The sequence below is a fragment of the Podarcis raffonei genome, chromosome 10 (genome assembly GCF_027172205.1).
Source record: "Podarcis raffonei isolate rPodRaf1 chromosome 10, rPodRaf1.pri, whole genome shotgun sequence".
In the NCBI taxonomy this organism is placed as follows: Eukaryota; Metazoa; Chordata; class Lepidosauria; order Squamata; family Lacertidae; genus Podarcis; species Podarcis raffonei.
In genome coordinates this window covers 28,652,658-28,724,746 of record NC_070611.1, presented here as the reverse complement: position 1 = coordinate 28,724,746, position 72,089 = coordinate 28,652,658, and the positions used below count along the sequence as shown (strand labels likewise).

Genomic DNA, 72,089 nt, shown 5'->3' with positions numbered 1-72,089 from the left:
TGGAGCAGGCTATAGTGCCAGACAGATCTCCTCAAGCAAGTACTTCTGTCATTCTAGAGTAATGACAGGTAATATGTTCTGCTTTGGTACTACTATTCTCATACAGAAATTCAGACACATAGCACTGCCCTATGTAATTTCAAATACATCAGTGAAACTCTCCCTCACCCCTTCCTTCTTTCCTTCCTTCCTTTCTTTCCTATCCTATCTCTTTCACGTTTTGTTTTTTTTAATAAAGTACTTGAACATGGTGCATTTAGTCAATAGACAAGTAAATTGCAACATTAGAAGCTGGCAACATTCCTCAAGGTCTCACTCCTTGTGCCAAGGAATGACTTTTCATTTGTTAACTGTCCTGAAATCACCTTTAAATGAAGTGAAAACTTCATTTTAAAAAAATATTTCTCATAGTAAACCGTTGTAGGAATATGACACAACATTTTGGCAAAAGGTTTTGATTTTAATGTGCTCTGCAATTAGGACTTCCAAGCAACTTCCCACACTGATCCTGGTCTGACTGCACTGGCTACCAATTAGTTTCCAGGCCCAATTCAAAGTGCTGGTTTTGACCCATAAAGCCTTAAACAGCTCAGGACCACAATACCTCAAGAACAGCCTCTTTCCATATGAACCTACCTGCACCCTGAGATCATCTTCTGAGGCCCTTCTTCGTGTCCCTCCTCCTCAAGAGGTCCGAAAGGTGCCAACACAAAAACAGGCCTTCTCTGCAGTGGCTTCCCCATCTATGAAATGCTCTCCCCAGGGAAGTTTGTCTGGCGCCTTCATCATTATACAACTTTAGGTGCCAGGCAAATACGTTCCTTTTTAACCAATCCTTTGGTTGATTTGATTGACATCCTATGCCTTTTTTAAATGTGGGGTTTTTTGGAGGGGCGGTTATTGGGTTGTTGTTTTTATTTTGATTATATTTTGTGGTTTTATATTTTGATTCTATTCTGTGAACTGCCCTGAGACCTCTGGGTATAGGGTGGCATATAAATTCAATAAACAGCAGCAGCTGCTTTTCTTAGTTAAACTACATAAGGCTGTTATGTTATAAACTGTTGTTTATGGCGAACACTTTTCTATTTTCTAAATTTCTATTTTAAAACTTTCTTTCTTCTTTCTTCTTTTACTCCTTTTTTCTTTATTCATTTATTCTTTTTTCCCTCCCCCTCTTTCTTTCTAAATATTGCTTTATAGATGTATAAATAATTATGTTTATGTGTATATGTATGAAATTTGTTCTGTATTTCTTTTCTTATTTGATATTCTTTTTTTGTATTCAATAAAATTTAAATTAAAAAACCTACATAAGGCTTAGAGACCATTAATCTAGCTTTGGAGATCCCTTCATCTGAAGAAGCTTCAACGCCTTTGCATTTTCTGGACATAATTCAACCGTTTTTATTCAAGAACCATTTGATGGTTCTTTTTTAACAATGGAATGGGGGGGCATGGCAGCTTGTGTCTGTGAAAGAGAGGGCGGGTCCAGCCCTATCATTAGGCAAAGTGAGGCATCCACCTCAGGCAGGAGATGCTTGAAGGCAGTGATGGCAACACCCAGCTCATTCCTTCTGTTCACCTCTATTTGAGAGCAAAACTGCCTGTGTCATGCAGTTGTCCTCCATTCCCTTAAGCTAGCTTGGTGTCATTAGGTATGGCAGTGGAAGCTGTCCCATCAGCAGTGTTGAACTAAGGTTGAGCTAGTTGCCAGTCCATTTTTGGTCCCAGTTCAAGGTGCTCATGCTAGTTGTTTAAAGCTCTAAATGACTTAGGCTTCAAATATCTGAGAGACCACCTCCTTTCCTACAGACCATATTGGGTGTTAAGATCAGAAGTTCAGGCTCTCTTGGTAGTTCAACTGTCCTCAGAGGTCCAGGGCCATGGTGGCCCAGGAATGGGTGTTCTCTGTGGAATTGCCACCGCACAGAGATGCATCTGGAACCTTCCTTGTATAATTTTCATCATATACTAAAGATGCACCTTTTTACCCTGGCCTTTGGCACTTGAGATATATCTTTTTCAGACCTACCCTAGTTGTAATTTTTGTTTGTTCTCACCTGTTTTAATGCTATATTTTATATTGTCGTAACACTCTTGGGCACCTTCTGAGGAAAGGTGGATAATAGGAACAATAACAACACAACTACTAGTAATAGTCTGGATGGCTTAAGTCTTCTTCTTATCTCTTATTTGGCAATCAATCGTAGCCAAGTTAGATTGTCTTCCATAAACACATTTTTAACAATGAGTCCGTAAGTGACTGTGGAGGCCAGTTTTGGATCCACACGTCCTTCCACAGTGGGGACATTGATTTCTGGGTGGGAGTTGATCACAGTGTGGATTTGCCAAGCGTGCCTTCCTCTTAGCACGTTTCTCCTTTGCGTCCTGAGTTTGAGTGTCTTCAAAGCCCATGACACCTTTGGTAAACGCTGTTCTCCAATTGGAGCACTCGCAGGCAAGAGTTTCCCAACTGTTGGTATTTATACTACAGGGTTTTTTTAATTTTCCTTGAGGCAGTCTTTAAACCTCTTTTGTTGACCACCAGCATTATGCTTTCCATTTTTAAGTTCGGAATAGAGTAGTTGCTTTGAAAGACAATCATCAGGCATCTGCACAACATGAACAGTCCAACGAAGTTGATGTTGAAGAATCATTGCTTCAACACTGGTGATCTTTGCTTCTTCCAGTACACTGGTATTAGTCCACCTGTATTCCCAAGTGATGTGTAAAAAATTTTAAGGACACTGAAAAATACATGGAAGTACATGGAAGAAAGAGGACACCATCTTATTCTTTGCCTTGTACAACAAAATGTATTGGACTGTTCCTATGTGTATGCCTGTAGGGCAAAGGCAAAGGCAAAGAGAGAAACAGTATACCCACACTGATGTAGGTGGTTGTTTATATAGTTGATGTTTAATATGGTAAACCACCAAAGCACCAGAGAGTTCCATGAGATTATTATTAATAATATAATGTACTGTTCCATGATGCGCTTAATGGAGCACCTCTCCCCATAATCAGCTGAGCAGGAGGCCCACCAGCAGTTACAACTTGTTGTTCAGTAACCCCAGTTAGGACCGTCTCCATAGTCGTGCCCCAAAGAATAATCTCCATTGCCCTGGAAGCAAGGATTGTCTCTACGTTATTGGGCTTCTTGTGGCAAAATAAAAATGTGCTTCTTCGTCTTGTTGTTTTTTGGGGTTTTTTTGAGAAATATGATTGGATTGTTCAAGGTCTTGGTGTCATTATAAAGTGCTGTTGCATTTATAGTGTGTAAGGTTTTTGTTTTTTTTAATAATTTTTTATTAAGATTTTACAAAACAAAAAATTCATCATTTCAAAATGTATCCTTTCCATACATAAAGTTCACATGAAAAACAAATACAACAGAAAAACAAAAATATATAGCAAAAAAAAGAAGAAAAAAGAAAAATAGAGAAAAAACCCTTTTTCTTAAATTTATAAAGTTCCATACCCCTCTGTCTTGACCTCCTCGCATCCCCCTTTTTTGTGTTCCTCTTTATTCTAATCCAATTCAGCAAATTCAAAACCTTATTAAACCATACTTAATTTTACAGTCTTCTAATTATTATGTCCCGATTTTCCATTTATTTTAATCCATATCTCATCTTATATACTATGACATAATAATGTTCTGTTCATAACCCCTTATCCTTTTTAACATTCTTCTTTTAATTTACCTTTAACCAAATCACACAAACCCTGTCACCTTCACTTCCCACAACATATTAACACTCCGAGATTTTACAATATTTCTGTAAATAGTCCTTAAACTTTTTCCAGTCCTGTTCAATCAAATCTTCTCCCTGATCACGAATTCTGCCAGTCATTTCAGCCATCTCCATGTAGTCGATCACTTGCGTCTGCCATTCCTCCACGGTGGGTAAATCTTGTGTCTTCCAGTACTTGGCTAGAAGTATTCTTGCTGCTATTGTTGCATACATAAAAAATGTTCTCTCTTTCTTTGGCACCCATTGGCCAACTATGCCCAAAAGAAAGGCCTCTGGTTTCTTAGGAAAGGTACTTTTAAATACCTTCTTGAGTTCATTATATATCATTTCCCAGTAAGCCTTAACCCTTGGGCATGTCCACCAAAGGTGAAAGAATGTTCCCTCAGCTTCTTTACATTTCCAGCACTTGTTGTCAGGCAGGTGATAAATTTTTGCAAGCTTGACTGGGGTCATGTACCACCTGTAAATCATTTTCATAATATTCTCCTTTAAGGCAATACATGCCGTAAACTTCATACCGGTGGTCCACAACTGCTCCCAGTCAGCAAACATAATGTTATGACCTAAATCCTGCGCCCATTTAATCATTGCTGATTTAACCGTTTCATCCTGCGTGTTCCATTTCAACAGCAAGTTATACATCTTTGACAGAATCTTAGTTTTTGGTTCTAACAGTTCTGTTTCCAATTTTGATTTCTCCACCTGTAAGCCAATTTTTCTGTCCAAATTATAGGCCTCTCTTATTTGATAATAATGAAGCCAATCTCGCACTTTGTCTTTTAATTTTTCAAAACTCTGCAGTTTCAATCTGTCACCTTCTTGTTCCAAAATTTCCCAATATTTTGGCCATTTGGCCTCCATATTGAGCTTTTTCTGAGCCTTAGCTTCCATAGGTGACAACCACCTTGGGGTTTTGCTTTCCAGCAAATCTTTATATCTTATCCAGACATTAAACAGAGATTTCCTGACAATATGGTTTTTAAATGCCTTATGAGCTTTAACCTTGTCGTACCACAGATATGCATGCCACCCAAAAACATTGTTGAAACCTTCTAAATCCAAAATGTCCGTGTTCTCAAGAAGCAGCCAGTCTTTCAACCAGCAGAATGCTGCTGATTCATAATACAATTTAAGGTCTGGCAGGGCAAATCCACCTCTTTCTTTTGCATCAGTTAAAATTTTAAACTTTATTCTAGGTTTCTTGCCCTGCCAGACAAATCTAGAGATGTCTCTCTGCCACTTCTTGAAACAGTCCATCTTGTCCAGAATTTGCAAGGATTGAAACAAAAATAACATTTTTGGCAATACATTCATTTTTATAGCTGCAATTCGACCCAACAAGGAAAGCTTCAAATTAGACCAAATTTCTAAGTCTTTTTTAACTTCTGACCAACATTTCTCATAGTTCTCTTTGAATAAGTTCAAATTTTTCGCAGTCATATTTATCCCTAGGTATTTCACTTTCTTAACCACCATTAAACCTGTTTCATTCTGAAACCTATCCTTTTCCATTGGAGTTAAATTCTTCTCTAATACTTTAGTTTTTACCCTGTTTAATCTAAATCCCGCCACATGACCAAATTCTTTAATCAATTCCAAAGCTCTTTTCATACTAGATTCCGGCTCCTGTAGAGTTAGGACCAAATCATCTGCAAAAGCTTTCAATTTATATTGTTTGGCTCCGACCTGAATTCCTTTAACAAACCGGTCCCCTCTGATCATATTTAGCAGCACCTCCAGGACCGAGATAAATAATAATGGAGAGATAGGGCAGCCCTGACGTGTTCCTTTTTCTATCATAAAATCTTCAGTCACCACATTGTTTACAATCAATTTTGCTTTTTGTTCTGAATATATTGCTCCTATACCATTTTCGAACCCCTGTCCCACTCCCATCCCTTTCAAATTTTTCTTCATAAAACTCCAAGAAATGTTATCAAAGGCTTTCTCCGCATCAATAAAAACTAAAACAGCTTTCGTATTAATATTCCTTTGCAACAACTCCAAAATGTCAATTATGTTCCTTGTATTATCAGATAAATGTCTGCCTGGGAGAAAGCCTGCCTGGTCCTTATGTATTACTTCCACTAATACTTTTTTAAGTCTGCTAGCTAAAATGTCTGCGAAGATTTTATAATCCACATTCAAAAGGGAGATGGGACGGTAGTTCTTTAGTTGTGTCTTTTCAGCTTCTGTCTTAGGTATCAATGTGATATATGCTTCTTTCCACGATTCAGGCGCCCTTTTCCCTTCCAAAATCTCATTGCACACCTCCTTTAATGGTTGAATTAAAAAGTCTTTCAAAGTTCTATAATATTTGGAGGTTAGTCCATCCGGTCCTGGAGATTTGCCCAATTGCATATTCTGAATGGCACCTTCAATTTCTTGTTCTGTAATTTGCTGATTCAATACTAATTTATTTTCTGGAGATATTTTTTGTAATCCATTGGTTCTTAAAAATTGGTCTATCTCAGTTTCTTTCTGTGGCCCTTGCATATAGAGTTGTTTGAAGTATCTCTGAAAGCACCTTCTAATCTCCTCCGGGTTCTGTATATTTTTTCCATCGATCTCAAGGTTTGTAATCGTATTTAACTTCTGTCTTTTTTTCAATTGCCACGCCAATAATTTCCCACATTTATTGGCTGACTCAAAAGTCTTTTGTCTCATTTTGTTTAATTTTCCATTCTACTTCCTCATTGATCAATTTCATATATTGCAGCTGATATAACTTAATCTCTCTTAAGATCTCTTTTGAGTTTGGTTTAGCTCTTAACTTCTTCTCCCCTTGTTTTATTTTCTCCAAAATTTTCCCTTTTTTCTCATTTTGAGATCTCTTTTTTATTGCATTCTGTTGAATCAGGAACCCTCTCATGACCGCTTTGCTTGCGTCCCAAATTGTTCTTTTTTCAACCGTAGTTCTCATATTTATTTCAAAATAGTCTTTCAGAGTCTTTTGGGCCTTCCTTACAATATCTTGGTTTCTTAGTAAGGTGTCATTCATCCTCCATCTGAAGGAACCGATGGGTGTTAGTTTCATTTCCATCTTTACCGCATTATGGTCGGAGCAGGTTTTTGGGCAGATTTCCACCTTTTTTATCTTAGGTGCCAGGATATAGTGTGTAAGGTTTTTTTAAAAAAAAAAAAGTCCAGTTGTTCCTTTTTTGGTTTCATGGTTTTGTAACTCTGCTTTAGTGTTCTGTTTTATGCAGTGCATTGTAAACAGCACCAGGATCTCCATTTGATGAAAGGTGGTTTAAAAGTTTGTCAGAAAAATTAGCAAATATTAGAACATAAATATTTCTGCAAATGACAACTTGAAGATGCAGTCATAAAACCGTCATCCCATACTGACATGTCATTATTTCAGATCATTCAGTAATCATTAACTGTTCCTTCTGATATTTATCTGTGTATTTATGTAGAAGACTGTCCCTGAATCTAAAAGAGGGTAACTGAGATCAAACCATTTGGCAAGGGTTGCAAAGATACTGTTATATAACTGCATAGCTCAATTAGGGGTGGGGTGGACTCTCCTGTGCTGTGCTTTATGATCTCATTATTGCTTTAAAAAGCATCACCTAGTAACAGGTACACTTTTTCATTTCATTTTTCTTTGCTCTGGAGAGAGGCTAAATCTGATAATTTCAATGGAGATTGGTTTACCTTCTTTGAATATAGCAACAGGGAGGGAATCTTCCCATATCCCTCCAGCGTCTCAGTCATTGTTACAGCAGGGCTGTTTCAATACCATCTGATGTTCAGTGAAGCAAGAATGCAATTTGGCACACTGGTTAGCTGTTATTATTTTATTCCACAACTCTGTATTACTTTTTCTCTGCTACACACCTGTTTTTTCAGTGTCTATATGTTCTTGTATGTTGTAAAAAGAATTTTTTTTTCAATTAAAAAGCATGTTATACATGTTTTAAATAATTGTATAACAGATGGAACAATGGTCTGATGGGACATAACTCAGCTTTATGTGTTTCTTTGCAGTGCCCTTTCGAAAACCTTAGGTGTCACTATCTTCCCTGCTCTGCATTTGGGCATGTTTAGCATGAGCTGTTTGGGCTAACCAGCACCAAAACATGTGGTTGCAATGGCCATCTTGGTGCTAAATGAACCATCTCTTGAGGAAGATATCAGGATTATCTAATCAATTGCATGAAACTCAAACATTGTGGCCACACTTTCGGTGACTGACTAGAGAGAACTAGAACCACTCCCAAAAGTGTCCTATTTATCAATTCATTCAGCTCAGCTCAGGTGGCTCAATGGGTCAGTGTGTATGACTCTTAATCAAAAGGTTGGTGGTTCAAGCCCACCCAAGGATGGATGTAGGCAGGATTCTTGCATTGAAGGGGAGTTGGATGAGATGATCCTTGTGGTCCCTTCCAGCTCTACAGATCCTGTGATCCTGTTTCTCTAATATTTCTATGACATACATTGTTCCAAAGGTAGCTTCTGCACATTAGTACATGGGGTGGGAAACATCTTGTCCTCTGCATATATCTGGACTCCAACTTGCATCATCTTCAGCCAGAATGGTCAATGGTCAGGGATGATGGCAACGGTAGTGCAACAATATCTGAAGGGCCACAGGTTCCCCACTTGTAGATTGGAAAGTCTTCTTTCTTTCTTTCTTTCTTTCTTTCTTTCTTTCTTTCTTTCTTTCTTTCTGGTTTTCCTAAAACACCAGTGTGAATTATTTCCTAATGCAAAATATTAGCATCCTCGGGCAGTTCTAGCCAACCTTTTAGAATCTAAATGCAATAGCTATATGCAAGGTCCCTTGGTTCCATTTGTTTTCTCCATCTGTACATAAGAGCCTTGAGAAGGCCTTGCAGAAAAGAAATATTCCCTAATAATTCTGCTAGGCCAAACGAAGTAGAAGTTGAAAAGAGAAGCAATATTTTCTGGAGGAGCTTTGTAATAAGGAATCTGTGTACACGCCCCCACCCGGCATATGAAGCATTATTTCTTCATCACATCCTTTTCTAAATGAAATCAAATCAGTTAAATATGTAGACAGAAGGGAGGAAATCCGTGTATAAATATCAGCTTTGACACCTAATTTGTTGCATCAGTCATTCTGACTCACTAGAAATGTCTGAGACAAATTCAAAGGCCTGTTTTTCAAATCTGATGGTTTTCCTTTGGTTTATTAGAGCATTCTGCTACCACCATCTAGAGCCCATCTAGATCATTCACACAGATGCCTTGTTGTTGCTCAACATGTTCCAGTATACAGTGCTGCTACCAGAGAAAACTTACCAAGCGAACCCTTACATAGGAAGTTCCATTGAACATATATGTAAATATGGAATTGCTTTTAAATGTTGTCACTTTTATATGTGGGGTTATTTTAAATTTTTTATATGTAAAACTCTTTTTCATTGTTTTTTATACTTCCTTTATTTTATGACTGTAACTGTTTTATAATTGTATATTTTATTGTTGCAGCCTGCCCTTGCACCTTTTGCGAAAGGGTGGGTAAAAAAAAAAGCTCCCCCCAAAAAAGTGAAACTTACACTGCAGTCCTAACCATGTCTACCCAGTAGTAAGTCCTACTGAATTCAATGAGGATTACGTGTATTGCGGTGATCAAATGCACAAACCAACATAATTACTCCATATCAGAAATGTGAGGGCATATCTTTAATTAGTGAAAGTGACTCACTGAACTCAACACAATAGACAGCTGTGCGTGGCTTCATTAGTTAGTTAGTTAGTTAGTTAGTCAGTCAGTCAGTCCATCAGGGTTAGGATCAGACTGAAGTTTCAGGACCTAGGATAACTCTAGTGCGGGACCTTGGACAGCTCCAATGAAGCTACTCCAATGAACTCTGATTTTCAATTAAGGCTTTTTATCCTCTTGGGCCAGACTACTACCCCCAAGTTCAGCCCCAATAGAGTAATAAGCAGTTCTCTGACCTGGAGCCCAGCTCTTTGTCATCTCTCAGTCAGTTCCCACATGGTGTGTTATCTCTTCCTGCCAAAAGGCACTTGGGAGCATGAAGATCCCAGTGTAAAGGGGGGCTGTGTATCAAAATATTCTGGCTCATGGGGTGTTGTCTCCAGTGAAAGGGCAGCTGAAAGCTCTCCATTGCAAAATGCTCCTTGCTGGTAGGTTCCAGCTTTGGCATGGTGTGGAGGCTGAGTCTGGGTTCAGCACCTTTGACCTCCTGATTCAGCTTGTTCCTCCTCATCTTCCATACTCAAGTTGGCAGACAGGTGAAAACGACAAACTACAATCTAAGACTGTTCTGATTATCCCACTTAACAGTTTCCAATATGTATTTTTCTTCGCATGTAGCCATTTCCTGAAAGCTGATTTCTTTCCTGGGAAACTCAACCATAACCTTCATGTTGAAGTTTTTGTAAAGAATCTGAAAGGTTTAAAATGGCTTCTAAAATATCCTTGTGACATTCTTAGTTTCTTGGATAATTGTTTCCTGGAGATGAAATGGTTATTTATACTGAATAATTTATCTACCACAAAAGCTGGTAGATTTCCCCTGAAACTATTTTGTGAGAATGCTTATCAATATGTCATCCACATATCTAACTCCAGTGGTGTGTGCTTACTTTACCTTACTATATGCAGGGCTTTTTTCCAGCTGGAACCCACACTGGAAATCAGTTCCAGCACCTCTTAGGTGGGCACCATTGCCATTATGAGAGAACGAGGAAGGTGTCCATGGTGAGTTTCGGCACCTCTTTTTCTAGAAAAATAGTACTGACTATATCTATTTTTGTATGCACTGCTTGGCTGGAGAACTGACTGCAAAATTCTGAGAAGTGCAAATTATGAAAGATGGCTGCATGTCTGTTTGCATATTTTTTCAGAAAGTGAAAATTATGGACGTTTGCCAATCAGTGCCAACTGAATCAAATTTCTCCCTGCACCCCTACTCCCAACTTCCTGAAGGTTTGTGCCTGTTTACAGTGCACTAAAAGCCAACCATTGTTCTATAGAAATTCCATTCAGTTCAGATGTTCTTGTGTAGAAGCGGAGCTCCATTTATTGCACCTTCTGATATTTATGGCCAAAGCACCAACCAAATGAAGAAGTCTTTGGACTGAAGCCCACTGCAGGACCTTCTATACTGAATTTATGTACAAGCTGGGGCACATCCATGCTTCACTCCAATCAGTGGTAGTGGTGCTGAACTAGGAAGTGTCACATAAGTTTCTCCAAAACAATATCCTTCTTTCTGCAAGAGTGTAGGTTGTTTTGGAATTATTGTGCTTCTGCTGTCTACTCATGTGGGCCAGCATTAATCAGCACAAGGATCAAAACTCCCAACATACAGCTCCAGATGGATGACTTGAGTAATCTCCCTTACAATTAAAAGAAACAATTTTATTTCCTGTATATTCATTTTCCTGGGAGCTAATAGTTTGAATTGCTTTCATGAAAAACTCAGTTATGTCCTTCCTTTTTAAAAAGGCAATGTTAAAGAATGTGAAATGGTACTTCTAGAATGTTATCGCTGCATAATGACCTTAGAAATTACTTTAAAAACACCCTTAGGTTATTTTCAGTTCCTAAACTTTCCTGTATATATGTTCTTTCTACTGAAGATGTTATCTATGGCTGTGGTCAGGTTCTTACAGTACAAATACCTTGGATGTTTGTTCAACTATTTTGTTAGTATGCTTATCTACATACAATCCACATATGTGGTTCTACCAGCACCTATCTACCTGGATTAGCAGCAATCACCTGAGAATCAGCATCCTGAAAATGTAGACTATGGATTAACTGATCCTCTGATTCACAGTGTTGGTCATGTAAAAAAATGCTGTGACAGAAAGCACCCAAAGACAAAGGTTCTCCAAGTCATTCCCAAAAGGCATTCCTCAGATTGAAATGTGCATCCTTGTAAAATGTGAGTCTTTCTGGACATTCTGTTTCAGAATAATCTAAAATCATTATCCCAGTCTAGAGACCCCATGCATGCTGCACATCTCCAGTCCTTAGGCCATCAAGCATTCTTGTTGATTTCAACAAAAGGGATGGCTTCTTGGAGAATTATTTTGTGTGTGCACATCAGAAATTTCATATTGACAGCAGATCACTAGATCAGAGCATCAGGTACTAATTTCGCTTAAACACAAATATATCATTTCGTGTGGTTTGAGTAATGTGGTTTGAAGTCAATGGACACTTTCATCCCAAATATTCACAACAGTATATCAGCCTGTAATTCAGTGTGATATCCATCCCGGGCACTTATGTGGAAGCCAGAATCAGACTTAGAAATGGATAACTAAATGGTTTCATGAGAATCTGAGACATAATTGGCTTATGGATGGCATCATTAGCGTGCCGACTCCTTCTAAAACGATTATGTTTTAAGATGCAGCACACTGTGTTTTATCAATTGGGGGTAATGAATTAGAATTCGTAAGCAATGTAGCTAATATGAGTGCTCTGCAAAAAGCCATCTATCTTTAAAAGAAAAGTTCTCTGCAATTGATACAGGGTTGCTATGCTTTTATCTATACTGCCACAGCTGGAAATCTCTCTGTGTGTGATCTGAATATTTAGAGCTTGGTGGAAAATTCCCTAAATGTTGAATATCTTGAATATGTTCAATAGCTACCATGAAGATCAGACCAAAACAACTGTCTGTTAAGTAATTACCATCAAACTGCTGCTTCACCTTTAATGTGTTCTGTCCCCTTTTCATTTTGATGTTTTGTAAAATGATAGGTGCACCTGTAAGTTCTATAAACTCTCAATCTTGATATGTTCCCACAATGGCTGTGTACACTGTTTCAGGTTCTTCCCCCTACCCAATGCATGATGAACTGTAAAGTTTACTGGTTGAAGAAGAGAAGCATGTAAGATTGGCTCAGTGTCTTCATGTGTTATTTTAACTTCTGAGCCAGTATACCAGTACAATATAGGAAGACACATTGCGGAAGGACACTTCCATTGGCTTCATCCCCAAAAACGCACTCCTCCCATTTCCCAGGACAGATGGATACCAACCAACAACCAGGGCTTGCTGGCATCTTCCTGTTCTGTGCATGCTCAGGAGTGTCTTTTGCATCCAGGATATGTGGAAATTGTAGCACCCCATGTTTCCTGACCCAAGTCATTGCATCAGAAGGCATTGGACAGAATGATTTGCATGCCTCCAGTAGCAAAGAAGATTACTGACCATCCTTAGTAGCATGTAAGCCTTTAGGATGAAACCTACAATGTCTTTCTTGTCTCCATCAAGCCTTCCTACAGAAGTCCCCTTTTCTTTAATTTCCTTCCCCTCTTTTTGGAATAGATTTTCTTAAAGTTTGAAAAAGAATGCAAAGATTAATATAGAAGCCCCCTTTTCCATGGATTCATTTGGAGGGGAAAGGCAGGGACTGTCAAGGGAGAGCTGGGACAAGTCTTGGTATTAAGCTATTGCAAAAAATAATAATAATAATCTTAGAAAGTCTTGGGGCTTTTCAAAGAGTTCTTTGAGAAAACTGGCAAATACCAAGTTTATTATGCTGGGGTGGGCAGAGACCACCCATTACTGGTTTTAAGGCACATTCAAACTCATCAGCAATTACAGTACTTACTTTACTGACCCCTATCTTCTGCATATTTTTGTAATTCTGCAAACTGCATCATCTCTGATTTCCTGAGACTGGGGGTTCAGCCAACTTTCTCAGTCAGGCACTGAGAAAGCAAATACACTCTTTCATCGGCCATCTGCGATTTTTATGAAAATGAAACAGAATCAAGTGTCATCTGTGCACTGTATAGCATTGTAAGGCAAATCATCCCATCTCCCCTAGTGACCTTAGTTCCGTGCTGTGCAGGAATGGTGACAGGCTAGAACCCTGCTGAATTGTAGATAAAGAATGTGTTTGCTTGAACTGAGTCTTGCCCCTGGGATCTTTTCCTATGAAGAAGGCACAAAACCTCATGAAAGCAACCCTGCTTCCCCGAGAAAGTGTCCACTGGTGTGTTAACAAACAACTGATGATCAAAGGCTATCTTGATGTTGCTGATGGAACTAACAGAATCAGTTTAAATACTTAACCTCTGCCTGCCTAGGAAACAAGATCATCCAACAAGAATTAGTTTCAGCTCTGTGTTATCCCTAAGATCAAAGTCAGGGTGATAAAAGAAGAAAGAAATGTGAAAATTGCAAGTTATGTCCAACTATTTTTTTGGTGTTTTTTTTCAGCAATGCAATTTAGCAAGTAAATGTTTGAGATGGTGGTGTACAGTAACAAGATGATCTGGAATTCGAGAAAGACATTGAAATTTCTGCAGGACTTGGGCAAAATGTGTTACTTCCTGCTACATTATGTACATATGCATATACTGGAGCCCTGATGCCTGTTTGTTGTTATTATTTTATTTGGAAGTGGATAACTGAGAGCAGGGGACACAGGTGGCACTGTGGTCTAAACCACAGAGCCTAGGGCTTGCTGATCAGAAGGTCGGTGGTTCAAATCCCCGCGAAGGGGTGAGCTCCTGTCGTTTGGTCCCAGCTCCTGCCCACCTAACAGTTCGAAAGCACGTCAAGTGCAAGTAGATAAATAGGTCCCACTCTGGCAGGAAGGTAAACAGTGTTTTCATGTGCTGCTCTGGTTCGCCAGAAGTGGCTTAGTCATGCTGGCCAGATAACCTGGAAGCTGTCTGCGGACAAACGCTGGCTCCCTCGGCCTATAGAGCGAGATGAGCACCGCAACCCCAGAGTTGTCCACGACTGGACCTAATGGTCATGGGTACCTTTACCTTTACCTTTAACTGAGAGCAGAGAAGTAGACATACAAGGTAAGGTAAAAGGTAAAGGACCCCTGGATGATTAAGTCCAGTCAAAGACGACTCTGGGGTTGCGGCGCTCATCTCACTTTCAGGCCGAGGGAGCCAGCGTTTGTCCACAGACAGCATTCCAGGCCATGTAGCCAGCATGACTAAACCACTTCTGGTGCAACAAAACACCATGATGGAAACCAGAGCGCATGGAAACACCGTTTACCTTCCCACTGTAAAAAGTAAAGGTAAAGGTACCCCTGCCCGTACGGGCCATTCTTGACAGACTCTAGGGTTGTGCACTCATCTCACTCTAGAGGCCGGGAGCCAGCGCTGTCCGCAGACACTTCTGGGTCACGTACCCAGCGTGACGAAGCTGCTCTGGCGAACCGGTACCAGAGCAGCACACGGAAATGCCGTTTACCTTCCCACTATAAAGCGGTACCTATTTATCTACTTGCACTTAAGGGTGCTTTCGAACTGCTAGGTGGGCAGGAGCTGGGACCGAACGACGGGAGCTCACCCCGCCGCAGGGATTCGAACCACTGACCATGCAATCGGCAAGTCCTAGGTGCTAAGGTTTTACCCACAGCGCCACCCGCATCCCCCTTCCCACTGTAGCAGTGCCTATTTATCTACTTGCACTGGCGTGCTTTCAAACTGCTAGGTTGGCAGGAGCTGGGACACAGCAATGGGAGCTCACCCCGTCACGGGGATTCGAACCACCAACCTTCCAATGAGCAAGCCCAAGAGGCTCAGTGGTTTAGACCACAGTGCCACATCTACTTAACACCCCAAGGATGGAAAGCTGCTGAATAGGACAGCAGTTCTGAGTGAGGAAAGTATCTCCTCTAGGTTCTCTGCCTTCAGCTACTCCCAAAGTTGGTTTCCTTTTGTTTGTTTGTTTGTTTGTTTGTTTTAAAAGATAAAGTTAGCGTGCTAATATGTGCATTTGCACAAAACAAGTTGCTAGCACCTCAAAAGCTGCTTGGAATTCCTTGGGGCCAGAGGAACGTTAGGATGCAATAAGTTTAAACAGTTAGCACTACCTATTTGAACCCCGCAATATAGGAATATGCAGCTGCCCCATACAGGGATTGAACCTGCAACCTTGGTGTCACCAGCACCATGTTCTAACCAACTGAGCTATCCTGGCTGCACTATATATATTTCCATTCAGCTTGTTCAATTGACACAGTCATATCTTACAGTCAACACTTTCACACATATATATATATTCACTGCCAGTTCTCTTGTGTAAGTGATAGCCTCTATTTTGAATATCGTTCATTAATACTCATATCCAGATCTTTCATTTGTTGTTTGGATGTAGCAGCGAGATCATACAGATGCATAAGAAATTTACAGCCCGCAACGAAACTGCAAAGTTGTTGACATGTCACATACTGGGGCTTAGACATCCTCACACTTGTCCATTGAAACTGAGCAATTCCTGACTTGCACTGGGCAGGGCCTGTAAGATCAGTTTCAGAGCCACCCATCTATAAATAAATGGCCTTGCTGGTTTACTTTCAGAACCAGTCATCCCAAAGACAACACAGAACAGATGTGAATGCAAAACTCAGGTGTGTGTGTGTGTGTGTGTGTGTGTGTGTGTGAGAGAGAGAGAGAGAGAGAGAGAGAGAGAGAGAGAGAGAGAGAGAGAGAGAGAACCAATGATACAAAATGTATTGGCCATTCAGGATGTGGTGGAATTGCTGTTTTTTTTTAACGTGACCCCAAACTCCCCAAAATTCATTGGATCCTGATCAGTTGCTACTTCACATGTCTGATAACTTTCACACACAGCAATGCATCTGGTTTGACATGGCATAGGTGGTATTGCTTAGAAACTTGATGTTAGTCATGCCTTGTAGAAAGGACCAGATTTGATGACCCTTATTCACTAACCACTTTGCATCGATTTAAAAGATGCCCCCTTCCACTTTTTAAAGCAATTTCAACCTAGTTTTCCATATCTCTCCTTCAGAACAAGCAAAACTGGTGATACAAGGTGGCCCTCTTTACAGCATTTCTGGAATGGGGAAGAGGGGGTGACTACTCAGTATTTCATTACCAGCACATCCTCAAGTATTCATAATGGAGTTTCATATCAGCTTTGAAATAAAGAGCATAGCCTAAATATCAGTAACCATCTTTCAAGAAGCTGACCAAACAATGTATGCAGGATAGGTACAAGATTGGCAGTTCTAGTTTATCCAGATTTCTTGATGAAGTGCATGGCCCATGATCAGACTAACCCTTTGGCTGTAGCCTTGTGTGTTATATCAGCTGTAAGAAAGTACTGAGGAGCATTTGTTTCCAAGTAAGCATACATAAAAGTAGTCTGTGCATTCCTAAGAACTATGTCCTCAGCCCAGTCTCCGCACCAGTTTTAGGAAACTGTTTATGTTCTGGACTTTTTAATTGTCACATGTTCTTTGGCAAAAGGAATGCAGCATTCACTCATTGATTTATTCATTTGCATCCTGCTCATCCTCCGAGGAGTTTCTGGTGGCTTGAATGAAGTCCTGTTATTTTACCTCTACAGTCCAGGACATGCCCATGGTCACCAAATGAGATTCCTGTTGTTTAGGTCCCAGGTCTCAGCCCAGCTCTCTGCCTACCGCATTATCATTTGGATGATAATATTGCTGGCTGCCACATAAATGTCAGATAACTCTTGATCGTTGCTGCATTGGGTGGTGAAGTGCATGTGTGAATGAGTCCTCGCAGTTTGAGCTTTCATGCCGTCTTAAGCACAATCCATCAAGTATTGAAAAATCAAGTGATAAATTTGCTTATAAGATCCAGGCAACAGAATTCTATAAATTACATATTATGAACAAGTCTACCGGCATATAAGGGATGCGGGTGGCACTGTGGGTTAAACCATAGACCCTAGAGCTTGCCGATCAGAAGGTCACCGGTTCGAATCCCCGTGACGGGGTGAGCTCCCATTCCTTGGTCCCTGCTCCTGCCAACCTAGCAGTTCGAAAGCACATCAAGGTGCAAGTAGATAAATAGGTACCACTCTGGCGGGAAGGTAAACGTGTTTCCATGCGCTGCTCTGGTTCGCCAGAAGAGGCTTAGTCATGCTGGCCACATGACCTGGAAGCTGTACGCTCGCTCCCTTGGCCAATAAAGCGAGATGAGCGCCACAACCCCAGAGTCGGCCACGACTGGACCTAATGGTCAGGGGTCCCTTTACCTTTACTTTACCTGCATTATAATTGCCTTTGTAGAATCTAAACACAACATATTTTTTAGGACTCTGGTCTTACCTCTCAATGCTTTTCCTACAATGCACAATCGACCTCATGATTGTGTGATTATCCCTTCCATCATCATCATCATTATTATTATTATTATTATTATTATTATTATTATTATTATTACAGCATAAACACATAGAAGATGAATCTGTTAGTCATCATGAGCCATGATAGCTAGGAGCATAACATTAGCATTGAGATACATAACCATACTATCAGATCCTGAGAGCCCTGCCAATTATTTCTATTTTCTGACACTAGTGGAGCAGAAGGGACGCGGGTGGCGCTGTGAGTAAAACGTGGGTGGTGCTGTGGGTAAAACCTCAGCGCCTAGGGCTTGCCGATCGCATGGTTGGCGGTTCGAATCCCCGCGGCGGGGTGCACTCCCGTCGTTCGGTCCCAGCGCCTGCCAACCTAGCAGTTCGAAAGCACCCCCGGGTGCAAGTAGATAAATAGGGACCTCTTACCAGCGGGAAGGTAAACGGCGTTTCCATGTGCTGCACTGGCTCGCCAGATGCAGCTTGTCACGCTGGCCACGTGACCCGGAAGTGTCTGCGGACAGCGCTGGCCCCCGGCCTCTTAAGTGAGATGGGCGCACAACCCTAGAGTCTGTCAAGAATGGCCCGTATGGGCAGGGGTACCTTTACCTTTAGTGGAGCAGAAAGGCAAATTAAAACTGCAATGTTTCGATTGAAATCAGCTGGAAAACAACAAGTCCAACCCCAAAGCACTATCCATCCCACTGCCAAGGTATAAATGGTTGCTTCAGGTTTGGGGAATCAATTGAGGATGCCAGATGTCAGACTGTAGTTTTAAAGGCACTATTTCATCTAATGCTGACTTTGTATTTGGATATTTTAAGTGTTTCAAGTGTTTTCTTGTTCTGTGTTTATTCGATTGTAAACCCACTTTGAAAGGCAATCTTGCTTGAAGGAGTTGTGTATAAGCCCTTTAAATAAGCCGTTCAATGAAGTATGCCCCAAATTCAGAATATTTCCTTCTGCTCTTCCATTTCAACATTGGAAGTAGTTATCCAGCGAGCCGCAACCTTTCAAATCGTCACCCATCACATTAATGCTTCAACACTGAGAAGTGACAGCTTGCAGGTCATCGCCTCCTGATTGTCCAAACACAAGGTCAGTATTTCAGATTATATAAACAGGCATGTCTGTTGTTTTCAAGAAGTCCCTCATTAAAAATAAATACTTTGCAACCCTGCTGGCTGTGCGCTGTGCATTAAATACAAGTTGAAGTTATGACAGCTGTTCCTCTCAACGAGTGCACGTTCCCTCCTTGTGAAAGCTGGGTTACTTTCTGTTCTTTAAAAGCTGGAACCAACTAGCTATGAGAATGGCTGGTAGGGTTTCATCAAATCTACCTGTTTAGAGGTCATGATTTTTGCTGACCAAATTCCTGCTGGGTATGGTCCATTTTTCAGAATAACTATCCAATCCCCACCGAAACCTCTCTCAGAAATCCCAGTACCTTTGACTACTCACAGATCAATAGTTTCACACATCATAAGCTGCAATGATCCAAGGAATAAGGTGAAATTTGGAGGTGGGCTACCTAGGCTCAGATTTTTACTTAGCGATGAGCTCAATGGAACCCAATAAAATTAGAAGCAGCCTTAAACCCCATCAGATAATTGGTCTTAGCAATGGCTTAGCAATGTCTAAACTAGGGGCAGCCAACATGGTGCCCTACAGATGCTGTTGAAATACACCTGCCATCTAACCTGACCGTTGGCCATGCCAGCTGGGGCTGATCAGAGTTGTAGCCCAACACCACCACATTGGTTACCTCTGGTCTACAATGACTATCCATGGCTCTCCAGGGTTCCATGTTAGGCTGCTCCTTTGCAGAATATGGGAAAGTGGAGACAATGGAAGAGGATTTGGCTTTCCTTCTGCTTTCAGAGACTCTTCGTGCATATGATATGTGAAGGCATTGGCAGACTGCCTGGTGGTGGTGCTCCCCTGGCCTCCCACAGCTGAGTCACTACGGCTTATTGGGAAGGAGAGAAGAGAGGCAGCAGAGGCATCAGAGAGGCGGGCATGGAGCAAACACACAAGCAGAGCCAATCTGGTGCCCCTGTCACTGCATTTGCTGACCTTCTCATCATCTCTCCTTCCAAGGAAGCACTCAGGAGGTCAGGTGGGCACTGCCACCCCACTCCACCATCTGCTACTGCGTAAAGGAGAGTAACCCGATGTGTAATTGAAGATTTTTTTACAAAAAGAATGTCAACTAAAAACTGTTTTGTTCTCCCAGGCTTTTAGATGAGATATTATTTTGTCAGTGATACCTGCTGTTGTAATGTTGTTGGTTTGGGTATTTTGATGGCATAAGCTTTGATTGTTCCCTATTGGCTGCTGATTTATATTGTGCTTATTGTTACCTTCAGCTTCAAAATATATTTATTCCGCAATGACTTCCTGCTGATTCCAGTTTAATTCCCAGTACGGTTACAATCCAATATTCACTTACATGGGAGTGAGCCCCACTGGGATATACTTCCAACTTTAAGGAGACGTGAGTAGGATTGCACAGTTATCAAAAGGGGAGGAACAGGAACCCATTGTCCTCTAGATGTTTTGGGACTACAACTCCCATCATCCCTGATCATTGGCCTTGCTGACTGGGGCTGTTGGGTTTTGTAATCCAACAACATCATGAAATCATCCATGGACTGAAGCACAGCAATCATGTAACTACTTCACAACTCTCACCATTGTGTTAGATGAGCTGTATCAAATACATGGAAATAATATACCCAAGATGTCTCTTTTTAAGATTTTGTTGATGTTTCAGATCAAGAACAGGAAAAGACAGGAAACAAAAATGTCCCTTCTCACTCGCATACTCTAGTGACCTTTGCGAATGTTGTGAAACTTTTCCAGCAGCCCTGAAAAGGCTTCCTAGTAAATATCACGCCAGCCATCAACCGTGTAGCTGATGGACTACAATTTCCATCAGCCCCAGGCAGCATGGCCAATGGACAAGAATGAAGGGAGTTGTAGTCCAACAACATCTGGATGGCCCCCAGGTTCTCCACCCCTACTAGACAACACCTGTAAATGTGTCACTGCGGTTCTTTTCAGGAGACATTCTTACAAAGTATTAGTAAACAAACACCTCTGTGCTCAGCTTGAAGTTGTGTTTCTTCTTTGTTTATTTTCAGTGCATGTCATGGTTCCATTCTTCAGTCTATGGACCTGTAAGAATCAAACGTAGAGGTCAGATAAATAGGGAAGACCAAACTCCCTGGCACAATGGAGGAACAGAGGATCAAAAGGTCCACTGTGCACAGCATTAGACCATTTCCTGATGTTAAGCTTCCTTGATGGGATGTTCTCTGCAGAAACACAGGACACTGTTATTTTGCTGCTTTGTTCCACAGAGCCATGTGGGAACAGAAAATTATTTTTAAAGCTCAAGCATAGATGCAAATTCTACAATATGCCCTCGATTGTTGTTCTTCTCTGATTGCACAAGACAAGAGCTTCTTTTTCCTTCCAAATATGAAAGCTGGTTTTTTTCCTGCTTATTTCCTATTTCAGTGGAAACATTGTTTCCCATTATTTCTACTAACTGTCAACTGCTGGCTTCAAGCACCTCACATTACAGATGACATCACAATTTGTAAAGTAGGCGTAATTCCAGCTGACATGGCCACTGGCTCTTGGGATGCATATAATGTAATTTTTGTAATGATACCAGGATGGAGGGTGCGGGGGGAGAGACTGCAACCAGGCCATATGTTGCTCAGTCTTATGGCAGTACTCCAGTACACTGTGGCGAACTAGTCTGGATCCTGGATAGTATGGTGTGCCCTATATATGCAGCAAGCCTCCAAGCACCTGCCTCAGAAGGAATGCTTCATGTGAAATGTGAGAAACATTGCTGTCTATAGCACTGATCCTAATAGCTTCTGTTCTCAGTTTCCAGTAAGTCTAGCCCTGTGGTATGCTCAAGCAACCATTATTCTTAATTGGCAGTTAAGGATGTGAGACAACTAGAAATGGTAACTACACATATTCTTTGCTCTGGTAGATTGCAAAGCTTTCGAACTCCTATACTGCAGTGCAATCGTATTCGTGTTTGCTCAGAAGTAGGTCCCACTGAGTTCAAAGTACAGTGGTACCTCAGAAGTCGAATGGAATTCATTCCAGAAGTCTGTTTGGCTTCCAAAACATTCAGAAACCAAGACACAACTTCTGATTGGCTTCAGGAAGCTTCTGCAGCCAAGCAGAAGTTGCGGAAGTCGCATTGGACGTTTGGGTTCCAAAGAACGTTCACGAAACAGAACACTCACTTCCAGGTTTGCAAAAAAAAAAAATTCCTTCCAGTAGCACCTTAAAGACCAACTAAGTTAGTTCTTGGTATGAGCTTTCGTGTGCATGCACACTTCTTCAGATACACTGAAACAGAAGTTGCCAGATCCCTCTATATAGTGAGAAGGTGGGGAGGGGTATTACTCAGAAGGGTGGTGGGAATGGGTGATTGGCAGATAGCTGTGATGAGCCTGTTGACGACTCTTAACGACTGCACGTCTGGTACACGGACACTGGCACCAGAGCCTGCAATAAACCCAGATGCCAACTTTGCTGCCACATACACCCGGACAACACCATTAACTGACCCCAACAACATCACACATACCATCTCGGGACTATTTAATTGCTCATCGTCTAACATTGTATATGCCATCAAATGCCAACAGTGTCCTTCAGCTCTCTATATTGGACAAACAGGCCAAACCTTACGCCAAAGAATAAATGGACATAAATCGGACATCAAGAATCACAAGACAGAGAAACCAGTAGGAGAACACTTCAATCTCCCAGGACATTCTATACAAGATCTCAAAGTAGCTGTTTTACTACAAAGGAATTTCAGAAATAGACTGGAAAGAGAAGCTGCTGAATTGCAACTCATTACCAAACTTAAAACCATGGAGAGACCTGGTCTGAACAAAGACATTGGATTCTTATCTCATTATACATGACAAAGCCATTTTTCACCTTCTCACCCCTTGCTTTTTCCTGTAAGACCTATTGCAGTCGTTAAGAGTCGTCAACAGGCTCATCACAGCTATCTGCCAATCACCCATTCCCACCACCCTTCTGAGTAATACCCCTCCCCACCTTCTCACTATATAGAGGGATCTGGCAACTTCTGTTTCAGTGTATCTGAAGAAGTGTGCATGCACACGAAAGCTCATACCAAGAACTAACTTAGTTGGTCTTTAAGGTGCTACTGGAAGGAAAAAAAATTTTTGTTTTGAAAAAAAATAAAATTGTTTTGACTATGGCAGACCAACACGGCTACCTTTCTGTTCCAGGTTTGCGGCATTCAGGAGCCAAAACATTCAATTCTCAAGGCATTTGGGATCCAAGGTACGACTGTACAGTATAAGATTCCAGGCTGGGGGAGAAATTCATTTCTTTCATTCAGATTGACTTAATTCCTACTTAACGGCACACAAACCCAAACACACCTGAAATTTATGCTTTCTCTGAATTTTCTCTGAATTTTGCAATGCAGTTCTCTAGCCAACAGAAGCACATAAAAAAAGTTAAATGGAGGGGAAGTGTTCTCAAAAGTACTTATATTGGTGAGGAAAATAAACAAAGATACATAGTAATAGAGAAAAATGCTTGCAAAAATTGTATCCCCAAGTGCATTAGGTGAATGCTCACAAAGATGCATACAAATTTTCATGCAGACATTTTCAAAAATGCAAATTGACATGGACATGAGAATGGAATTTAGGATTGCAAATATTGGAGACTGAGAGAAACCAAAATTGATAGATTTGTCCAGTCCTGCATTAACTGTGGCCTTTTCTTGACCTGAATAAACTTTCCCAGATTTCTGTGGGAAACTCCCATCCCTTTCAAAAGTATCACAAGCTGCCTAGAACATGAACTCTTGGTAGTTCTGCAACTAGGTCCACTGTGCTAAGCTTTTTCTGTATTGAGATATCAATACAGTGCCTCTACAGGATTGTTATAGAAAATTAGTTTTGAAAGTTGCATGTTGTATATCTGTAATTTTGGAGACATTGAAGATTAACCTCAATGTCTATTATGCTGCTCTCTTTAATCAGTCAATAAAATGAGATCGCTACCCATTATCCTTTAAAAAGGGAATAGGGGAGGTAGCTCAGACACCCAGTGCATACAGAAGAAAGGCAACATGCCAAAGACAAAATTGTACAAATATATTCAGTGACAGACAATGGCTGCAACTGTATACATGCTTCCTATTGAATTCAGTGAGGTTTACTTCTAAGTAAGCATGTATAGGATTGCATTATATATATTCAATTTTTATTAGATCTTGACTTCTGAGCATTTACTGTATTGTCTTTTAATATATGTACTAGGGTATGCACTGGTCACAGGATTCTGATTGAACCCTGATTCAGTGCTTTGGAAAACAGTTCTGTCATGGTCCAAAGTGCTTCATAGGCTGCATAATCTGACATGCTGTCCATCCAATTCCCACCCACTCCTGTCCAATCAGCTATAGGAAATTTTAAAATGGCTTTTAGTTTGTTTTCATTTTGACAGAAGTGAATGGAATTTGCAGGCATGGCATAGAATGGATAAAGCCTGCCAAACGTCAGGCAAATAGACTGAGGGGCTTTTGTGCTGAACAACTGTTAATGACTTACTTTTTTAAAAAAGGAAATGTCTATAAACTTTAAATTTGGGGGCAGGCAATATTGCCCCTTCTAATGGAATGAATCCTGCTAAATTTCAGAAAAAACACTGCAATGCTTTTGGACCAATATAGCCACTATACAGTTCTTCCCATTCACTAATGGGAAATAATAATAAAAATGACTACAACTTTTTGTTTTGTTTTGACAGGTGTGGATGAAGCTTGCAGGTATACTAGCCCTTCTGCCAAATTACACACAAATGGGCCTGGGCACCTTCAAAGTGTGTGCGTATGTGGAACCTCTATACTTTTTAAAACAATTTTGTGTGGAAAAGCAGGGAAGGCTCCTCCAGGATTGCAAATGCAGTGGTTTTCCTGCAAAGGCTGCCATTATAGTTTTAGGGCTGGTAAAAAAAGGGGGGTGAGGGATTCCTTAATCTCTTCCCGTGTTTTAACAGGAATTGGTTTGAAAATTACAGAGGTGCCCCTGGGAAAGAAACCTGCCAAACTGCAGACAAACAAATCCAGGAGCTTCTGTGCTATTCACCTTTAAAGTTGGTTTTGAGGTGAGAAGAACTGAAGAGGAATCACTTCTGGGGTAAAATCATTCTCCCTTGACATGTCAATCACTAAAGAGCTATGCCTTCTCCTTCTCCATACGCTGGTGTTTGTTCTCCCATCATCTCATCCTGGCATTCTGTTAAGCTGTCACTTTTGCTTTCAGCAGACACTTGTCTGCAATACTTTGTGATGTCTGAATCATCGTGGTACAACAAAGTGCTTCCAGGGTTCCTGCTTCGACCCATTCTGCCTTGTCCAGATTCTCCTTCTGAAAAGCCAAAACTCCCTTCAGGTAATTTTTGCCTCAGGACTTGCCCAGCTAACTGACACAGCACAATCAAGGGGATCCTTACTGAATGTAGTGTTTGTTCAGAACTATGCTTGCATGTTGTGCTTGCAAATAAATAAAAGATGCTAAATCCTGAAGGAACAACACAAATCTCTATCTTTGTGAGACTGCTATGGGGAAAGGGGAATGGTTCTCCGTGAAATATTTTTTCTGGCACGAGTTAAAAACACACACATGCACACAATACAGCCGACTTTCAGAATGCAGGGCGTATTTATAAGGCTCACAGTCATGCTAAACAGCAGAAGGTTGGAATAGAAACCTTTGAAAGAAAATAAATACGGATTCCTACCAGGCTGGTTTTTAAAGCACTTCACAAAGAAGCAACAATCTTCAAGAAATTTATTTTGAGATGCTGTTATTAGACCTTCACCTTAGAAAACTATTGCATTTGAGTGTAGGTCAGAGATATAAGTAACTTGCACGTGCTGTTTATTATTATACTTGGGATGACACGGTATTGTTCAAAATCATACTGGCTTATAATATCAAACAGCCATTGGAAATAATTTTTTAAAAAATATTCTAAGTGAAGTAAGCATCTAAGAGTCGTATCTAAAAATGAGTTGGCAGAGTTTATTTCCCATTGATTTCATGGCTTGACTTGTTTCTCTGGTGCAGTGGGATGGCTCAGACTTAGACACTCTTTTAAAATAATAAAGGGTTATAGCCAACTGAGATTGGCTCAGAGTAGACCCATTGAAATTAATCAGCTGGAGTGAGCCGTCACTATTAATTTCAATGGGTCTACTCTGAGTTGGACTAGCATGGGATACAACCTCCCAAACCTGATACAGTGGTACCTCGGGTTACATATGCTTCAGGTTACATACGCTACAGGTTACAGACTCCGCTAACCCAGAAATAGTACCTCGGGTTAAGAACTTTGCTTCAGGATGAGAACAGAAATCGTGCTCCAGTGGCACGGTGGCAGCAGGAGGCCCCATTAGCTAAAGTGGTGCTTCAGGTTAAGAACAGTTTCAGATTAAGAACAGACCTCCAGAATTAATTAAGTACTTAACCTGAGGTACCACTGTACTCCAGACAGCCTGTAGTAATTTCCCACAAAGCCTTGGGATGCTGCTACATTGGAAGCAATGTGAGAAATTTCAGTGGCCGCTCCTAGCCACCTAGTGCTGATTCACAGCACCACTGTTGTCCACTGCTTTTAATAACTTTTAAGCAAACTTTTAAATACATATTAGCACCATGTTTGGCATTGTCCCTACTTTTTAATGGTAGCTGGCTAGCTTTTAATTTTTCAATGTTCTGATGTGTAAAATGAGTTGTTGTGTTTGGCATTTTTTTAACTACTACAATGTACTCTGTGTGGGGCTATTCTTGAAGAGAGAATGGGAATCCCCAGCTATGGAACACTCTCCCCAGAGAAACTTGCCTGGTGCCAGCCCTGTCCTAGGAGGCATAAATGTCCAGCCTTTTGACTTAATTTGATTGTAATGTGGTATGCGTCTACCCTGTTCTGATATTCACCTTTCAGAAGGGTAGGCTGGATATGTTTTTTTCCATTATTGTTGATGAAAGAACGTTCTTGTGTTTTATACTGTGCAATGGCTTTTAAATGTTTGATAAGTTGCTCAGTAGTTTAACATTTTGCAAGCTGCTACCGGACATTCATCACTTTTAATAATAATAATAATAATAATAATAATAATAATAATAATAATAATAATGTATTATAATAATAATTTTCGTAAATAAGAAGTGTAAGTTGTGGCTAAGAAGTTACAGGTACAAATCTTCATTCTGCCATGAGTTCACTGGAAGGTCTTCTTCCTCAGCCCCTTCATCTGTAAACAGAGGGATACTGCCTGACCTACCTCACATGACTTTATAAGAATTACTGAGAAAATGCATCAGAAGCTCTTTGCCCTATATAAAAAAGCCAAATATAAATACAAGGGCTGCTGTCCACACCCACTTCCTGGGGAGTAAATCCCATTGAACTCAATGAGGCTTACTTCTGAGTAATGTACAAGCATGTGCTGTAAATGATATTTACAGTTTGACTTGCATAAAACGTTGTTGTTGTTGTTAGCAACAAAATGCTTTTTCATTGTGTTTAGGGCATTTTCATTCTTAAAACATTTTCTCTTTGCGCACCCTGGAATATAAGAAAACTAATAGGAAAAATATTGCTGTCATAAACCCAGGAGTATTGGCTGTGGGATAGTGGGGACACAAATAAAAGACCAATAAAGTTTGATGTATTTTCTGTACCAGTATATGCAGTAGAGACAGCATGGTTAAGAAATATAAGTGATATTTTTGTGATATTCATTCTGACAAACGTTAGGATGGAATGCATACTTTTTCATTTAAAAAAAGAAAGAAAGACACCAGCAACCTTCAAATATTGTCTGATATTGAATTCTCTTGAACAGCTTGTGACAATTGTATTGAAACTGAGTAGGAAAAAACCTGAACTTCCACACACACACAGAAACAGCAGCATAATAAAGCAAATTAACACTGAAAAACTTCCAAAGGAATTTAGGCTTCCACAATCCTTTCAGTTTTAATCATCTGAGGGCCTCTCGCACAACACAAAAAGAAATGATATACGCGGTTGTGCAATCCCAGCTTCCTGACACAGAGGCCGTACAGTGAATCATCCTGCTCAAATACCAGGTGGGATTCCAGAGCGAGATGGAAAAAAACAAGCCTTAGAATTGTATACCTACCACTACCTCCTTGTGCAAGCAAAAAGCACTTGCAGAGAGGTGAGGGGTGAATGATTCACAAGGCAGGGGGCATAATTTTTCCTCCTGGCATTAGATCTTCAAAGCTAAAGCTTCGGAAGACTCCTGACTTTAGGCAGGGGGTGGCTGGTGCCAGAAGGAGGGAGATGAAATGCTGTTTTGCACAAGAAGAAGTAATTCCCTGCAATCTAAGAAATGGGTGAGGGTTCATTTCAACTGTGATGACTAAAGAATACCATTTAGGATAAAGAACTTGAATAGGTAGCATCCTCACATGTATCTGGTTGATTGTTGTGGTTTTGACCTCTGCTTCCACGTGGTCCCTTCCTTCTTTTCAAGGGCTGAGGCACAGTGGTTGAGCACACAACAGATCCTAGGTTCAAGCTCCGGTGTCTCCAAGCAGGGCTGGAAAACAACTCCTGCCCGAAGCCTGGAGAGCTGCTTCCAATCAATGTAGCCATTACTGAGCCAGACGGAACAATTGTATCTCAGTATAAAGGTAAAGGTAAAGGAACCCCTGACCATTAGGTCCAGTCGTGGACGACTCTGGGGTTGCGGCACTCATCTCGCTTTATTGGCTGAGGGAGCCGGCGTTTGTCCGCAGACAGCTTCCGGGTCATGTGGCCAGCAGACTAAGCCGCTTCTGGCGAACCAGAGCAGCACACGGAAACACTGCTTACCTTCCTGCCGGAGTGGTAGCTATTTATCTACTTGCACTTTGACGTGCTTTTGAACTGCTACGTTGGCAGGAGTAGGGACCGAGCAACAGGAGCTCACCCCGTCATGGGGATTTGAACCGCCGACCTTCTGATCGGCAAGTCCTAGGCTCTGTGGTTTAACCCACAGTGCCACCCGCATCCCTATCTCAGTATAAGGCAGCTTCAAATATCCTGCTATCTTTCCAACAAGCATATGACGGATCCCAAACCAGATTCCCACAGCACAGCTCTCAGACCCTTCCATCTATCAACTCTGCAATGTGTGAACAATTGTCATAACAGATTACGCAAATTGCTCCTAATGTTTTCGTTTACACAAAGCAAGCTCTGTCATTCACAAGTGCTGCTTTCACTCAGTAGCCAGTAGTTTTCCTTAAAAAATCAGAGCTAGTACACTCACTCACTATATAAGTGCAGATTTTTTAAAAAATGAACATGCCTCGAAAGGTGTCTAGGAGTGAACATCGTGAAATTAAACAGATAAACCAGACAATTCAAACTGATATGCTTAAAATTCGATTTTAACCAGTTTGCAGAGATGTCCCTTTTCAGAGCAGCTAGGGGATTGTCCTTAGCAACTTTGTCTCTGCTGGAGATTCCTCTGCAGTCAGGCAGTAGCAGACAACCAGAAACACAGGACGCTGCTCCAGGAAGAGAATATCTCAGGGGTAGGCTATCTCAGGGGCCTACTAGGAGCTGCCACCATGTGAAAGAGCACAACCACGACAAGCACAATTTGGCTAGCATGTGTCGGGAAAACTGAATGGCTATAAGCACCAGGGCGAAAACAACAAAGCCTTTACAGAGAAGCACTTTGCTGCTTCCTTGAATCAGAACAAACCTCCCAATGTGGAAATGCACTGAGAACTGGTGTGCATATGCTGCAGAATTGCAGCCAATCGGAGCTTTCCAGCAAGTGCAAGCACAGCAAAACCAAGCATATGTCAACAATAAAAAAAGAAGTCATGAGCTATACATGCACTTTGTGTTCACTCAGTCTTTACAGTCTTAACCAATTCCCTCCCCACTCCCTCCTCCCAGATAACTGCAGTGAGGTTATATTCCAAAGATGGTTAAATGGGGTCTAGGCCTTGGTTCTCAGACCAAGGGTTGGGGCACCCTACCCTCGGGCTGTAGGTTTGGCATGGGTTCGTGAAACACCTGCAAGAGTTTGCTGTTATGGGACTGATCCACTGTAGCTGGAAGACAAGTAGTGACTAAGGGAACCTTCACCTTGCCCCCCCCCCCAAAAAATTAGCAATTGTGCATGCAATACCAGGAGAAAGGAAATGTTCAGTTACTGTCCTGTGACTTGATGCCAGGAAGGTCCCAGCAATGCCAACTAAGGGCATGAGTGGGTGAGGGAAACTGATCAGCACTCATGCCAAAATTGTCTAATACCTCTCCTGTCATATGCATGTTTATTTCTGGAAGGACCGTAGCTCACTGGTAGAACATCTTTGCATGCAGATGGTCGCAGGTTCAATCTCAGGGAGTATCTGAAACCCTGGAGATCCACTGCTAGACGTGGAGCTAGAAGAACCAATGGTCTGACTCAGTAAAATTCAGTTTTCTATGTGTCTATGCATGTGGTTCCTGGGCCATACAGCTGGTATGGTGCAGGATTAGGGGTCCTGGACAAATTGTGGAGGGGGGGATGAGTTTAGAAGAGGAGGTAAATTCAAAAGGCCTATGGAATATTTTTTAGGTGCCTGGCTTTTTCTTGCTTGTTTTTTAATGGCTTGAGGGGTGAAGCACGCAATCCCGAGACAAGTGAGGAGCCGGGAACAAAACAACAGCCAGAGACCACTGCTCCGTCTGTATGCATTCAGGCGATGTGTTGCGCATTCGCCCTCCAGAGCTGCCAAACAAGTCTCCACCTGGGAGAGGATGCTTTTTTGTTGACATCTCAGGTTGCCCGCTCGCTGCCATTGGTGGGTGGTTTTTCCCCCCCCTGGAAGGGAGGGGTCCGCCTGCAAGCAGAGGCTGGGGATGCTGCCCCCTGTCACATGATGGAAATTTCCACTCTTTCCCGAAAGAGAGGAAAGGGAAGAAAGGAGAGGGAGAGGGTCTCTGCTCACACTTTCTTTGCGCGTCTTCTGAGCAACAACATCCTCATGTCCCAAGTGCCTCTACCTAAAAGAATTCGCCAGCATTCAAGGTGAGTAACTCACTGGAGATTTAACTCTCTTTCTCGTTGAAATACTAAGCGGCTTTAAAGCCCCCATGAGCTGCTTTATTTTTATTTCCAAGGAATTACAGACGAGACGGCACAGCCAGATAATAGACGTTACCGATCTACAGGTATCTTTCTGTGTCCCCCGCAGGGAGGCTGCTGGCAGCTGCAGCTTGGAAACGAGTGTCTCTCTCTCGGAATCCCGGGTTGGCTTTTCCCATTTCAAACCATCCCGCGTCGTTGGCGGGGTGGCCGCAGCTGCGTGTGTGTGTGCGCGCGTGTGGACTGCCAACCACGTCTGATCGAGGCTCTCGCGATCAGAGAAGGTGGCGGGGGGGGTGAGAAGAAGGGGCTTCCAACTGACAGGCAGAGCCCTTGTGGGTGCCTATGTTTCTCACGCGCGTCGCTCCCCGCCACGAGAGGAGCGGGCGTTCAGACGTAATCGGTTCCGTGTCAACCCTTGAGCTGACGATTGCGCGAGCTAAGGAGAGAGGCGCGGAAAGTCGGTGTGGCAAGGAAATAGGGTCAGGGTGCTGGAGAGACGGGGTGCCAGGGACCCAACTCAGTGAGTGGAGACGGAATGGATATGGATGATCCAAAGTATATGGGGAAGCGTAAAGCAAAGTTTAGTTTCGGCCAGACGCTGCAGTGCGATTTAACTAAATACTGGGGTACAGGAAGGCGAGAATTGCTGCAGCCTGGGCTTGCAGGATGACCCCCCCAAAAAAGCTCCGATTTTCTTTATTCAGTAAGAAAGGCGCTCAAAAGCAGCAGCAGTTTACTTTGGCAACCAAGCGCAGCCGCAGCTGCCCAGGCTATATATGCGTTTCCCTCGTCTCCCTCCCTGGTCGTGACTCCCGCGAAGCGTGGCTCCCCCGCCCGCCCGCCTTGCCTCGGCGGCTTGACCGCAGAGCACAATGCCCCCGACGGCGGAGAGGAGGAGCCTCTCACGGGAAGGTCTCTTGCGCACGCGCTCCTCTCCCAGCAAGCGGGGAGCCCCCTGCGCCTCGCCGCCCGCTTCCTTTGTCTCCGCCCGAGAGACGCTCGCCGCTCGAGCTCCGTCTGGGCGCGTGGAGCGCGCGGCGCCGCTTTGCAGGCGCTCGCGGCCTCCTCTTGGTCGAGAGCGAGAAGGGAGCGCCGCTTTGCTCCCTCCAAACGGCCCGGGGCAAGCTGAGTTGCGCTAGGAGGCTTCTCCCTCGAGGGGGCGCTGCAGAGCAACAGGCGCCATTTGGACACGCATGGACAGAGGGTTGGATGTGCTGCGTATCAGCTCCCTCTTTGCCTTCAGGCCCCGAGGGGGACAAGCGTCAGGCTTGCTAGAGAGATCTGGCTGGCCATTGGGATAACATAATTCTGCAGGAGATGAGCCTCTTATGTTCTGACATGTGTGGCTTCGCAAGCTGGTAGCCCCAGTTTTCATTTGAGTGGAAGGAATATTGCTGGCAAACTAGCTAATCTTTCCTGGGTAAGAATTGCCCAGCTAGCAGCCTGGGTGTCTTTTCCCTGGGCACCTGAAGGAGAAGAAGCAGTGGAACTGGTGATCATGTGAAAGCGATTTGAAGTAGGGACTTGAGCTTGTCTAGAAAGCAGGTGTGTTCGGGAATTTCCACATATACCTCTGTCTGTGGCTCTGATTTTGCATCAGTTCTGTCATAAACTTGTCCTGCAAGTTATAACCACCGCTGTGAGGTGGCCTTGTTAGATAGGGCCAGTGGAAATGGCAACAAAAATAGCGCTGTTCCTGCGAAACTGAAACAAAATGTTGCATTGCTTCTGCAAAAGCGGAAACAAAATGTTGCACTGCTCCTGCAAAAGCGGAAACAAAATGTTGCGCTGCTCCCACAAAACAAATAAATGTTGCTCCTTTTAAATGTTCTAGCCACCAAGCCATGTTTCCCCCCCCCCCCCCCAGAACACCCCATTTCACCACCACTCAACAGACTCTCAGCATTTCCTGGCTACTGTACTTTGCATTATCAGTTCTCGCTGGGCTGTTTTGAGGGGGGGGGTCAAGAAGTAATCTCCCATTCCAATCCCACCCCGGTTTTGTTTTTAACTTTTGCAAATTAATTGATGTACTGCAAGTCCGGGGGGGCGGGGGGGCTACTTTGCACCTGCTATTCCCAGAGCAAATAGTTCCAGAGTAAGAGAAACTAGTCTTGAGGAAGACTTCTAATATAATCCTATGCATATCCTAATGATGCTATACCACTACTATTAAAACAATAGCAGCTCATATGTGCATTGAAGGCCTTCAAAAATCCATCCCAAAATACTCAAATGCTCTTCCAGTTTACTGCTACTTATTTTATCAGTCCATCCTGTCTGAAGGGAATTCTTCCTGATTTGCAGTACTAAATTAAATGTTAAGTAAATGGATAAATAGGGATGGACAAATATGTCTATTAGTTTCTCTTAGTTTCTCATTTTTCCAGTCTTAAATTCAGTTTTCCACATTTCCAAGCAATATGCCTTTTAAAAAAGAATCCTCACAAAAAATCATCAATTTTTTGTACAATTTTCTCCTAATATATTTTTTATGCAGTTTCAACTAATACACATTTTTGCAATCAGTTTTCCCCAATATAATGCATTTTTATGTAATTGTCATGAATATATGCCTTTTTATTCACACTTGCCCCTAATATATGCATTCGTTGGAGAATAAATAATTTGGAGAAGGGCTAATTTCAAAGGATAGCTGTGTTCACATTTTGGTTAGAGTAGTGCGACTTAGGTAGTTTCTTGTTAAAAGTGCAAATAAAATGGAATGTCTTCCCTGTCCCTATGCATATATAAGGGCATTTTTCTGCTTTGGAGTAAACCTTTACAGAAAAAGGAAACCATTGAGAAAATAACTGGTTCCAGTAGAGGAAGAGAGATAAGAAGGCAAGTTTGAGCCGCAGGATCACTGAAAAGAAACCGAGCCTATTTTTCTGTGTCATTTTTATCTATTTAGTCTGATAGACATAGCTGAAGGAACATTTTCAGGTGTGGTGTTGCTATACAAAAGCACAGGTCTTAGCTGAGGAACTAAAATGACAGCAGGCTATATTTTGTTGCATGATGTGTGTATATGTATGTGTTATATACAGTGTCAGTGCTGGGCTCTTTTGCACCCTATGCAAGGCTAACTGCTTGCCTCCCTTCAAAAAAAAATATTATTATTTTAATGCTAACTTCAATTTTCAAAAACATGTCTTGTAAAAATGATAAACTTCTTCAAAATATAAAAGAAAAGCAAAACATTACCAGAAACTTTATAACTAATCGGTATAAAATTGTCCCTCAAAGATCAGTTTCTGCACCACTCTGAGATTTGCGCCCTAGGCAATGGCCCAGTTGGCCTAATGAGAGCATGGGCCCTGGTGATCTATAAAATGTGGAAATAATAGCGATCTTTCAAACAGTCCTCTATGTTTCTTCCAAAAGGTCCTCTGTTTCTTAGAAGCAGCATGGCAGCTATGTGATGTGGAGGTTGCTATGGTGAATCCACAGCCTTTATTTAATGCTGTACCAAAGTAAACAACCACGCCATTGCAGCCATCTCTGTTAGTGCTGTTATTCAGTAAGGCTGTCCGCACCACCGTCACTGGTTGCCTCCCTCCCACCCCTTGTTTTGATCTGGAAGTTGTCTTCTGGGGAGGTCCAAGCAAAAGAAGAAGAAGAAAGCAGTAGTTGAAAACAGAATCAACACTTTTAAACAAAGCCATTATTTTTATAGGTGTTTTAGATATACTTCAGCTTAAAAGATGCAACTTCACCCACTGTTGTTTACGAGGAGACTTGCTCAATATCTCATGCCCCTTCAAATAAAGTAGGCTAGGAATATAATTTGATCTGGTTATAAACATTTTTAAAAAGTCGGGTCCACGCTTTCTGTTGGTCCCCCAATAGACTGACAATTCACCTGACATAAGTGGTAGTGCTCAAGTTATTGGGGGTTGATGGGGAGGAAGAGAATGTAGAGAGAAGATGTAATTAAATTCACAAGCCTCACTTCCTCCTCCAGTGTTGGCCAACTCACAAGCCCTCCCCTTCCCCAAAATAGTGCCTAAGCAGGCCACTATGAGAGGAGGCAGGTTGCCTCTCCCCTATAATGTGTGGTGGATGAACACTTCCCTCCCCTGTGAGAGGATATTCCCAGATATTCTGCCCATTAATTAGCAGGAGGAACTGAACGTTGGGGGTGGAGATGCTGCTTCAGGTATACCTGAACGGTCAAGGCCATTTAGGGCTTTAAAGGTCAGCACCAACACTTTAAATTATGCTTGGAAACGTACTGGGAACCAATGTAGGTCTTTCAGGACTGGTGTTATATGGTCTCAGCAGCCACTCCCAGTCACCAGTCAAGCTGCCACAATGGCCTTTTCACTTCTGGGCAAAGGAAACACGGGCCCTGTCTTCCCCACAAGAGTAACCATAGGGAGGGACATAAAAACATATGAAGAGCACTGTATGGTCAGGCCAAGGGCCTGTTATAGTCCAGTATTCTTTCCCACCACGGCTAACCATGTGCCTATGGGAAGCCTGAAAGCAAGAGTTAAGTGCATCAGCACTCTCCCCATCTGTGATTTTCGGCAGCTGGTTGGAGGAAGAAGATAAACTGCAGTCGTTTTAATGGATACATACTTGTTAATCCATAGTACTGCTTATGAATTTGTATATATTGGGCTGCTATGGGCATGTTTTGTACCTGTGGACTGGCTGCTTAGGTCTCCTGTGCATTTATGACAAACTTAAAGTCCCGAGCTATATAGAAACTTGAATCTTAAGTGCTCTAAGCCCCATTTGTTTCAAAGGCTCTGGCACAGTGAGCCACTTTGAGAAGTCGGCTGTGAGCTATTATGCATTACTGATACAGTTAATGTGTACTTTCAATAACTATTTAGGCTCTAGAGAACAGTCATGGATTAAATTACATTTTTAGAAAGAGAGCTCTTTATTAGAAATTTATTTTATTCATTTTGGCTATATGAGAGATGGGACATTTTTAGCCAATCCAATTATATTTCTGAGGATTTGTTTTTCTTTTCTGTGAACAAGAGTAAGAGCTGCATATGTTACGTAAGTCTTAACAAAGTATTCTTTTCTATATTACCAATAAACATTGTATATACAAATGGGCTGACATGGGATAGGCTATGGAGATATATCTAAATCTATCCCTGCTTTGTTCTGGAAAATCCGAATGGATGGAACATGTTGTTTGTTCCAACTGACTATATGGAAAGCTGTTGAAGATTGCTGAGCAAGCCATTCTTTCTCAGCAGTCAGTAATGATGAGCGGAATAGAAAGGGGGGGGGTAAGAGGAAGAGAGATATTCAGGTAACTCAGGTTTCCCTGATGAAGTCACTTACACAGTCATTGTATGGTGGACCTGGGTCATATGAAGGTTCCCAGTACACAGTGAGTGCAGTTTTTGGAAAGTCGCAGAAAACTACCATAGAGGATTTTTGTCACACCTCATATCACTCCTAAGACAGGCAGCTAGGCATGTCTCTGGTACTCCTATACAGTCAGAAACGTGCAGAAATCCAGATTCTATAACCTAGTCTAATTTACCTAGGTAGGAATCTACCAGTATTCTAGGTAATATTCACTCAACCACACTCACTGCTTCACAGGCACGTGACGTGAGGCTATGTCCACATGCAGTATCAACCAGGGTTCTTTTATCACTAAGGAATCATGCTACATTTATACAGGCACAAGCAAAAGTACTTTTTGTATTATGATAGGATTTTTGGAGAAGCAACTTCTAAAAATGTATTCTTAAAAATTGCAGTGCCTATTTTGTTTTCCATTTTCTTAGTGAAATTTAAGGTTTTCTCACTTTTTTTTTTAAGCTTAGCAAGTAAACCCCACCACACGTCACTGTTTGGTACTTATCTTCAAAAAGCATTGTCTAGGATAAATGGGTGACATACACCTGTTAATGATTAGCTTTGTTGATTCATAAAATAAATGCATACTCTGTCCTGGGAATTTCATTGTGAAACTGATGGAAGAAGAGAGAAGAATCTTGAGTCCAACACAGGGAACCCCAGAATATGACGAAATAATGTACTACACAGGGACTCAGTCATGCATTTGTTCAACTGACAATGTGCATGTCTGTTCAGAAGTAAGTCCCATTGAATTTAATGGGACTTACCCTCAAGCAAGCGTACATAGGTCTTCAGTCCAAATTGTGCTTTATTGTGTAACTGCAAGCACATTTTTAATAAGATGCTGATTTTAAATAATAGATGAGTATGAACATAATTTGTGTTGATGGGCGCACAACGCTAGAGTCGGACACGACTGGCCCGTACGGGCAGGGGTACCTTTACCTTTACCTTACAATACATAAATGAGTCAGACCACGCTATGATTTGCTCATATTTGTTAGCAAATATGAGTTTAATGGAATAATCTTTTAATAAATGCATTTTAGACACAATGACACTTGCCTTCAATAGATCATTTAATAAAGCATTTAGAAAAGTCACCATGCAAATTAGCTTATACCCTCTGGTGGCTAAAGATTGTACAATGCTAGTCCTGAGGGTATTTAATGCACAAGAAAAGCAACTCATCCCCTCCTGCCTATCCTTTCAGTTTTATCAATCTGTTCTGATGCAAAGCAGGAATGAGAAAGCTCCCAGCACAACTGCCAACCTGCCCATCAACAGAAGGGTACACTGAGTCTACTACCAAAATAAAACTATCTGCAAATATCAGAGAACAGATTTTGAAGGAGGCCCATTCATATGAAGCCATGAGAACTGGCTATATCCAAGACCATGAAATGTAACTGTTCCAGCCTAAAGAGTCTAACCTCCACATTAACATACCAAATGCCACTCACAACATACATTCTTTTTTCCATATTGTGGCAGCGATGTGGAAGAGCTACCTGGTCCAGAAACTCTTCCTTGCTATTGTCACTTTCTTGCTTTACTATCTCATCTCCTGCCACTTGGAATGAGAAACACATGCCATGTGTGATATTCCTATCACATTTCAAATTAGACACATGCAGCCCATCCACAGTCTCTCTATACAGAAATCTTTTCCTTTCCTCACAAGCCCATGGCTCCTCTGTCACAAGCGTTTTAGAAATAATTTAAAGTAGGAATCCTAGGGAATAATACAAGCACCTGAAAAATAAAATAATGAGTGGAAAGCGTATCCAACACACTAGTTTTAATGCGAAATGTAACACCATGGATTACTTCTTGCTATTGATAAAAACATCTGTGAAGACTTTTTTTTGATAGGCAGGCTAAACACACACACACACACACACACATTGGTGTATCATCATATTTAAATAGTGCCTCTGAGAAAGGATTCAGGAACAAATATGTACCAAAGCACTGGGCAGCAGTACTTGTGGAGTTCAAGCTAAGCAAACATCTGTTGCAAAGTCTCATAATGGGCTTGTTTTCTTAGATTTCCCCCCTCCTCAAGGGGGTCATGGACACAACCTTGCAAATTGTGTTTTTGAGATTTACAAAATTGCAAATCAGCATTAGCACAAAATTACACCATTGTGTCATAAACACAGTGCAAGGACTTTCTGATATGGGAAAATGCATTTGCTACCGAAAGATCCTTGCTCATTTTTCTACTTATTTTTTTGCATAGGTCGTTTGAGCAGGGCACCCATTTCATGATGACCCATTGCTACATGACTACAAAAAAATAATAATACAATTCAAAGACATTGGGCCTCTTTTTATTATAATTTTTCTTTGGGGGAAAACAAGCAAACATTGTCCTGTCAAAATACGGAAAACTTGCTTAACAATAGTTGCAAGGGTGCATTTTCACGGACATTTCTCCCACATGATCATTGCAAACATTATTGTGGCTTGGATGGTAGCTACAGGAAGCACACCTGCATCTTAACAGTCCAGCTCCATCCCCTTTCCCCACCCTACAAATGTTTGCCAAAGCTGTGGTGGTGGGTGGAGGGGAAGTAAATATCGTGCGGCAGAAATAATGGATGGAGTGGAGAGGGGCATGAGAAGGGTAGTAGGAGAGACAGGATTAGAACCATCCTCCTCCTCCTCCTTTTTTTCTAAATCCCCACTTTCTCTGTAAAAAAAATAATGGGCTATTGTACAAGTTCCTATATGCCTGGCACATTCTGCTAAGCGTAACCAATAGAATTATTTTAGCCAAAAGGTTTTCTTAGTAGATTGAAGGCAAATATCATTTAGAAGAGTGCAACCTTGCCAAATTCAGGCTGCCGTGTATTGCATAACACAAGGCGGGTGTTGCTTCACAGAGCTTACATCACTTTTGAACTGGTCGCTTTCTCCCCTCTCTGCTGATGACCAAAAGCAAAGCCTCTGGTTCTTTACCGTTTATCATACACCTCTGGGCTGACCTCGGCCGAAAAGGTTGTCCCCAGGGATTTCTCACTGCGGTTCTCTTCACCCAGCTTATTGTCGGGCGGGTGCTGTTTGTCCTCTGCATAGTATTGATCAGGCCTTGGTGGGTACGGGCTGGAGGAACATGGGTTCAAGTCGCTGCTGCCCAGCCATGAACTCTTTGGATGAGTCACAGACTTGTTATCAGCAACTGATCTCTTGGCAACGGGCTGGAACTTTTTACTGGCTCGATCACATTAGTCAGCACGGGAATTAAGCATTAACTTTTCCCCATCTAGGTCTTCATCTTCTTTCAAAATGCCGGGTCATATGCTCAAGAATCAAGCTGCGGTATTTCACATGTAGGGGCTGGGATTGGGAGATGGGGTGGGGTGGAGAGGCGGGTGCCATGAAGTAATAGCTCAAACACTTTGTGCTCTAGAATTAGTTTCTCCCCATCCCACAAATGAACCATCTGCTTGAGGAGTTGAGGAGTGGTAAGAGTTGTGTCGATTGTAGGTTCAGGGGTGGAGGTGGTAATTAGGACAAGATGGGGGCCCCTTCTCTTCACTGCCATCACAACTGCCAAAGGGAAAGGCAACTCGGGAAAGGGTCCCCCTTTGCCTGCTTGTCACTTCTGAATAAAGACAGGCATTTTATGCCTGCTTTTCTAAAGTCAAATGACTCCTGCGCAGCATCCATAACAATGGTATCTGTCCCACCATTGGGCACTATGTGATGTCAGAAATGCCCTTTTCGCTGATGGCATGCCAGTTTTAGAATATCTTTCCCTTTAAAATAGGGACTTGGTGCCTAATCTTTTTCTCACTTCAGTGCCCAGTGAAAACTTATCTGTTTGCAGAGGAATTTGCCGAGGATATCAGTTTTAATTAGTTATTTTCTGCATTTGGAAGATTTTGGTTTTAATTAGACTTGTCTTATCTGCTTTTGTAATTAAGTGTGTTTCTTACGGTGATTGTTTCATTTAAACAAGATGTAATCATATTGAGCTTGTTTATAATGAAGGACAGGTTAGAGATATTCTAAATAAATGTATAAATATAATAACAAATCTACAGAAAAGGTCGGCATATTGGATAGAATGAGATGATAGAATCAGAAACCAACATTATTCTAAACTTATGTGGAATAATGGCTGACGCCAGTTTTTTTAAGTGAAAGTCACAAAATGAAGCATGTTTGTTGAGTGTAAAAAATATTCTTTTGCTAGTGGTGCACTTAGGTAATTTTAGACTCTGGGCTTAACAATGTTATAGGAGGTGCTTTTTAAAAAGATGGTAATGTGTGTTATTTCAGTGTGGAGAGTGAGTCTTGTTATTTTGAGGGGTGCACCTGCTCATTCTGCTGAGTTGGGTTCTACATATCCACCCCAATGTTCTGTCCTGGTGGCATTACTAGATATATCCTTGAACTTTTTTTTGTATGTGTACTTTGTGAAGTTTGCTTTTCAGTAAAATCATAGATAAACTTGTGAAAATGACAGGGTGAAAATTTGGTTTCTTTCTGTTGTGCCACATTCCAAAGGTAGTTGGTCTGTTTTGTTTTTCATCTTCAAATCATTGTAAGGCTAATGGACAACAATTTTGGCATCTCTCAGTTTTTAATTTTTCCAGTCTTGTTCCACATTTCCACAACTGTACACAAATTGCTATTTTTCTGAAGCCCTCATGAAAATTCATCATCAGCGTTTTAGTGTGAATATCTTCTAATAGTCAAATTTTCATGAAATGCAGCTTAATGTATTGCATTTTTTATGTTGTCTTCACTATATATACATTTTGGGTCACCTAGCAAATGCATTTCTTGGCTGGAGAACTGCATTTCAAAATTAGGAGAATTGTCAATTTTGAAGAAGAGCTGTGTTTCTGTTTGCATATTGTTTCTGGAAGTACGAATTAAGTAGGTTTGCCTTCAAATGAGAACCCAGCTGAATTTACTCAGGCTAATGTATCTGGCAGAAACCTTAACTTGTCAAATGCTAGGTGTTGACCAAACTGCACTTCCCTTCTCATTCTGTGAATACTTACATGGCTTCCCCAGAGCCCTTTCCCTTCTCTCAAGGCAGGCATTTCCCCGAGGACACTTTTTCACAGCTGAAGAAGTGTTGTGTCTTCACTGCTGGTACACAGAAGGAGCTTGTCTAAGGTAGATCTATACACTTGAGGGAATAGAGTTCCAAGACTAGAGTGCGATGTGTGACCAGCTTTAATGCAGACCCACCTAATCCATATTTTACTCTTTGGAATCAAATGCACATTCGGGGTGTAGGGGCAGAATTAGAAGTTACAGTCCTGCTGAGAGTGGACCACTTCAGGTTCCGAGGGATGGAGGGACAAAAACATTTGAATGTTTACCCCTATAAAAATCACAGTCTTGCCAGTGGAAATCCAGCATATAACAAAGAACAGTTTTAGACTATTCTCCTGCTGGAGAATATATTTCTACCTATAATTTGTTTTTAATGTTGCACGGTGTCCAGCTACATGATTTCCCAATGGGCAGTCAGAAATTGGACTGACCCAAAATGGCTACCTTACCTGATATTTCTAAATTGATAGATTGTTCCTAAATCTGTAATCATCACTGGTTTTCCATGGAACCGGGATGGCACTGATGATAGATTAGAATTAGAATTAATAAGAACAGAAATTAGAATGAATGCTGGTATGCGGGTAGAGGACTGCCATAGCTATTGATATATCCTGGGTTTTGGTTATATCGTGGTTGGATTCAAAGGTGCTTGGCTTGTTGCAAAGTGTTGTGCAAGAGTTGCGCCCCAATCCCATTGATTTCCTCCCTTGCCCTGCAGCACTTTCCACCCATCCCTCATAGTTCTAGAGAGTCTCCTGGTTCTTGGAGTACAACTTCTCAGATGTGAGTCGCATTGACTTCAGTGGAACTGACTCCCAGGTGATTGTATATACTCTACACTGTATAGCATTAAAACCTCAAAAGCAGACTTTCAGAGCTAGCTGGGAGAAGCCCTGGAATAGGACAGCTTCATTGCACAAGAACAAGGTGGCTTGTGCTTCTCTGGCCCTGACGTATTATTCTGTATTGACTATCTGAAAGTAGATAACAGAGGTTTGTGTTTGAGGTACTTTTTAAAAAATAAGAGAAACCCAGACCTCAAATACTCATATTTCCTGTGCAGTATGAAATTAAGACAATAACTGTGGTTGTGCTTGGATCAATAAAATGATCCAATTCAGCATTCTATTTTCTGAGTTTGAGTATCCACAAGGAGGTTTACATGTAATGCATGAGAACAATATCAATACCAGATGCCAATGCCCAACTTCTGGGAATCAGGTATACTGCCACTGATCATGGAACTCATATATTACCATGATTGGCTTATCACCCTTACAGTAATATTTTTTCCAGTGACGTGTTAATTAGTGGCTTCTTGCAGCAAGGAATGTCATCACTGATTCTATATTGTGTGAAAAAGTACCTCACTCTGTTGCTTTTGCTTCTCAACCTCTTTGAAAACCTCAGCAGAGCATCTTTGTATTTGAGGCAAGGAGCAAGATAAAAACAAGAGTAGCTGTTGACCTCTTGTAGTCTTGCTTTAGTCTACAGAAATTGTAATATCCAGAAAAAATACCTTATAATTCTTATGCCGCTTCTTTGAAAGTACAGATGAGTGAAATAGGCAGCCTACAGTTGCAAAAATCTGTGTCAGACCTTCTACAGATGTGCATTTTGTACAACTTCCAAGTCCAAAAAGCAAATAGCTCCAGTAACAGTGATGTTTGACCTGAACGTGCACCAGGATTTTTTTTTATCTTTTTCCTCTTTTTTTAAAAAAAGAGCTGACGCAAGTAGGACAAATGGAGGTGTTGGGTTCTCTTCATTGATGATTGGTTTATCTAATACACTCCCATTTGCTTTTAAATCGTTGTCTAGCTCTAGAAGGTCTTAAATGAGAAAACTCTGAAAGACAGGTGCCATTTTTAAATTAATAAGTTATATCTTGGTGTGGAAACAAGAGAAAGAAAGAAAGAAAGAAAGAAAGAAAGAAAGAAAGAAAGAAAGAAAGAAAGAAAGGAAGGAAGGAAGGAAGGAAGGAAGGAAGGTATTTTTTTGCAAGATTCATTATGCTTTTAAGTAAGGGGATCTTAAAATCAATATGAAATTAACAATTCATATTTAAATACAAAAGGGTTAAAAAATATTCAGTAGCAGATTTCATATGCTTATTTTTTACTGCCAAATGTTCAACAGTTGGAATTGACTTTGTGTGTGTGTGTGTGTGTAGAAATTCCATACAATCTTTGATTCTAAATTCTGAGATAATTTAGCTATCATTGGCTAGATTCGATTTATGTAGCTAATTATTACATTCATAATTGACAAAAGAAAAGGGGAGGTTTTAATTTTGCTCATCTTAGCATGGAGATCACAGAGCTTTTCATCTTCAAAAACGTTAATGCTTTATTTCCCAGAAGGGAGTGCCTTTGTGGCTCTCATTGAAATCTTGTCTGCAGTGCGATTGGCAAATTAATGCAAGTAATAGCGAGTTAAATTCCCATCAATCTAGAAATTGAAAATGATTAGGTCCAATTCATTTGCTTCTCTGTTTCCTTGTGTTTTCTTCATGGAGCACAAGACAGTATACAGGAGTTTCCTGGGTGGTCTCCCATTCAGTTGCTGATCAGACCAGAACCAGCGTAGTTTCTACAAAATTGCTGTCTTCAGGCAATACCCCAAACCAATGGAATTTAGTTCCATGGAAGTCTATACCTGTAGAAACATGCAAGATTTACAACCTGCAAACATGGATGTTATCAAATCTGTGGCTTGATAATTAGGTATGCTCTTCAGAAAATGGGGCCCAACTCTTCATTGTGTTTAAAGGAATGTAATATTTCTGTGGATGTGGTTTCCACTAGGGCTGGCCCACCCATAAGGCAAGGTGAGGCATCCGACTCAGGTGGCAGGTTCCATAGGGCCGGCAGATTTTGCCTGCAAGGAATGCATCACCCACTGCTGCTGCTGCTGCTGCTGCTGCCACCATGGTAGCAGTGACAGTTCCAGCATTAGAGACTGGGTCTGCCTTCCCTTCTGCAGCGCCCCCTCATGCCACCTGTACAGCGTCCTCTTGGCAAATAGGAGGCACTGCTGGTCACCTCCCAACCTTGTTTCCAATGTAGATCTTTATTCCCCACTTGCTCCTGATGTGCCTCTTCACTGGTGGGGAGAGCACCATTTTGCGGTTTTGCCTGGATACCACTGACAGCTTGCAGAACCCATGGCCAGGGGCAGATTTTGGTAATCTTTGATAATATGGCACCCTGAGCGAGGCTAAAATTTTGTGGGGGGTCCTCCCTAGCAACAGCATCTTCCCTTACGGTGGCCACTTGTGATCAAATGTCTTTGAGTCCTTTGTTCCTGTACTCTTAACAAACACCACGTTCTGGGAGAAGGGGGGTCAGAAATACTCTTCAGTGACAACGTGTCATATGGCTGCCCTGCCATGCCCCCCCCCCTTCTAACACTTCCCAACTTTTTTGTTGGGAGTCTCTGTGACTTTCCTCAAACCCCTCAAAGCTCTGCTGTATATCAAAGCTGTCTCCCTCTTCTTCTGCAACATCAGGAGAAAGAGGGGTTGGTTTCCACCATTCCTCCTCCTCCATCTTGCCCTCTTGAGTCCAATCCCTGATAGGGAACTGCTTGAATCCAGTGCTGCCATGGCTCCAGATAACTCCTAGATTATGCAGTTTCAGGATATGCCTACATAATGCTTCCACCTCCTTTGAAACCAGATGGGGCCCACACACCTAGGAAGCTCCCATAAGCAAATCATTGCTTCGTGTTGATGCCTCTGTGCTCCATTGGCAGAAATATCTGCAGTACTGGGTGAAATATACAGTTCGCATTGATGGTACACAAACATAAATAATGTTATACCCCATTTGAACAGCTTCAGAGTTTGCATGCACCGGCAAGGATTGTGGAGTTGTTAATGTTTACTGAGGCTTTCCTTGAATCTGTTTACACAGCTAGAGCATCCCAGGCAATTGTACAGCCTGTCCTATTCATGCTTAATGAAATGTAAGTCTCTATTTAATAGTGATGACATCTAAGTGAGGATTTTTATGACTGTATCCTTATCGCACTATTCCAGGGGTCAGCAAACTTTTTCAGCAGGGGGCCGATCCACTGTCCCTCAGACTTTGTGGGGGGCCGGACTATATTTTGGAGGAAAAAAATATGAACGAATTCCTATGCCCCACAAATAACCCAGAGATGCATTTTAAATAAAAGGACACATTCTACCCATGTAAAAACATGCTGATTCCCGGACCGTCCGTGGGCCAGATTTATAAGGCGATTGGGCTGGATCCGGCCCCCGGGCCTTAGTTTGCCTACCCGTGCACTATTCTCTAATCAGAAGGAAAAGCCCATATAGTTCAATAGGACTTGCTCCCAAGTCAATGAGTATAGGGTTACAACCTTAGTCGCATTCTTTGTTCACCATCTTGGGTCAATCTCAGGTCACCATGTGCCTGCTATGAGTTTTGAACTCTGTCTTATGGTCTTGGTTACACTGTCAGGGTCACCTCTCCTGTGATGGAGAGAGAATAGGCAAGTGACTGTGTTCTAAAGAGGCATTTTACTTTATTTGAACTCAGTTTAGTTTGATTCTGCAAGCCAATACAAGACAGAAGCAATTTAAGCGTTTCTCACGTTAGAATAACACACTATAGGAAACAAGTCCTCCATTTCAATGTTGGACTAAAACAATATTGGCCTGAATCCAGCTTAAATGTTATTCAGCTAGTTGCAGAGACAACCACATATGGGATGCACAACTTGCATCCACATTGCAGAATGCACCCAGAAAATTCAGTATGCCCCAGATGAGCATTGGGATATGGATCCACATCCAAGCGTGCATTGATTTGCAAGTAAATCGGATGTGCACAACGAAGACTGTGCAAGGATCTGCCTTGCTAGATTGTAGTGATCATTTTGTAAACCAGGTTTCAGCTAAACTGGAAAAACAAAAAGAAGACATTATAAATGTCTTATAACATTGTGACACCAGATGGTGCAGTAGAGCTGAAATTGAAACTTCATGAAATGTTCCATTGTGAACTTTAAAACAGGTTTTTCCCCAGAGCATTTTAGAGTGTTTTTTTATAGCTATGTAGATGCAGGCCCAAAGCTATAGCAAAAAGGGGGGGGGAGTTGAATAAATACTAATTGTCTGTTATATATTACCCTAAATCTTTCTCTTGAATAATGTCAGTAAAAAAGAATTTAGCTATTTTTCCTCTGGAAGATTAATAATTTTTGTGGTTACTTGGATTTGGGGACTTTTTAGCTAGTTTTTCTTTATGTGCTTTTAAACTTTCTTTCAGCTGGCATTTTACTTTCAAATATGCTACTGTCCTTTTAAGTTTAGATACAGATTTTGAATATGCATTGGGTCATAATGCAATGTCATTCTGCTTGCCAGAGGACAAAATAGCTTGCCAGAGGACATAATAACATGGCAAAGACAACATAATTTTGTGTTGCTCTAACTGGAGTTCCCTGTATCTCAGCTATCAGTCCTCTGAAATGTTAGCCTAGTTTTCTCTGACCTAATGCCAGATTAGGTGATCACTCTCACACGGGGACTGGAGTGATCAGACAGAAAGCCATATGCAGTTTGCCTGTCTCTGGTAGGAAACTATATCAAACAGCATGGTGTTCTTTCCTTATTGATTTCTTTTAAAATGATGCTGCATATTTTAAATAACAGGCTTTGCTATCTGCTTTTCAAACTGAAGTCTTTAACTTCAAGCCACTGGGTGGGTACTGGAAAATATGCTTATGTTCTCTGCACATCAACTCTTCAATGTTTTCATGCTATAAATAAATATATGACCAGACGTTTGTTGGGAACGGTATGTTTACACTCAACAAAATGGTGACAGTTTTCTTGTTGTCGAGTGACTAATATTCCATGTTGAAAAAATATGAAATTCTTATTAAACTTGGGGATAAATAAATTTCAACTGCTTGTGCTGCTGAGATTTCTCATAACTTTCAGTTCTGCAACATTCTGAATGCCATTTTGAACGCTAAAATATATGGGGGGCTTTCAAGTTTATGGGACTTAATTTTGCTGGAACACTATATCCAATTAATGTGTTATACTGGCAGATATAGAGTTGAAGTGTTGATAGTTTCTTGGCGAACAACTATGTGATTCTGTTTCCTTGCCTGTGGTTATTCTCAGCAATAACCATGATTGTAAGTAATTGAATATTTCTTAAGCCATTGAAAAATGTGCCGTTCAAATATTCTATAGGAATTAGAGCTTAGCATGTATCTGTGCATTTGGATCAGGAATGTAAACTGCTATCAATGTCAATTAATTACAAATGCTAATCAAAATGACCATGCCTTTAATAGATAGATAAAGACATAGATATTAAAAAAGAAACAGATAAGAATATATTATTTCGTCAAATAGAAGATGGAAAGTTTTGTGCAGACATCTTGAGTTGATGAATTTGTGGGTGGTTTTGGTATAGCAGTTTTATTGCAATTGTGGTGTTGGTAAAATGGGGAGGAAGGGAATCAGGAGTGCCACCTTGAGTTCATTTCAGGAAAGGTGGGAATGTCAATGATGATGATGCCCTTCAGTCAAGTGCTACAATCCTATTTAATACAGGGCTTCACGTGAATTCTGAAATACACATGGAGCTGCTGGGCATGTGGGTTCCCCATTCACATCAGTGAAAGGAACTGACCTGTGCAGGCAAAAATAATGTTTGATCTTGTCTGCCTACATCAGTCGCTACATCAGGGCAGCTATACTGCATCTCTTTCAGATGGATGATGACTTGTGTGACTTATCATTCATATTATTTCCTCTTTTTTGCTCACATGAGTTCTTATTTTTTGTGAGCTTCCTTGACCCAGTTTTTAGAAGAAAGGCTGGCTTAAATAAATAAACAAACGTGACATATTAATGATAATAATAATGCTGAAGAAAGCACCTTGATTATTGAGATATAATTCTTCCCTACGTCGTTTTGAAAATAAACTCTGGATAGAATTTTAATTTACTCAGAATTTTCCCAGAGGGGGAATGTAGTCTTAAAAAAACAAAATGAACATAAACCCAAGTGATGCTCCCACACATTTTACCTAATTTGAGGAAATTTTTAATGAAGTCTTTGGTTTTCTGTTTATAGAACGGAGTGTTCTGAGAGTCAACATATTGCAAAGGCGGAAGCTTTAAAGCAGAAGGTACAGTTCTGTTGACACTGAAGACGCCTCGGGGTTGTTTGTGTGTACTCGAAATCGCTGACAGCTCAAATGGATCGCATGGAACTGCGAAAAGTCAACACAGACCTTGACGAGGAGAGCAACAGTGGCGACAGCACTGAAGACACCTATACCGATATGGGAGATCCAGAAAAGGCCACGATTAGCAGGTACAATTAATTGCCAGAATGAGAAGGTAAAAAAGGCAAGCTTACCCACTTGGTCATTACTTGAGGAACACACAGTTCTAAGTGGGTCACACATCACAAAATTTAATGATAATGTACACTGTTCTGCTTAGTACATTTGCATTTAATGAGTTAAGCAGGGCATCCATCTACATTTTTGTAGGAATTCTACATGTCTAGATAGGCTTTCCTAAACAAAACTGCTTCTAACAGGTGCCAGAAATAGTGCAGTGAAGGCACCTGTCTGATGTCAATTGGCAAGGAGTTCCAAAGTTGTAGGCGCAGCCATAATAAAAGAATGATTTCATACAAGGGAAAAATGAGTATCTTGTGGCACTCGTACCAGTGCCAGTTCTGCATTGCAGTCATTGTAATATTGTTGAGATTTCTAAATCTTATTGGAAGATGCTTTGCGGAGAAGCTTTCTCAAAAAGTGGGGTATACATTTATTAAATAAAGCAATACCGGTGTAAAACCGCAGCCTGAATTTTAAAGTGCAAAGACATTTATTTCTTCTTTCCTTGCTTATTTGTTCGTTTCTTTGTTTTGTTTTTAGTCACTTTGTTGGTGATGATGCCGAAAGTCAGAAGTTCCTTACCAACGGCTTTCTGGGCAAAAAGAAATTGGAAAATTATTCAGATGAATATGTAAGTCCCTTAGTCACAGTTGAGTTGCAGTGGTGTCCTTGCAGATGCACAACATAACTAATGGCACATTTTCCTTGTTCTATTCCAACAGAATCCAGGAGATATTTCATTTGGAATGTCATCATTTAACCTGAGCAATGCCATCATGGGCAGTGGAATCTTGGGGTTGTCCTATGCCATGGCCAACACTGGAATCATACTTTTTGTGTAGGTATCCACAATGTAGTTTGGGGGGGGGTGGAATGGGAGAGTCTTAGTTGGACCTATAATATCCTGAAATAAGAAATTATTTGTGTGTGTGTGTGATAGGTTGGGTCTAGACTTAGTCATGTTCAGAGTAGACCTACTTTTGTTGCAATAATGCAAGGACGTTGGGGAAGCATTGCAGAACCACAAATCACACCCACCACTAATGCACTAATGGCTGAATGACACGTTGCAGAATACAGCTGTCAAAAAACAGGGGGGGGGAGTCTGGAAGGGCACATGCACTGTAGCACAATCCAGTACTGTTATCAATGCTGTGATCACATTCAAGACTATGTCTCCCTCACACAGGATCCCATATCACACTTAGATCAACAAATACATCCACCACTAATGCACTATTAGTGGGTCAGGGATGCGGGTGGCGCTGTGGTCTAAACCACTGAGCCTCTTGGGCTTGCCGATCAGAAGGCTGGTGGTTCGAATCCACATGATGGGGTGAGCACCCGTTGCTCTGTCCCAGCTTCTGCCAACCTAGCAGTTTGAAAGCATGCCAGTGCAAGTAGATAAATAGGTACCCTTGTGGTGGGAAGGTAAACGGCATTTCCATACGCTCTGGTTTCCATCACAGTTGCACCAGAAGCAGTTTAGTCATGCTGGCCACATGACCTGGAAAGCTGTTTGTGGACAAACGCCGGCTCCCTTGGCCTGAAAGCAAGATGAGCGCCACAACCCCATAGTCGCCTTTGACTGGACTTAACCATCCAGGGGTCCTTTACCTTTACCTTTTTTTAGACCTACTTTAGTTGCAATAATGCAAGAACATTGGGGAAGCATTGCAGAACCACAAATCACACCCACCACTAATGCACTAATGGCTCAATGACACGTTGCAGAATACAGCTGTCAAAAAACGGGGGGGGGGGAGTCTGGAAGGGCACACGCACTGTAGCACAATCCAGTACTGTTATCAATGCTGTGATCACATTCAAGACTGTGTCTCCCTCACACAGGATCCCATATCACACTTACTTAATCCAAAAATCTATCTAATGCATTTATTATTGGTCAACTATCCTGCCTATAACTTGGCTATATTAATTTATATTTGTGTAGGCCGGGGGGGGGGTCCATCTCTCCCTGTGTGTTCCATGACATAGCAGCAACGTTGCAATTCCAACTGGGGCAAATATGCCAAAGAAATAAATAACTCACCTAATTTGTATCTGTGGAATCGAAGTGATACTATCCCTACTGTGGAGACTGGAAGAGAATGCTCTCTGTCCATATGGCACTAAATCTGAAACTCTGTGAATAGAAATATGTCTATAGACACGCTGCCCCCTAACATCTGATCGTGCCAAATGCTAACTGTGATGGCATGTAGCTGACATACACTATCCATATAGCATATGTTTTGACAGGCAACAGCAGATGCGCCTGAGCAACTTTCAAACTATATAGCTAGACCTATCAGTCGGGGAGACATCTTCTTACAAAGCTTTCCAGATCAGCAAATGATTTTATTCCTTAAAACCTGTGTTGTGGAACTTTCCAATTTGGAGAAAGGCTGAATGAAAATTTTAGATCGTTGTCTTGCATTATTTAAAAAGAAAAGAAGGAACACTTTTGGTGTTCTTCAAAAAAGCAGAGACCTGAGGGAAGCACATTGTTGCATTGGTAAAAGACACACAATATAAAGCTTTTAAATATACTTGCTGTATTCAGCAATCTGTGGGTCAAACTGCATGCTAAGTTAAATATATTTTAGCATTTAATATGCCATAGTTTTAGCCATGTTTTATTCTGTGTTGGATTTAGACTAGATAAGATATATTTTAAAAACTCTTAGAATACACTGAGGAATGTTGTCTTTGTAGGCCTTTGAACCTTATAGTCAATGTCCTTCAAAATGAAAGTTCTTTCCCCTTTACTGAACTTAAAATGGCACACCTGAATTGATGTCTCTACAAAGGAATGGATAACTAATCTGTGTAGTTCATTTTATCTTTGCTCATCGATTTATAACTTCTGTTCTTCCTCACAGAATCCTGCTGCTCAGTGTAGCCATAATGTCTCTCTATTCAGTTCACCTGTTGCTGAAGACATCCAAGGAAGGAGGTATGCCATTTATTATCTAGGTGGCGGGCGAGTCATTTGAGGAGACCACATCCCAGCCAGGCAGACAAAAAAAATCGAGTTTAACTTGTGCACTGTTTTGCACACTAAAGACAGAAATAGCAAAGAACAATGACCCAGATCTTCTCAGGAACAATGACAGTGTTGTCACAAGCCCATATTATGCCGGCCAGCTTTTATGCCCCACTGCCTGACTGGACATGGAAGCAGCCAATACCCGATCAGTCAGTGAGGCACAGCCCACCAGTGGGGCCTCTGATTGGCCCATTTGATTTTCACTTTTTGGAGGGCAGTCCCGCCCTTTGGCCCAGCCGGCCAGGAAAATTCCCAAATGGCCAGCCAAAACTCATGAGCTCTGGCTGCCAGGAATACTGGCTGAATGTGAGGGGCCATAATTGCTGCCCAGCCAGAAAGGAATAAGTGGCCATTATGGGCAAAAACCAGAATTAAGCAGTCTTAATTGCCATTGATTTCAGGGGGGGGGGGAGAAACAATCACGTACTTAGATAATAGACATGGAAATAGCTTTCCGGTGACCGCACCTTAGCCCCACTATAATGTATGGTTGCCCTCTGAATTTGCTTCCTTCAGAGGGTTGTGCAAAACTCAATCAATGAAAAGATATTTGAAGTAAAATATTTTCTTTCCTGTTGCTCCTAGGTTCACTAATATACGAAAAATTAGGCGAAAAGGCATTTGGATGGCCTGGAAAAATTAGTGCTTTTGTTTCTCTTACGATGCAGAACATTGGAGGTGAGTGGGAAATGTCTTTTTAATGGGAGGGTTTAAAATGACAGTAATTTTCTTATAATAAAGAAATGGGAGGGATGTCTGCTGTTGGTGCCACAGCAGCCCTGAATACTGCACCATAGAAATAAACTCTTAATTATGATGCCCAATACAGTAATTACCATACAATGACATTTCTGATACTGAAAGCTATTTTTACACTCATGTTAATGCCCCATAGAGAGAGGCCAGTTCATGGCATTCATGATCTACTTAAAAGCCTAAATGCAATATACAATGTAGGACCCTTTTCTCTGTTATATTTGGCAGCCAAGGTTGTATGCTTCCTAATTTTGATCCTTCATAGCTTACATCGGGCTGGGGAACCCTTTTTCCCCAAAGGGCCTCATTTCTTCACAGGGAACTTTCCAAACGCCAGTGGCAATGCAGCCCAAGGCCAAAGTCGGTGTGATCTTCCCTTTGGCCTGGTTCTAACCTCATTAATCCTGTATAATACTCAAAGCACAAGCAGAGCTATGAAATGAAATTACAGGAACCCAGAATAAAATGGGAGGTACTTTATGTGCTGTGCGTTGCTAGCTTATCATTGTACAGTGGTACCTCGGGTTATAGACGCTTCAGGTTACAGACTCCACTAACCCAGAAATAGTAGGTTAAGAACTTTGCTTCAGGATGAGAACAGAAATCGCACATTGGCGGTGCTGAGGCAGCAGGAGGCCCCATTAGCTAAAGTGGTACCTCAGGTTAAGAACAGTTTCAGGTTAAGAACAGACCTCCAGAACAAATTAAGTTCTTAACCCGAGGTATCACTGTATCAGCACAAAATGTACTTCACGTTTCTCAGGGAATCAAAGCCTGGTGGCATAGTGGGGAGGCTGGGGGGGCAGGCACATTTTTTGAGGCGGCACCAGGCACCCCCACAACAGGATCCCTCATTGGAGCCTGAATTGGTCCAACGCCACCAGCCACAGCAGAGAAAGGGGAGTTGCCATACCACTGCCACCACTGCTGCTCATTCTCCTCATCTGTGCCGTGGCACGCTGCCACCAGCAACTCTACTCCCAAGTAAGGCTTGACCCAGGGGTGCTGCGGGCTCCTTTTGTGCCCTGTCCCCTTGTGGGGGTGCCCCACATGTCTGCCCTGGGTGGAGCTAGCCTCCACTCTGCCGCTGTCAGAGCCAACCGACAATATCCTTTGGACGAGCTGAGTTCAGAGTGGTTGTGAACGCTTCAATGTTACAGTAAGAAACAAGGCACTGTGGTTTTATCCTAACAAAGCAACAATTAGAATGAAATACAGTGCCCTGTTTTTGAGTGTGGTGGGAAGGTTCGGTTTATTCAAAAGCAAATGAAGAAGTTTTCCGAGTCCTCTTTTTGCCCAAGCATGGAAGAGAGGAATGCAACAACCCATGCAGGCTGTGATTGATTGTTAGGTCTGAACCAAGCCATATGAAAGCATCCTTAATGACAGAGAAGAACAACCTCAAAATGAGCTGTAACTGTTCTGATCAAAGGGTAAGAAAGCATTTGGGCTTCTGGTTGTCACATATAGGAATGTAAGGGCCATTGAAACAGGCGGGTAATCCCAGCACCACTATTACAATGATGATGAGAGACTTCAGAAGCAAGGGAGGATGTTGCAGAGTTTAAAACTCATATTTTTCTGAATGAATGATTTCCCCATGTAAGCTGACATGAACAGCATTTCTGTTTAACTGAAAATTTAATGATCTGAATGTTTTGGATACCCTTTTTCAGACCTTCTCATCATACTCTATTCATCCTTTCTCGTTTCAGCAATGTCAAGCTACCTCTTCATTATTAAGTACGAACTTCCAGAAGTACTCAGAGCATTTCTAGGGCTTGAAGAGAATTCTGGGTATGGGCTTGGTTACATTTCTCTAATTCAGCGAAGTCTCCTTATAACCCTCAACAGATTTGATTGATACATGGGTATTCTGTCTTCTCATTCTAGGGAATGGTATCTAAATGGGAACTACCTTGTGATATTTGTGAGCATTGGTGTGATTCTTCCACTTTCACTTCTGAAGAATTTAGGTAAACCAATCAACTACCTTATTAAAATATATCTATAATGACTTACCTCTATCAAACTCTTAGAGTTGGTCGTCTAATTTCACCTGTGGTTTAACTGTGTATTCACTTTGTTGTTTTTGTAGGGTATCTCGGTTATACAAGTGGATTTTCACTTACCTGCATGGTATTCTTCGTAAGTGTGGTAAGTAATTATAGGAAATGGTGTAGCAACATTTGCAGAACAATGTGTGTATGTGTAATATATGTGTAAGTGGTAACAGTGTGCTTATATAGTGTGGACTGTGGCTCCAGCCAAGGGTGCTGTTAGAGACATATCACATTCAGGGGACAGGGGCAAATTGGTGCAAATTTGTTACGCCTGCTGATTGAAATGTATAGATGCAAATTTAAGATTCTGAGCAAATTGAAGATAACTGGGGTCTGTAAACAAAGTTTTTTCACACACAAAAAAAGTTTAAAAGAAGGGGAAGAGGCAGGAGATCTGGGACCTCAGAACAAAAAAACAAGACTAAGTCTACACCATAACTGTTGCAACAGAAGTTTGAGCCTGTGGTTTAGGAAGTGTGCTGAGTAGCCCAGAGTGATAAAAACGAGACAAGATCACGGCATGGCATGGCCGTGTTGTGAATGAGTTTTGAGAAGAAGCAGAGCAGGGTAACTCAACCACGAGAGGCAGAGCTGCAACAGTAGTCTCACCTCAGCAGTGTAGTTAGTTGTAGCTTACTTGGGGTGAGGGTAAAGGTTGAGGTGACAGCAAGTTGAGCGCTGCATAGCACACTGGTGTCAGCACTGGATTGCAGCCAGTGTGCCATACTGCAATGACCTCACCCCTTGTGAATGGCAGTGATGATGATGCTGGAATGCTATCGCTGCAGCTCTGCCTCACTGGGCAACCAGCTCCTGGGATTAACCATGCTTCCAAGCTGCAAAGCAGACCTGTTAAAACATCCCAGGCAGTAGACCAAATAAGCATAGGATTCATTCAAATTCAAATCAATTTCCTCTTCCATTTACCTGTCTGCTTTCATCATCATAGACACACACACATCTTTATGATGCACACCCCTTTAGGAAACAGCAACCAAAAAAACCCCCTTTTTTGTGAAAATTTGACAGCTGCGTGCTTCAGAATGTTTTCATCTCAATCTAAGTTGAGTTTCTATGGAGTAAGCAGGATAAGTATTGTAGCCATCTGCTAACCAAAAGGACACCAGGGCACTGTAATATATGCAAAATGCCCAGGAACAAGATGAATAAGCTTTGCTACAGAATCGAGGCTGTCGACCTGCAAGGCCCACCCTTCAAATGAAATCCTTAAAGCTCCCCATAATTTTTTGTTGCTGCTGCTGGAGAACAAAAAAATATCCCCTGGGGATTTTGGTGCACATGGCACAGAGTGTGGGGACTAGAGTGGCCCTTCAGAATGCTCTATGCTTTTTAGTGGGCAGAGCAGACCTTTGGAATGCTTCTCTGGGACCCGAGCTCTGTGGTTTCTTTTCCCAATCCCTCCTGACAGTTCTGTTGTGCCATGAATTGATCCCCACTTTAGTGACTGCAGGGAATCAATCACAGACAGCACAAAGCAGGAAAACAGAAACATCGCCCAATTAGATAGAACTTTGTTAGAGAACAATAGCAATGTCTTGTAAAGGCATTCAACGTTTCAACTTATTATTTGCCATATTCAGTCTCTTGATATGTATGCATATTTGTAATCTTACTTTAGGTCATTTACAAGAAATCCCAAATACCGTGCCCTCTCCCAGTCTTGGGCAGTGGTGCTGGCAATTGGTCCTACAACAGCACCACAGCTCCATTGCATGTCGTGATGCTACCCAACGATTCTGCCAATTCTGAAGTAAACTTTATGTTGGACAGCACCTACAAGCAGTATTCCAGTTTTGAAGAAGCCAAAGATAAGATGCATCAGAGCGGAGTAGAATATGAAGCCCATGGAGAGGATGATGAGAAGTGTACTCCCAAATATTTTGTGTTTAACTCACGGGTAAGGCTCTGTGGGACATGGGTGTTACTGTGGTCTAAGCCACAGAGCCTTGGGCTTGATGATCAGAAGGTCGGTGGTTCGAATCCCCACGACAGGGTGAGCTCCCGTTGCTCGGTCCCTGCTCATGCCAACCTAGCAAAGTGCAAGTAGATAAATAGGTACCGCTCTGGCGGGAAGGTAAACAGCATTTCCGGGCATTGCTCTGGTTCGCCAAAAGCGGTTTAGTCTGTATGCTGGAAGCTGTACACCAGCTCCCTCGGCCTGTAAAGCGAGATGAGCACTGCAACGCCAGAGTCGTCCATGACTGGACCTAACGGTCAGGGGTCCCTTTACCTAAGGCTCTATTACGATTTTGTTTCCCATAGAACTGCCTGCCTGCCATTGTCCCTTGACTGACAGGAAGCTCAGAATTTTATTGCACAGAGTCATTCTGGGAGTTACAGATTGCCCCAGTCATTATGCCAGTCTGAAGCATTTACTGGGCTCCTCTTGAAGACCAAAGACCCCCCTGGGTGTCTACCTAGATTGAGATTATTTGTCTCCTTTTCATAAATACTGATTGGGACCTGCTGGCTAAGGCTGATAGGATGTCCAGCAACATCTAGAAGGTGCAACATTGGCTACTATTGAGTCAGCAGTACACAGGGGAAGGCGATGGCCAGTGGCTATGCCATCTCTTTGCTGTGTTTATGGTTCCCCAAATTTATACACAAGATATCCTTTTGATAAGTCATTGCATAGCGTTCCTTCATTCAGTCCCCCTACTCAGTGCTTACATCTTGTCTAGACCTTTACCTGGAACAGCTGCAGTATAAAGCCAGTCACTTTGCTCAGTAAACTGGCCCAGTGAGATGTGGAAAAAAACTAACCAGCAACTGGGATCCTTGTTTTTTGTTCTAGACTGCCTATACAATACCGATCCTGGCCTTTGCATTTGTGTGCCATCCTGAAGTGCTACCCATATACAGTGAACTGAAAAAGTAAGATTGCTTCTCATCAATATACTCTACTTAAAATAGGCTCATTATTGAAACCTTCCCCCCTCCTTTTCTAATTTTAGTTAAAAATATATTAATTGATTTCCTACTAATGAATTATTTTTCTCCTATTAATTTTCCTCGTATATTTATTGCTTTTGCTATTATCTTTATATTTTTATAGCTTTTAGTTCAGGGATGGAGAACCCCCAGCCAAATGGCCAAATTAATTCTGCCAGGGGCTCGGTTTCCCCCAGTCATGTCACTAAGACATTTGTTGGTGGTGGTTGGTGTATGGACTACAACTCCCATCATCCTGACCTTTGGCCATGCTGGCTGGAGCTGATGGGAGATGGAGTCCCACAGTTCCCCACTCCTTCAATAAGAGGAATTGCTATAAAGGGAATTGCGGTATACACAAATACTTGAGCTGGTTAGTCTTTTCAAGAAAGTAATGGCTTCTTCATTCATTACATGCATTTTTAATTTAATTTATTTCATTTTCCCATTCAGTCGATCACGAAAACGTATGCAAAGTGTTGCCAATGTCTCCATCACTGGGATGCTTGCTATGTACCTCCTTGCTGCTCTGTTTGGCTACCTGACTTTCTATGGTGAGTCAAAACTCTCTCAGTAATTGAGATGGGTGCAATTGCGAGCCGGAGTTCCTACGCACGCGCTGAGATCCGACATTGGAAATCCCAGGGACTGTTTCCCAGGCAGCAAAGGAAGCCTCTGACTCCACCCACTTTTGCCTAATCAGCGAATCACGAGTGGGCATGGGCCACCAGGGAGCGGGGTCAGCCTGCCCCTCCAGTATGACACATAGGCCCGTGGCTTGCCTTGAAGCTTTAGAGCAAGTTAGGCAACAAAAATACCGGTAACTGCTAGTGTTTAACATGGTTAAGTGTTATTTCTGATCTGGGCCTCCCAAAGCTAAATAATTGTCTGGTCTGTTAATTATAACTTCTCAAATTGCAATCGCGTGTGTCCATGTGTCCATATATGTCTATGGCCCTGAGTGGACATGAGATTGCGTGAGAAAGCTGACTTTCTTCATTTCCCTTTTGCAGGCGAAGTGGAGGATGAGCTTCTTCATACCTACACCAAAGTGTACACTTTTGACACCCTGCTTTTAATGGTTCGCCTCGCTGTACTTGTGGCTGTGACCCTGACTGTGCCCATAGTCCTCTTCCCTGTAAGTCAAGAGACTGTTATTAAATGATCTTTGAGCAGCCCATACCAGAGGACCTTTTACAGACTGGATATTGAATTGTTGCCATGTAGCTGCTTTTCCATGTTATGGGGGATCTTTTGATCAGACCAGTCACAACCCTGGTAGTAGCAGTTCCTATCTCTTTTTAAGCATTTAAGGGGAAATGGCAGAGGTGCAAGGAAAAGCCTCAGTGCCACTTTTGCTGTAGCTGTTGGTGACTTTGGGCTATGTATTTGTTGCTGTTCCTGTTCCCAAAGTAATAAGCGCACATGTGCTTTCTCCAGGGAGGTGACTAAGTATGAAAGCAGAGGCACATTCAAGTCAGCTTGATTGTTGACAGATCCCCAACAACGTGTGTTAGAGCCTCTCAGCTTGCACACTACAACAGCTATCAGCTCCCCTGAGTTTCTCAAGTTACAGTTACACAATGTCCTTAAAGGAATATTGCACTGCAAGGCTGAAGGCTTCGTTTTGTCTCATGCTCATAGGGTCCAGATAAGCTATGTAATCTCCCCCTACCCTCCCCCCCCCCCAAATTCAGAGAGTAATAATATATTTCCCCATGGATCCAAATGGCATAATGCCTCTGTAAGCCTTACATTGTGAAGGTCATTCTGAAGTGCTAGAATCACTCCAAAAAAAGCTCCAAATAGTGTGGAGAAGTGGGAGGTGTAACAATATGTGGTGTGGGATTTAGTCTTTCATACACCCATTCATCCCTCTTCCAGAACACCATCCCATTCTCTTCTTTGGTTTTCCCTTCTCCACTAGATATTCTGATTTTCTGTAACTACAGAGCACATTTGATTCTCACTGGGCTATTCTGCTTTGGGTGTATGTGGGATTCTCCCCCCCTTTTTTTTAGAATCGCCCCTAAAAGTTTCTTAACTCCTTCAAACCTTGAAGTTCCCCTGAGCAGAATACTACCTTCCTCCTGCGCTTGGGTGGTGCATTTTTGGCTATATAAGTTTGCTTACTCTCAAACATTGGTACTAGAGGGAATGTTTATGAACTGGGTCAGATTAAGACCTCTAGAGTCCCCAGACACAGAAAAGATTATGGTGCCTTCCCCCATGTCATTCAAAATAAAAAACAAGCCTAAACCATAAAATACGGTTTTGTTCTTCCAAAATGTCACAAAACTTACATGTATGCTGAAATTGAAATAGCAGCTTATCGCTATGCTTTCTGGTTGCAAAATTCTGGAGAAGTTCCTCAGCGAAGCATGTCTGCTTCCCTACACAACAGGGAAAGTGAATTGAGTTTGTCCTGAGGGCCTTTTTTAGGTGGCATAAGAGACAGAAAAATGGGGGAAGTATGTGTAGCAGAGGACAAGGAAGTCAAACAAACTTCTGATTTTTCCGATGATGACTACTTTTGAAATATCAATTGTCAAATTCTTTTTTAAAAAAAAACAAAAACATTTTTGGATGCTTTCCTGGTAATTGGGTAATCCAGCACGGCTCTGAATTGACCCTGATCTGCTAGCTGTTTTTGCTGTCCTGTTGCACTTAAGGGTTTTTGCTTCTTCAGTTATGCGAAGGACTTGGAGTGTAACCCTATCCGCAGTTGCCAAGTGGGGCTGCCTTGACCTTTTACCTAGTTATTATCTCTGCAAGTACAAAAGCTGTAGGAAAGCTGTTCAGGTTTGGGAAGTTTGCAAGGTCAGGGCAAACAAAACTGATATATCTCTGTCATTTATAGATTGAATGATCGAGTGTACGAGTACTTACATTGCACCTTTTTTTTTAACTGAAAGCAAAGACGTCTGCTTTTTTTATAACCTACAATAATTTTGAGAATGAGGAAAAAGTCCCCCATGTACTTAACTGTTACTGAGCTGAGTGGTTCAAAGACTTTTGCATGTTGCATTTCTTTTTTACTAATAAATAAATAAATAAGAAAGTAAACATGTGCTATTTTCTTCTAGTAGCAGAAACATCTTTTCCTCAAAGTATTTATCTCCCATTTACATACTTTTTATCAATATTTCGAATTCTGCTGCAAAGTACACACATTAGTCATAAAACTATATTAGCATTGTTGGTGTGTTTTATTTATGAAAAAGATTTATATACTGCTGTAGCATTATAAATATCACAGTGGTTTACCGCAATATGAAAAGATAAAACCAAACAATAAAATTGTGAAAAGTTAAAAACCAGTTAAAAGCAAAAAGAACTTAAAAATAAACATTGATAGACCATTGTGGGAGATGTACTCTTAACTGCCTGCGTAAGCCTGGTGGAATAGAAACATTTTCATCACTAAAAGGGAATGCATATAAAGATGAAGAGAAAGACAGGATGCCTTTTTCTTTTTCCTTTTTGCTTCAGAATTACCCAGCATCAATTCTAAATTTAAGATGATAAAATATGCTGGTTAACATTTCCTTTTCTTTTTTTCTTTAACAGATTCGTACTTCGGTTACCACACTCTTGTTTCCCGGAAGGCCTTTCAGTTGGATAAGACACTTTTTGATTGCTGCAGCAATCCTCGCCTTCAACAACGTCTTAGTTATTTTTGTCCCTAGCATTAGAGACATCTTTGGATTCATAGGTATGCTCTGGAACAAAATCCTTACTTATCTTACTATGCCTCCAGGGGAAACAAATCATGTCTGTCGAAACACCTGTACTGTAGAATTCAGTGCAGTAGGAGCAAAGATGGCCATACCATTGGGCAGAGTGGGGCAGCTGCCTCAGGCCACACAGACCCTGGGTTTGGGGGGTGGGGGCAATGCTGACAACCTCCAGGCCGTTCCTTCTCAGTGCTTAGGCCATCCCCCTCAGTTGAAAGACAGAGCTGTGTGTGCCACGTGGCCTTCTTTACAACCCCATAACTAACACACACCCCAAAATCAGGCTGTTGGCAACCAATAAAACGCTCCTTTTTGGAGGGTGAACACCACGCTCTGAAATCAGTCACCAGGTCTGATATGACAGGTTTCAGGAAACCAGCCCTTTCAAACATAACCTTTCTCTTTAGGCATGCCTTTTAGAACTAAAGCTTGCCTTCCGATACACAATTACCTGGAGGTGAGTCATATTGAACTTAAAGGTAAAGGCGAGATGAGCGCTGCAACCTCATAGTTGCCTTTGACTGGGCTAACCATCCAGGGGTCATTCACCTCACCTACCATATGGAACTTATGCCTACGTCTTAATAGACAGGCATAGGATCGAACTATTATATATAGTTTAATGCTGCAATTTTGTACACACTTACCTGTCAGTAGGTCCCACTAAACTCAGGCCCCATCTGCACTATACATTTAAAGCTGTTGTTGTTGGCCTCTGCCTTTCTGGCCAGCATCCCAAGATATGTAATGAAGGCGCCAGGTGAGCTTCCCTGAAGAGAGTATTCCATGGAGCTACCACAGAAAAGACTCGTTCTTGTGTTGCCATCCACTGGGCCTCTCATAGAGGTGGCCCATGAAGAAGGACCTCAGATGATGATTGCAGGGTCCGGGTCAGTTCATATGGAGACAGGTGGTCCTCTGTGGCTGCTGTCTCTTACTAAACATTAACCATTTATTTGTGTCTTCTGCTTCAGGTGCCTCTGCTGCCACAATGCTGATCTTTATTCTTCCTGCTGCTTTTTATCTCCGGATTGTCAAGAAAGAACCTTTCAGGTCCCCTCAGAAGATCGGGGTAAGTAGATTGGAAGCAATCAGCGCCGCAGTTCAGTATTGCCAAATCATAAACCCTTTCCCCCACTAATATGGGATCTTCTTTTCTTTTTCCTTCTCAATTACAGGCTCTGGTTTTCCTGATTGTTGGTGTGATCTTTATGATTGGAAGCATGACACTAATTGTCCTGGACTGGATTTACAACTCTCCAGGTTCCAAGCAGCATTAATCTGGAAGAAAAATAGAAAATATTCGTTTTTACTTTCATGTTGGAAATGATTGAATGCTATCATCCAAAACAAGAGGGAAAAAGACTTTTGACACATAGAAGGGGACATTGCTTCTAGTCAATAACTGCAAAATTCCAAAGACTTTTACTAGTAATGCCACTAGGAGGATCCTATGGAATATTCAAGTGCCCTTTAATAAGGGATTGTTATTTATGCATTAAAGCCTGTGCCAAACTCTTCTGGACCAGGATAGAATAAAAAATGTGTATATAGTCCTTGAAACAGACTGTTACTGCTATTGTTGTTTTGATAACCACAGTTTCTAGAATACGGAGACAATGTAGTAGCTCAGAAGTTACCCTAGTGCCTTGTAAAATTGTCTGTGGGTATGGTTTATTATGGAATATGTTGCACCCTATTTCAAGATAGAGGCTGGAATATTTGGGAGTCGTTCAAAAGCTAAGACCATCAACATCTCAAAACTGAGTTTGTGTATATATGTATGTATAGTGTGTATGCATGTACATAGACACAGAAGGGAAGAGAAAATAAAAGCAACAATTGTGTTGAATGATTGTTCATAAAGTTAACAAATACGGTCAAGTTGTGAGCACCAACCCTTTGTAAGTATTTTACTTATCAAGCAATAAATTATATGGACAGGTGATCACAGAAGTGCTCTGTGTTGAAGGTGCACAAGTATGGTCAGTTCTTGGCCATCATAACTTTCAGCAATCTCCTTTTCCTGTTACAAAAACTGGCTGCCATTGCTTTTGGTGGGGCGTAACTGTCCCATCTCTCTCACCAAGTGGCAGTTACTGTCAATTACAATCAACAACAACTAGCCACACCAATAAGATTGTGTCTTGCCCTAGGGGACCTTCAAAGCTTCTCCAATTGGCAGTGATGCCGCCATTGTGAGCATTATATGAAGTCTCTGTGCTCTTGTCAGGTATTCCTGGTGGCCACTGGAGGATGAGTGGAACCCTTAACAAGATGACAACAATCTCATAGCAAGTGCATCTTATCTTTGTCATTGTAGCACACTTACTTGTTAGGGGGAGGCTGGTTCTGGTAGGATCCCTGTTGTGAGCAAAATATTATGCCTATGCCTGCCGGAAACCTGATCCTGCAATTATAATTCTGTTTTGAAGACCTTCTAAGACAAGCTGGATCTCTGTTTGCATTTTGTCTGGGAGACATGAACAGGAGAGGACTACCATACTCAGGTCCTGTTTGTGGCTTCCCAGAGGCATCTAGCTGGCCTCTGTATAAACAGAATCCTAGACTAGATGGGTTTTTGGTTTGATCTACCAGAGCTCCTCTGAAGTTCTTAAGTCTTCCACTATAACTCAGATGGGTATAAGGAGATCACAAAGAACGTGAAAAGCACACTTACCAGTATTGTTAAATGCATTTTTGTTTGATAAATGGTCAGTGCAGGAAACAGTGATCATTGCTATATATGTACTATATAAATATTTATGTATATAATCTTATTCGCTATTGAATGTCGCTGTATGATACAATGTTTTGATTTTTATATATCTTATTTGTGTAGTTGTTTTCACAGTCACAACCTTTATACCATTTTGAAAGCAGGGGAGGGAGGTATTTTCCAGAGGGGCTCACTTTATATCTCAGTGTTTGGAATTTATCTATGGAAGTCCAAAAGATTACCCAAGTAGAATAAGGCAGTCAAATGTTACCAAAATGGATTATTACAATAAACTTCAAGAATTCAGGGTTATGACCTGCTTTTGTCAATCTGTGGTTCAACACTTTATTTTTAGAACAGACCGACCACGCTTGCAATTTAGGATTCAACACTACTTGCTGGGAATGGGATTTGTTTCCCAGGTATAAAGTGTTGCAGATTGTGGCTTTGCACTAAAGAGAAACATAAAAGCCCCAGCTTGAACTGCTTTGCCAGTGCAAAAGCACATTATTAGGTGTTCAGTGGACGCTCGGGTTACGAACATGATCCATGCACGTGCGAGTTGCGATTCGGAGCTTCTGCGCATGCACAGAGCGCAATTTAGTGTTGCTGTGCCTGCGCGAGTGCTGAAACCCAGAAGTAACCCGTTCCAGTGCTTCTGGGTTCGGCGTGGTGCGCAACCCGAAAACACGCAACCTGAAGCATCTGTAACGCAAGGTATGACTGTATTTGGGTGGTAGACAATGAAGTTTTACTCAGAGTAGACCCACTGAATCAATGAAGTTAGGTTCATTTAATTTCAATGGGTCTCCATTCAATGGGTAAAACTTAGTTGAATACTGTCATCGATAGGGCTGAGAAACCAACAGATAGCTGTGGACTTTCCTCTCCATGAGCAGGATGGGAGGTTGGCAGGTCAAAACCTTCCTAGTGCAGCAGTGGGAAGCTCTATCAGAATTGCTTTTCTATTAATGGTGCTCTGTGGGTAGTAGGGCTGGGACGCGGGTGGCGCTGTGGGTAAAAGCCTCAGCGCCTAGGGCTTGCCGATTGAAAGGTCGGCGGTTCGAATCCCCGCGGCGGGGTGCGCTCCCGTTGCTCGGTCCCAGCGCCTGCCAACCTAGCAGTTCGAAAGCACCCCCAGGCGCAAGTAGATAAATAGGGACCGCTTACTGGCGGGAAGGTAAAACGGCGTTTCCGTGTGCTGCGCTGGCTCGCCAGATGCAGCTTTGTCACGCTAGCCACGTGACCCGGAAGTGTCTCCGGACAGCGCTGGCTCCCGGCCTCTTAAGTGAGATGGGCGCACAACCCCAGAGTCTGTCAAGACTGGCCCGTACGGGCAGGGGTACCTTTACCTTTACCTTTTTATGGGTAGTAGAGCTGGAAATGGGACATAGTGGGGTAGATGAAAGAGTCCTTGCATCTGCAGGACCCAAAGGCCACTCATTCTCCCAACCCCTTCCCATCCTCAGAAGGGGGGGGACCTACACCATTCAGTGGAGGGAGAGACATACAATAAGTGCCCTTAAATACTACTTCCTGCAAATCACAAGTTGGGGAGGAGTGCCGTCACTCTGCTTGCTGGTTATGGGCTCTACTTTTTAGTTTTCCTAAGTTAAAGACAGATGTTGGGACTACAACTGCTATCAACCTTCTCCGTTGGCTATGGTGCCTGTGGCTGATGGGAGCTGAGAGTCCAACATCTGCAGGAGAACTATGTTGGCTACTCCTGGTTCAAGTCTTTGGAAACTTCAAATTGTTCTTAATAATAATAATACATTTTTATTTGTATCCTGCCCTCCCCGGCCAAAGCCGGGCTCAGAGCAGCTAACAACAAGTAAAAATAGCACAGTGTACATAAAATCACACAATTAATTAAAAGACATTCTAAAATCAATTCAGAATCAAATTAATGGCAACCATTGGGCTAGAGTTCTATGAGGATTACAGAAGGAGGGGGTCAGACTGTGCCTTGACCAAAGGCCTGGCGGAACAGCTCCGTCTTGCAGGCCCTGTGGAAAGATGTCAAGTCCCGCAGGACCCTGGTCTCTTGTGACAGAGCGTTCCACCAGATCGGGGCCACGACCAAAAAAGCCCTGAGAGTCACAGGAACTGTTCACAGTATAGTTTCCACTGGATCATATGACTAGGTTTTGAATCGAAGTGTGCAGCTTTTTCCATGCTCTGTTCCTTCGTTCCTATATATTTCCACTCCTTTTTCACAACCATAGTTCATTACTTGCAGTCAGACATCAGCCTCACCATCTTGCAACTTCTTACTGTGAGCCATGGAATAATTCTCGATTGGCAATTCACATAAATGGATTCTAGTCCAATATGTACCTACACAAACAATATACACACCAGGGTCCTACACAGCTTGCTACAAACCAGTTCAGTTAGTCAATAACTACATGGTGATGAAATATTGTGGAAACTTGTGAAACACACTGTAGAAGTAAGTTTTGAAATGTACGCAGATATTGGCCTTTTAAAACCATCCTGTCCACTCATTCTCTTGGCGGATCGCATCAGACAAGCACTGACGGGAAAAGGCAGACAGAAAGGAGTTTTATTCTGGCAGGCACACTGTTCCCCCCAACCCAGAGACATATTTAACCCTCACTTTGAACACCTAGAAATACTTTTGTGGGGGACAATGTGTGGATGGGATTGATTTTAGGACCAAGTGTGGGTTAAGGTGGTATAAGAGCAATTTAAAAACATGGTGTGGATGTGTGCCATTAATAAATGAAACCTTCGTTATATTAACTATATGGACAATGGCCTCTCCACAAACTGACAAAATAGGCAAGAAAACACAACAGAAATTAGGCAGCAACACGCACACGCACGCACACACACACACAAATTTCCCCAGGGGGTATATCCCAAAATGTACACTTGGAATGTAATGTATTATTTCTCCTTATTGTGAAGGGCATCCAGGTCAATATCACAAGGGACAAAATTACACCTGTGTATATTTCAATAAGGGAAATATAAGGTGGTGTTGTGGGTTAAACCACAGAGCCTAGGACTTGCAGATCAGAAGGTCGGCAGTTCGAATCTCCACAATGTGGTGAGCTCCCGTTGCTCGGTCCCTGCTCCTGCCAACCTAGCAGTTTGAAAGCACGTCAAAGTGCAAGTAGATAAATACTACTGCTCTGGTGGGAAGGTAAACGGCATTTCCGTGTGCTGCTCTGGTTCGCCAGAAGCGGCTTAGTCATGTTGGCCACATGACCCGGAAGCTGTATGCCAGCTCCCTCAGTCAATAAAGCAAGATGAGCGCCGCAACCCCAGAGTCGGTCACAACTGGACCTAATGGTCAGGGGTCCCTTTACCTCCCTTTACCTTATATTTCAATATGTGAATAATATGGTGTAGATATTCTTGAAATTCAGAACTGAGGTCAGCTAAATTTAAATGTCTGCAGCCATTTCACATGTTCATCTGCACATAGCTAACAGGGTATTATGAAATGTCTTCCATGTATGAAAATGCTACTATATTCAGCAGTCCCCCTTCTGTTTCCTGTAGTAACCTGCTGAAAGCTATAGATTATAAATTCAGCTGTAGCAATGCTGCCCTCCTCTGGAAGTCATTGATAATTTCTGAGGAAATGTCTAAAAACATTTGTCTTCCATTCTACTTAAGAACTGATATATGCTGCTCCAAACTTTGCAATTATTTTATTAAACATATTAGCCCACCCTTATAAAAAACTATTAATTAAAAAAGTATTTTAGCTAATTAGTCAGTATGAACAAACACTCCTTTTTATTTTACTATTTATCTCTACAAGCTCCTCACAAATTCAGACTAGAGGTGCTTTGGTCAGGAAGAAGCTTACCGCTGTCTTTGACTACATCCACAGTTCCACACCATACATTTAAAGCACTAATATACCACTTTAACGGTCATGGCTTCTCCCACAGATTTCAACTATTCATAAATGTTTACTTTTCACACATCCCATTCACACAGCATTTCACATTGACCACATTCAATGCCTCCAATTCACTCTCACAAATATATATCAGCTGACATCCATGAAGAGCACCAGAGGGCATATTCATTCGTCATTCACTCTCCATTCATACACATTCATGCTCTGTCTTGAATTCACAAATATCCACCAGCTTCTTTCAACCAGCTACCGAAGGAGTACTGCAAGCAACTCACACCCACAAACATCAGCTTGCTTCAACCTTCCAGCATCCACCAGCTGCTGAATGTGAAGTCCACTGGTTACCAGTCACCAAAATCTGCTAGTTTCCATCACTAGACATCAACCAGTTTCTGACCATGGATAGCAGCAGCCTTCAAGTTGCAATCCCACTCACCAAGTGGCCTGGCCAGGGCGAAGGCCTCTTATATACCTGCTGGGATTGACAAGGCATCTGACCCTCACCTGAATCTCATAACTCTCCTGACAGGTGATTTGGTCTGCAGCCACAGTGTGGAAATAAAGGATGAGATTGCCCACCAGATACCAGGCACTCTACTATTCAAACTAGGCCCCAGTGTTTTTGTTACAAACCCCTTCTCAGTTAAGTAATCAATTTTAATCCAGAATTTAAATTCTCAAAACTTTCTTATTTGTTAATTTGAGCAAGTAAACTACTGCTCTTACTTCATTACAAACAGTATTTCTACCTGCAACACACATGAGCAAACCTGCTCCTCTTCCTTTCACAGATATTTTGTTGCCATTTGCAACTGTAGCAGCCTCTGATTAGTTATCATTTAACTCTTTGGGGAAATAATTAGCATCACATGTCATGTGCATGGAAGTTGCCGGACCAATTAACCAACTGGAAGGATTACTGTTAATAGCACCAGTTTTCCTATAACTTGATGTTGCTGGATAGTTTTGATGAACTGCAAAAGCATTTTTAGTTTGCTTTCTGTTGCCACCCTGGAACTTTTCATTATTAGGGCCACTTTGTTTTGTATGATTCCTTGCAAATGAAGGGGAACAACTTTTCTGCTTGTATATGTTGATAATATGATTTTGGTTACTGAGAACAAACAGGATTGTACAAAAACAAAATTGGGCGCAGGACAAAGGTGACCTGTGTGCTTGCTTGCTTGCTTGATTAACAGTTGTTGGGAACTTCAAGGTCCCTGCTCTCCCTTCTTATGGTCTTTGTACTGGACCTGGAGACTCCAATAAAGAGCATGAAGTCTTGCATTTGCAATTTTGGGAGATGGGAGACTGCCCACTGGGGAATGGGCAGGCTGGCGAGGCCCCCTAGATTTAGAGGCCCTAGGCTTCAGCCTACTTATCTTATACATAAATCCGGCACTGGTCACATGACTGGAGACCTTTCTTTCCAGCAGTATTTCAAGCCCTGGGGAAGTTTGGTACTGTCACTTCTATCCATTTCCTACAGAGCCCAAAGCAGCAGGAAAAGGAACTGGCAGCAGTGAAGGCAAGGCTGATTGGCAACTATGGGGCAAAGCAAATAACCTGCTCTCCCCCCCCCCAAGGTATTAGTTCCCCTAGTCCAAAAGTTCCTCATGGGTGTCACAATGTGAAGATGGTTCAGAAACTGCAGTTAAACACAGTGGCACTATTATTGACTAAAGTTTCTAGGCACAAGTCAAAGTTCTAGGCACCCATCTCTAGCATTCCCTTCTGATAGAGATTTGATTGGTATTGTCTTTAGGTGGCACCCAACTAAGTCATACCAATGAAGCAATGAAATCAATGGACTTGACTAAATAATGGGTCTACTTGGAGGATTAGCTAGTTCAGGGGTGGGGAATTCAGTCTTCCAGGGGCATTTCTTTTTTTTTTAAAGATATTTATTGAGATATTTACAAAGAAAATTACAATATAAGAAAAGAAAAATAAAAAAGACAAAGAAAAAAGATACAAAAATACAGAAAAAAATACAAAATATGTAAAAAATTAAAAAACAATTAAAAACAAATCAAACTTTTCATGTCTTATATTTCAATTACTCGTTTCCTGACCCCTCACACCTCCCTTTTTTGTATTCCAGTTCACATAGTTAATTCAGCAAATCCTTTCCCTCTTTGTTTTTATCCTAATTATAAATCTTAACATGTTAAACATCATATTTTCATCTAATTATCAATCCTTTAATATATTCTTTTAATTTTGTTACTAAAACCATCTCATTTCAATCCTGCATCATATTAACATTCATTAATTTTACAGTGTTTCTGCAGATAGTCTTTAAATTTCTTCCAATTTTCTTCCACCAACTCTTCTCCCTGGTCGCGGATTCTGCCAGTCATTTCCGCCAATTCCATATAGTCTATCACTTTCATCTGCCATTCTTCCAAGGTGGGTAGATCTTGTGTCTTCCAATACTTCGCGATGAGTATTCTTGCTGCTGTTGTTGCATACATAAAGAAAGTTCTGTCCTTCTTTGGCACCAATTGGCCGACCATGCCCAGGAGAAAGGCCTCTGGTTTCTTCAGGAAGGTATATTTAAATACCTTTTTCATTTCATTATAGATCATTTCCCAGAAAGCCTTAATCTTTGGGCACGTCCACCAAAGGTGAAAGAATGTACCTTCGTTTTCTTTACACTTCCAACACTTATTATCGGGCAAATGGTATATTTTAGCAAGCTTGACTGGTGTCATGTACCACCTGTATATCATTTTCATAATATTCTCTCTTAAGGCATTACATGCCGTAAATTTCATACCTGTGGTCCACAACTGTTCCCAGTTAGCAAACATTATGTTATGTCCAACATCTTGTGCCCATTTTATCATAGCAGATTTAACCGTTTCATCCTGAGTATTCCATTTCAACGACAAGTTATACATTCTTGATAATGTCTTAGTTTTGGGATCTAACAGTTCTGTTTCCAATTTTGATTTTTCCACCTGGAAGCCAATTTTTTTGTCCAAGTTATAAACCTCCCTTATTTGATAATAATGAAGCCAATCTCACACTTTATCTTTTAGTTTCTCAAAACTCTGCAGTTTCAGTTTGTCACCCTCCTGTTCCAAAATCTCCCAATATTTTGGCCATTTGGCCTCCATATTGAGCTTTTTCTGAGCCTTCGCTTCCATTGGTGATAACCACCTTGGTGTTTTATTTTCAAGTAAGTCTTTATATCTTGTCCAGACATTGAGCAGTGCTCTTCTGACAATATGGTTTTTAAATGCTTTATGTGCTTTAACCTTGTCATACCACAAATATGCATGCCACCCAAAAACATTATTAAAACCTTCTAAATCCAAAATGTCTGTGTTCTCAAGAAGCAGCCATTCTTTCAACCAGCAAAATGCTGCTGATTCATAGTAAAGTTTAAGGTCTGGCAGGGCAAATCCACCTCTATCCTTTGCATCAGTTAATATTTTAAATTTTATTCTGGGCTTCTTGCCCTGCCAGACAAATCCAGAAATATCTCTCTGTCACTTCTTGAAACAATCCATTTTGTCCAAAATTTGCAATGATTGAAATAAAAATAACATTATTGGCAATACATTCATCTTTATAACAGCAATTCGACCAAACAAGGAAAGCTTCAGATTTGACCATATTTCAAGATCCTTTTTCACTTCTGACCAACATTTCTCATAGTTATCTTTAAATAAGTTTAGGTTCTTAGCGGTCATGTTAACCCCTAGGTATTTTACTTTCTTAACCAGTGTTAAACCTGTCTCCTTCTGAAACCTCTCTTTCTCAATCGGTGTTAAGTTTTTCTCAAGAACCTTAGTCTTTAATTTGTTCAATTTAAATCCTGCCACTTGACCAAATTCCTGAATCAGTTCTAATACTCTTTTAGTACTAGATTCTGGCCAGTCTTCCAGGGGCATTTCTATCTGGCTCTTAAGACTTGCCCTATTCTTCTGCCTTCTTGGGTGCTTTTGCCTGGCTGGAATGTGTCCTTGAACTGTAATACTGCCTTTTGCTTACCTGAATGGAGAAATGTGTGTTAT

The 72,089-nt window shown here is 41.7% G+C and overlaps 1 protein-coding gene across 3 annotated transcripts; it reads left to right on the top strand.

The window, feature by feature from the left end:
- Window positions 1-30,841: 30,841 nt before the first annotated feature.
- On the top strand, window positions 30,842-64,466 carry SLC38A4 (solute carrier family 38 member 4). Of its 3 annotated transcripts, none has more exons than XM_053407539.1 (16): window positions 30,842-30,989; window positions 48,596-48,838; window positions 49,413-49,503; window positions 49,595-49,710; window positions 51,758-51,831; window positions 52,510-52,602; window positions 54,396-54,477; window positions 54,574-54,656; window positions 54,779-54,837; window positions 56,383-56,661; window positions 57,562-57,641; window positions 58,152-58,252; window positions 58,712-58,836; window positions 61,269-61,413; window positions 62,410-62,507; window positions 62,614-64,466. In XM_053407539.1, the coding sequence occupies exons 2-16, from the start codon at window positions 48,720-48,722 to the stop codon at window positions 62,713-62,715; spliced, it is 1,647 nt and encodes a 548-aa protein (XP_053263514.1). In that variant the 5' UTR covers window positions 30,842-30,989; window positions 48,596-48,719; the 3' UTR covers window positions 62,716-64,466. The 3 variants fall into 3 exon arrangements, with proteins under 3 accessions (XP_053263514.1, XP_053263516.1, XP_053263515.1); XM_053407541.1 differs by lacking the exon at window positions 30,842-30,989 and adding an exon at window positions 32,387-32,407; XM_053407540.1 differs by lacking the exon at window positions 30,842-30,989 and adding an exon at window positions 46,945-47,071.
- Window positions 64,467-72,089: the final 7,623 nt, after the last annotated feature.

Coding starts and splice junctions, on each gene's coding strand:
- SLC38A4 (XM_053407539.1), top strand. CDS start 48,720: ATGGATCGCATGGAACTGCGAAAAGTCAACACAGACCTTGACGAGGAG. Junction 54,657..54,778: donor TTCACTTCTGAAGAATTTAG/GTAAACCAATCA, acceptor TTGTTTTTGTAG/GGTATCTCGGTTATACAAGT. Junction 57,642..58,151: donor ATATACAGTGAACTGAAAAA/GTAAGATTGCTT, acceptor TTTCCCATTCAG/TCGATCACGAAAACGTATGC.